Raw genomic sequence first — 72089 nt, 5'->3', positions numbered from 1 at the left:
CCTCAAAGTACAGTATGTAGGTAAGTATGTTACTCGTCAAGTTGGGCGTTAAGGTATGTTACATAGTGGGCTTGTGATACCGCGAAGATGGAAACTAGCGTTTGTTGCACGATAATGCGCCGTCTCATCAATCGACGCTTGTGGCCGATTATTTGACCAAAGATTACACATTACACATTAACTTTTTGGCCGGGTGGAACAAATTCTTTGTGGACAATACCCTTGGAACCTTAAAAACAAATCGGTATTGACTCCACTTTTGACTTCTTCAGGCCCGATTTTGGTTGGCTCGCATAGCCCACATCGTCATTTATGTCCCCACGACCACATTTAAAAACATTGAAACAAAATCAATCCCGTAGCAGGGATAGGCAATTATCGCCATAAACTTGTTTCATCAGTTAAAACATTTCGGTAAAAGTTGTATCAATTTTAAAATAAAATTTAATGTTGAATTTACATAATGGCACTTAAAACGCAATAACTTCACATCCAATTGATGAAATGTCATGACATTTTTACTGGAAGTCGATAAAGGATAGCGGATTCTATTGCACTAGTCGACATATAGATGGCGCCACTAGAGGGCGCTAGATGCAAAAAGTCCTGTTTACTTTCGTAAGCACCTTGTACATTAGAATATTTGGAATATATAAGCTAACACGATTGCCCCAGCAAACGTTGCCTAACAACTAGCTATCGTTATAATAAATATTGTACTTAGTAGAAAATTCGATTTTGGAAATAAAACGCGACGGTTGTAGCCTCTCAAGTAAGTATACTCCGAAATTTGTTAATTTATATATAAGGAATATAAACGACACTATTGTAGAACAAAATAGTAAATAAGAATATAACAATTAACAGCTGTTACGTACATTCTTTTTTTACGATCATAAGACTTTGAAGACTTTGAACGCCACAAAGAAAATGGTCCGATGACCAGTTCAGCGGCCGCAATCCGTCACAGGGAAATTCTACTCCAGTCACGGGCACAGTTCACCAACAGGGCATTAACTTCCAAAATGGGGAAAATATAGAATTATAACTCCTAGGTGGAAACACTTGGCCTAGAAGACCAATCACCGGAGTAGTACAGAAAAAAATCTCTAAGCCGATATAAAAAGGTCTCAGCCCACCGATAAAGTATTCAATTCTCGGGAGTTCAATACTCGGGAAGCAATTGTCGGGAAGTCTATTCTTGGTCGGTATCATACTCGACTGAAGACTGTCTTAAGAGCCAAGGACTTCGGTCCAAAGTAAAGTGTCAAGAGGAGCAAAGATATAATCCTGCACAAAATCCCAGTGTACCAGGACTTGGACTGGAAGAATCAAGGGTCGGCAAAAGGAATACTCCTAAATCGTTGAAGTCGTCCTAGGCGTACAACATAAACTTTGTTGCATCGCAGTGTTGTTAGTGTTGCTGGGAATACTAAAATTAAATAAATGAAAAATAAAACCAGCAAAGACAAAGTAAAAGCAGTCACTTCAAGCAATCTGAGGATCAAATAGCGACTGAAGCGTGTCGCAGAATAACATACATATGTCGAATTACGTTCAGGATCCATAGGGGCACAGCGCGTTTCGGTCTTTACGGTAGCGACGATCGATCAAGACTAACTCATCGTCCTCAAACTACTACCTCTTTTTATATGATTCCTTGAACCGCACTCGACGACGATGTCGCGCCACATTTGTGGTAACTCTTGCACCGCTACACAGGCGACGCGCCACCGTCGCCTTGCTCCAATGGTTCCTCGAAACGAAGGAACAGAGAGACGAGCAAATTCAAATACTACGAAATTAGAAGTTGTCCGACGCTCAAACTCTAATACTAAGAATTTATAAGTTCTCTGACGACCAAATTCTAATACTAAGAAATTCCGATCAAGAATATTCCATTCTCCGACACATACTAAAATACACCTATATATATGTATCTCAACATAGACTATCTTTACTTTGAGTATTTTTTTTGATTGTGTGTATTACGTTATTGTTCAGTCTACAAATTATTGATGCACCAATATATATGTATATATAATTCCATCAAAATGTATTTCATTGATATAAACTAAATGTTTAATATTTTAAATAAAAAAAACTTTTCATCGGCGAGTACGCTTTGTTTTTTATATGCAAAGACAGAAGCCTTCAGAGCGACATTTATGGTCGTGAATAGCCAATAATTTTTGTTAACGTGTGCATCGTTGTCCGGTAATAATTTCGATACGCCTAATTAAAAACAATTATAGTTAACTTCTTATAATCGTTGTATACTAGCCTTTAATTTTTGTATTACAAATGACACTAGCCAACAAATATTAATCAATAATTCAACTACAACAAAATGAGTAGGTAAACATTTTTCAAAGGGCTGCTGAAACGAGAAATGAGGCAGTGAGGACTGCCGACTGACGAACGGTACGAACGGCACTTTTAATATTTATTCTCGTTATATTGGAAAAGTGAGAGGTTTGCTCTGATCCCACGACCCAAAATCCAGGACACGGGCACTAATACGCCGACGTAACACGGCAACAAAATAATAGCAATAAAACAAAGTAAAATTAAAATAGGAAAAAAGGGTTGAAAACCATTTAAGTCCCGAAATAAATCTAGTCTCAGGGGGACCAAATAAAGTATACAAATTCTTGATTAGGATTAGGATCCGGAAGGAAAGGAAATGGAGATGTAGATTCCAGACGGAGCGCAAGCTTGTTTTCACAAACCGCCCAAAACTGTCACAGCCATTTTAATATATTTCTAGCCAATTTATATTCGTATACCAAAAATACTTTGCCCGCGAAAAATTATTGAATTTCACTAGCTGAGTAACGGGTATTGTGGGAATGTGTGAGGGCATTCTTGTGACCTTCATCAGCTTGAAGTATTTTTGGTGTTATGAAGCTTCCTATTATGTTGGGTTTTTAGTTTTGCGCAAAAACTATTCAGTCAAAGAGATTTCTATGTGTTCTAGAACATCAAGCATTAAGTAGTGATCTCACACCAGTACATAATTGGAAAATACTTTAATTTAATTTAATAAATTAGCAGGTTTTTGGTTTAATATTTATTAAACCATTTTATTAAACTAATTTTTGTAATAAACGATTTTATAAGTAAACAATGTGGCATTGCTTACTCTGATTTCCAAAATTTGATTTTAACAATATGGCACCACTAAACGCTTGCTGGTTTTTTAAGGTAAATAAAACAGCTTGAAACAAATCAGTTTGCGGTTCACCGCTAACTGAATAACTAACCGGTTTTTAACGGAGTACCCCTGGTACTAATAAAAAGGAAGTTCTAAAACTATTTTTTATATATTAATAGTAGCTTTGTCTGAAAGGCTCACCAATTTAATGCAGTTCTGAATTAAAAAAGAATGCGAATATTAGAAAACAAACAATGGCAATGATACCATTGTAGGTATTTATACAAGTTCTCCCGACATCCCTCATCAGATTCAATTTTATTTAAATTGTAATAATACACTTTGACCGCTCTTTCTCGTAAATCATATAAGTTTTTGTAAGTCTTAAAATTATGCTCTACCTTTCGCTTGGTGTAAAACGCGTTAGAATCGGACAACCACAGCAGATATTTATTCGTGTCTATATATACATATAGTAGCCGGCTTCGCTCACTTAACATCTTATAGTGGACACTGTAATATGATAAATTTTTAATTTTGTATTTCCTTACAAAAAAGACTATTTTTTTATTTTACTATTTAATTATCATTGTTTTTACATCTGATTAGTTCTGCAAGTCTTCAGAGAGAATGAAAGTTAACGTATAATAGAAGTGTAAGGCATATTCAGACATAAAAGTGTCCGAGATTGCACACTTAGCGCCGCCGCTCACGCCTCTGCCATTAAATGGAATTTACCAAAACCTGATGACAAAATTGTGATTTGACAAATATTTTGTGCTTTTCTAAATGATAACTCAATAAATATTCAGTATGGGGGCATCAGAGTCACCAACTGTAACCAAATCTTTTGAAGTTGGGGCGACACTTTTGGAAGGTAAGATTGGTGGCGAAATGGGTCTTATGTGTCATTGATACAATTTATTGTCAAAACCAGTACACTGTAGTGAATAGTAATAATCAGGCATTGTCTGGTTATCGTAATTTTTTTTGAATTCGATTTGGGCCAAATCTTACGATTTTGTTTTTAGAATGTTTCGTTTCTCATCGCTTCTTGCTGCTCAAATACCTGTTTTATTTTATTTGTCAAAATCAAACAACGTGAAAAATGCCTTTTATATTTGCAATTGCTTGTATTGAAGCCAGGAGAAGGCAGAAATTGGAGGGCTTGATAGAATTTAGAGGTGCCACCTTTTCCACAGTTTTAATTCTGATGTTTAACATTACTTTTTTACTGCACTTACACCATTTAAGTAATTAAATTAAATATCATATTTTACAAACAATACTTTTGGCCCTCCTTTAAATTAATTAATCTTGTGGTCATGTGGAATCAACATCAGTAGACCACTGAGTAAACTATTTTTTTCCCTTAGCAAATAAGATCTGATTTGATATAAAAAAAGGTATTTACTTTTCATTTCGGCCAGACAAAAGTGCCCGTTTTACAAATCAAAAAATTCGTACGATTTTGAAAACCAGAGCAACACTTTTTCGATGTAAAATCGAAATCGTAAAAATCGTACGAATTCGATTACCGGAGCATGCCTGAATAAAAATTATATTTTAAGAAATTTACTTACTTGTTTGAAGGGTTTTGTCAATTCTGGATAACCAGCGGAAACCAACCACTCTGCTTCCAATTCTCCATCTAAATTACATTGAAAAAGAAAATATTATCCACTTTCCCAATATTTTTGTTATACAAACCTTCGTAACTGGCTTCCGGTTCGATACTTTGGGAATTGTTTTGCAGTAAATACTCGCTGAGAAATTCGGAATAGTCCTGATCAACGGAATTATGCAGATCTGTATTGTTGTTCATTTTAATTTTTTCTATATTTTAAATTTTTCTCGTATCTATACAAAAACAAGAGAGAACGCTATAGTCGAGTTCCCCGACTATCTGATACCCGTTACTCAGCTAGTAGAAGTGCAGGTTTGTGGGCGTTAGAGTGGGCGTGGCAAAAAGTTTTTTGGCAAATCGATAGAAATTTAGACGACTAATACAAAAATAAAAAAAAAAAAATATCTAAACATTTTTCAAAAGTGTGGGCGTGGCAGCTTTGGGCGGTTTGTGGGCGTTAGAGTGGGCGTGGCAAAACGGTTTTTGGCAAATTGATAGAAATTTACAAGACCAATACAAAAATGAAAAAATATCAAAACATTTTTCAAAAGTGTGGGCGTGGCAGTATTGGGCGGTTTGTGGGCGTTAGAGTGGGCGTGGCAACCTGAATCGACAAACTTGCGCTGCGTCTATGTCTCTGGAGTCTGTATGCCCAATCTAAACTTTCTAGCTTTTGTAGTTCCTGAGATCTCAGCGTTCATACGGACGGACAGACAGACAGACGGACAGACGGACAGACAGACGGACGGACAGACGGACATGGCCAGATCGACTCGACTATTGATCCTGATCAAGAATATATATACTTTATATGGTCGGAAACGCTTCCTTCTGCCTGTTACATACTTTTCAACGAATCTAGTATACCCTTTTACTCTACGAGTAACGGGTATAAATACCTGAAAAAGAATGTGATTAACCTGTTATCTTCGAAAGGCTTCAAAGAACTATTTTTAGATCTTTTACAATTTGGAAGGACACATTTTTTTAATGATAATTCAGATGATTTTTATAAGAAATCATAAAAACAAAGCAATCAATTTGGCAGTTGCAGGATGTACAAATCCAATATTCCTACACATGCATATGTAAGTACATTCATGTTCAGCGAGCTACATACATATGTACATAACAGTGGGTTAAGCAGAGGAAATACCCTTGATGGCATACATAAATACAACCATTTATGAAGCTTAGGATTGTATGATTATTTTATGGAAAACGTTGATAAGGTTTCAACTTTACCTCAGAAGAATCATGAACTGCAAAGAATGTCGACATGCACTTAATAAATATCACAAAAGACATATGTATGCACCTACCTAAACACCCATGTCAACACTAATATATAGTTTTTTTAAGTTTTTTAAGTAGATAACACGTATGTAAAATTATAAAAGGTGTTTGTTAGACACACTTTATATATGTACAAAACAACTAACTTTCCGAAACGAAATATTGACATTCACTGGGTAGCAGATGCTGCCTTCCCTTCCTTACTGATTTTACTTTTTTATATATTTTGTATTACATATGTATGCATTTTTGAGTTTGTATTCGTAAGTTAGACTATAGACTAAAGATTTATTAAATCAAAAATTATAAAAATGTGTGTGTAAACTACTGATGTATGTATTGCAGAAATCAGGTTTATGAATCGAAGTGAAATTTATCCACACTAACTTCCACCTTACAAAATTTTCCAAATCAATTCGTGAGCTTCACAGAAAAATGCACGCTACTCCTAAAAGTTGTTTATCTTAAATATTAAATATATATGTCGAAGCGTCAGTTGCTTCAGTATTCTTGGCACCTCGAGAAGCGAGCCCCGTTCCCTTTGTTGGTGCCATCGTTCCACTTGTCGTCCTTTCACAATTAATATCGTCTGTGTACTAGCAGTATTCTACTAAGACTGACTTCTCTCTTGTTATGTACGCGATCTCGTCCCCAAAATCTATTGCGCAGCTTGCTCATGTCACTTTTGCCATCCTGCGCTTCCGCACATACAGCCAGTCCAGTCTCACTCACACACTTCTCCAGGTGATGTACACAGGACGAACCAAAAGTAGACGCAACACATCAAACACGTGGCACGGGTCACACTCAGTGAGAGAATTTACAATAAGTCCTCTCACTGACTCTCGGTCATATAAAGAACACAAGATAGCAATAACGGTTGTTCTGTTTTCTCTATCCTTCTTTACTACACATACATCATATCACATACAATATTTATGTTGCTGTATTAAATTCAAATAATGCTACCAATGCTCCAACATATATAAGTTAACACTGTTACTGAGTAGATTTAAGTCGATATAAGTTCGGGGCTGTTACCCTATATTTTAAATGCAAATTCAGCATAAACTCTGTAGGGGCCGTGTCTGGTTCTCATTGGTCTTCCCGGTATGGGGAGATATGCTGTTTTTGCTAGTGTCAGCACTTGGCTGGACGAGCGGTCGGCTTGCCGACCGCGAATAGCTTTTGTAAAATAGAATAAGTTTTCAGTTTGATTTGTATAACAATAAAGAGCAGTGGCTCATAAATCCTACTCCAGCTAAAGCTGCATTTCTTGAATTGGTTATCTAGCCTTAAGGGCAGGTAATAACGGAGAAAGTTCTCCCATCGTAAACTGATCACAATCAGGAACGGCGCTAAGCAAAGGCCAGCGAACCACCCCTACCTAGCTGAGGAGACGACTACGTTGACGATTACTTCATCCCCGGAGGAGAAGATCTCCAGCACATACAGCCCTAGCAGAGCAGCCGAGCTGAACTACTCAACCCCTTTCCCCTTGGACTGCGGCGCGGGATAACCTAGGGCTACACCTAATACATAATTGGCACCCAACTGAATAAGAATTCACGACCCCCAAAAATGTAAGTGGGCTGATCATATTTAATACAGCTTCAAGTACACAGGGAAAAAACAAACAAAAATCCTTACAAATTATTTACCAAAAATTTTAATATAAAATTTTTTTATTTGATAAAGTGCGATTTTAAATGTGATTTAAAGATAAAGGTAAATTAATATCAGCCGTCTCAAAATATATATTTTCAATAAAATTTATTTACGAAGTTTTAACGTATAAAATTCAAATAAAGTGTGACTGTAAATGTGACTCACATATAAAGGCAAATTTACATCAGCCGTCTCTAAATGCACATTTTCAGACACCAAGCACCCGGTTATTAATATAAATATACCATATCCAAATTAATTTCTGTCGAATTAGAATATTCGGCCTCTCTACAACTTGTGTTTAGTGTTAACCAGTTAAGGGCTTGATGAGTTTTCCAGGCCCATATAGGGAAAATAAACGCGAATTAGAAAGTGATAGTGAAGAAGAGCTTGTCCGAGAGACCCGCAGATTGCAACTAGCACAGGCAGAGAAAAACACATACACCATGAACGCGTCCCAAGTTGAATCGTTAGTTCAGGCCGCGTTGTATAATCAAGAACAGAGGCTTAAAGCCGAATTTACAGAGCAATTAAATGCCGTTAATCAACAGCTAAAAAATTTGCGTGTAGAAGCGCCGGAGGTAGAAACCTACCAGAGGGTAGCTGTAAAACCGGGAGCAACACCGTGTGATACACCTTTACACATTGTGAAGTCAATTCCAGATTTTACTGGTATACAGGATGAATACGTGGCATGGAGGCAATCGGCCACCGATGCTTTTGAATTGTTCAAAGATTATCCAGACAGTAGCGGACACTTCCAAGCTGTTACTACAATTAGAAACAAAATTAAAGGGCCAGCGCGCGCGCTGCTAGTTTCATATAACACAGTGCTTAATTTTAACGCCATTTTGGCTAGACTAGACTGCTCCTATGCAGACAAGACATCCTTGCGACTTTTACGACAGGGTCTTGAGTCGGTCCGTCAGGGTGACCAAACCCTAATGCAGTACTACGATGAGGTCGAACGAAAATTGACCCTCGTCACTAACAAAATTGTCATGACATATGACGATGAAAGAGCCACCTTGCTTAATACAGAGGTAAGGGCTGATGCCCTACACGTATTTATATCGGGTCTAAAAAAATCCCTTAGGGCTGTTGTATTTCCAGCACAGCCCAAAGACCTGCCAGCAGCACTGGCATTAGCAAGAGAAGCAGAGGCCAGTATCGAACGAAGTATGTTCGCGGCCACATACGCCAAGGCGTTGGAGCAGAGAACTCAAAATACTGACTTCCACAAGAGCCAACACCGCGCGCCTGAAAAACAAGGCAAAAATTTTGGTGCCGACCGCGGCCCAGAAAAAAACCCTCATTTTTTCAAAAAGCCAAACAAGAATCAAAATACCGATTCATGGCGCAAACAAGAGAACTGGGTATCCGATCTACCCAAACAGATTCAATCCCCAGAGCCAATGGACATAGATCCATCGTCTTCAAAGTTTAGGCATTCCACTAACTTTAGAAAAAGAAGCGATAAACATGCCCCTAAAAGACAAAACTCTTCTGAGAGAATGTCTGGTCAAAGGCCCCAGAGGGTTTTCAAGATTGAACAAGACGCTAACGCGGGGGAAGATGAGGATTATGAAAACGCGGCTGCAGCCGCTCTTAATGCAATCGAAGACGACAGTGACTCATTGGAGTCCAATGACCTCATTAATTTTTTAGAGGGTCCCGCTTGCCTTTCATTGAAAGAAGGCTGGTGGGGAGAGTTTTAAGAATACTCATAGATACTGGAGCGGCAAAAAGTTATGTAAAGCCCCTAAAGGAGCTGAAAAACACAACACTAGTCGACTCCCCATTCACTGTGAGTTCCATTCATGGCTCCAGTAAAGTGAAAAAAAAGTGCCTTATGCACATATTTGGCCTAAGGGCCCCATTCTTTTTGCTTGATACCAATGGTACATTTGATGCCATAATAGGTTTCGACTTGCTAACGCAGGCCGGAGCGGCATTAGACCTACGCAACGGCGCAATAAGGTACGGAAACGTATCTGAAAAGCTACAGTTCCACAACTGTGAAACTGTGAACTTCACAAACATTGATGACATTGAAGTCCCAGATTCAGTGAAAACTGAATTTAAAAAAATGATCCTTAAGAGGAAACAAGTGTTTTCGCACTCTAACGAGGCGCTTCCATTTAACACCTCGATCATTGCTACAATTCGTACGGAGACTAACGAACCCGTATACTCCAAGCTATATCCTTATCCCATTGGAGCGGATTTTGTTAACACAGAAATCAAACAGCTGTTAAAGGATGGCATTATTCGGCCTTCTAGGTCGCCATTCAACAGACCAACATGGGTTGTTGACAAAAAAGGGACCGATGCCGAAGGCAACAAAAAAAAACGGCTGGTATTCCTATGATTCTAGCGAACTTACGAAAGGCAAAATTTTTTACTACCCTAGACTTAAAATCGGGGTACCACCATATTTATCTGGCTGAAAAAGACCGCGAAAAAACTGCCTTCTCCATAAATGGAGGAAAGTATGAATTTTGCCGTCTACCCTTTGGACTAAAGAATGCAGGAAGCATCTTCCAAAGGGCGATTGACGACGTGCTCCGCGAACAAATCGGGAAAATCTGTTACGTCTATGTAGACGATGTGATAATCTTCTCCGAAAATGAGGCAGACCACGTCATACACATTGACACAGTTCTTAAATGCCTGTGTCAAGCCAACATGAGAGTGGCCCCAGAAAAAACCAAATTCTTCAAAGAAAGTGTTGAATTTTTAGGTTTTATCGTCACAGCAAACGGAGCAAAAACAGATCCGGAAAAGGTGAAAACCATACAAGAGTACACCGAACCAAAAACTTTGTTCAGCCTCAGGTCTTTTCTTGTGTTGGCCAGCTACTACAGAAGTTTCGTCAAAGACTTCGCTTCTATAGCTAGACCACTTACCTCCATACTCAAGGTAGAGAATGGCACTGTCAGTAAACACATGTCAAAAAAGGTCGCTATTGAATTTGACGATAGCGCCTTCGAGACATTCTGTCATCTGAAGATGTTATACTTACATACCCAGACTTTAAAATCCCTTTCGATTTGACTACCGATGCCTCAGCAAACGGTATCGGTGCGGTACTATCCCAAAAGGGCAGACCAATAACAATGATATCTCGCACATTAAAAGACTGCAAGTTTAATTACGCAACAAACGAAAGGGAGCTACTAGCAATTGTATGGGCTATTGGGAAATTGCAAAATTACCTATATGGCACTAGAGAGATCCGAATTTTTACGGACCATCAGCCTCTCACATTCGCCGTGTCCGAGCGGAATACAAACGCTAAAATAAAACGATGGAAAGCATTCATCGAAGAACACAACGCCAAAGTGTTCTATAAACCTGGAAAGGAAAATTTTGTGGCCGACGCTTTGTCCCGTCAGAAAGTTAATGCTTTGGAAAATGAACCCCACTCTGACGCAGCCACAGTGCACAGTGAACTGTCACTGACCTACACGATCGAAACTACCGATAAACCCTTGAACTGCTACAGGAATCAAATATTCCTGGAAGAAGCAGCCCAGCCCTCACGGCGACATTTTATTGTTTTCGGTAACAAAAACCGACACATTATCAACTTTGATAAAAAAGACTCACTGCTTCTATCGATTAAAGAGGTTGTAAACGTAAGTGTTGTTAACGCTATTTACTGCAACCTCCCCACACTAGCATGCATCCAGCATGCCTTGGTTACGGAATTCTCAGCAACCAAGTTTTGGCATTGCAAAAACTTCGTAAATGACATTACTGATGCTAACGAGCAGAAGGAAATTATTACATGCGAGGACAACCGCGCCCACAGGGCTGCCCAAGAAAATGTTAAGCAAGTCCTTCAGGACTACTATTTTCCAAATATGTCAAAACTTGCCAATGAGGTGGTTATAAATTGTAGAACATGCACCAAGGCTTAGTACAACAGGCACCCCAAGAAGCAAGAATTGGGTGTCACCCCAATTCCCTCATATGCGGGTGAAATGCTACATATGGACATCTATTCCACGGATAAAAAATTATTTTTAACCTGTGTGGATAAGTTCTCAAAGTTCGCCATAGTACAGCCATTAGCCTCTAGGGCCATTATCGACGTACGCAGCCCCATACTACAATTGGTAAATTTTTTCCCAAATACCAAAACAATATACTGCGATAACGAGGCATCTTTCAATTCGGAGACCATAACTTCGTTATTGAAAAACCAATATGACATTGACATCGTTAATGCACCCCCTTTACATAGCAGCTCCAACGGGCAAGTGGAGCGATTCCACAGCACCCTAACGGAAATAGCTAGGTGCATTAAAATTGACAAAAAAGTTGACGACACCGTCGAGCTCATCATGAGAGCCACAGTAGAGTATAACAAAACGTTACACTCAGTCACAAATTTGCAGCCTAAAGACGCCTTGCATTCTGCCAACGACGCTCAGAGACATGCAATAAAAACCAGTATCATAAAAGCGCAACAGGCTAACCTAGATAGGTGTAACCCTACTAGGCAAAACCGAATTTTTGAGGTAGGTGAAAAGGTTTACCTCAAAAACAACAAAAGGCTAGGGAATAAGCTAACCGCACTCTACACAGAAGAGCGTGTAGAAGCAGACATGGGAACGTCTGTCCTCATTAGAGGGAGGGTGGTCCATAAGGACAACCTTAGATAAAAATCCCTCTCGAATTTACATCTTCCACAATTTTTATACCTTTATTCATGCACCTTTTATTTAAGCGTACTTATCCTTTTATTAGATGCACATTCGATTCAACCTTCCGCTTTCTTACAGGATCGCCGGAATCATATTAATTACGTTAACTATAGTTAACGCTAGGATTACCAATTACTCTCATGCTAATTACATCCCCATAACAGATGGTGTTGCACTGGTGTGGGAGAAGAGAAACTGGCTTAGGCATTCTACTAACCTGTCCGAATTCGAAATGATGATAGAAGAGACTAGTAGGTTGTCCGAGCTATTCCCAGAGTCGCATATGCGAAAATTACTAGACGTCGATACCGACCATCTCAGAAGTTTACTGTCCATATTGAAAGTACATCATAGGATTGCCAGAAGCCTAAACTTTCTAGGCACAGCACTGAAAGTAATAGCGGGCACCCCAGATGCCGCCGATTTTGAAATGTTAAAAATGTCCGAATCTCGATTAATAGAATCAAACAATAGACAGGTGGTCATTAATACACAGAGCCAGGAAAAAATTAACGAACTAACAGAAGCAGTTAATAAAATCATTCTAGTGAAAAAAGATAATATGGTTAACACTCCTCACTTGTACGAGGTACTCTTGGCAAGAAACAGAATATTAATTACCGAAATTCAAAATGTAATGCTTACCGTCACACTGGCTAAAGCCAATATCATAAACCCGGCCATTCTTAACCATAACGATTTGAAGTCTGTATTAATTGATCACCCTACAGAAATCCCCGTAATAAGCCTAATAGAGGCATCTAACATTAAAGTCCTTCAGTCCGACAGTGTTATCCATGTGATAATTACATACCCCATCATTAAAGCCACTTGTAAAAAGGTCACCATTTTCCCGGTATCCCACCAACACACCATTTTGCAACTAACGGACAACATAGTTGCGGAATGCAACAACGACGTCCTGGCAGTCACCGAATGCGTACCAACAACTTACGCATCGTACTGCAAGCTGGCTACCCATGATACCTGCGCTCGAGGTCTGCATGCGGGGAGCACTGCATTATGCAAAACGCAGCCCAGCCATCTTAGCCTAATCACATTGGTAGATGACGGCGTAATAATAACCAACGAGTGCATAGCTAAAGTCAGCACCGACGATGGCCCCGAAATAGATACCAACGGCTCACATCTAATTATGTTCGAGCGAGTGGCTTTCATCAACGGCACCAAATATGCCAACCGACGTGAAGCCATAAGGAAAGTACCGGGCATGGCTGCATCCCCATTGCTAAACATCATCGGCCACGATCCCAGGCTAAGCATACCGCTTCTCCAAAGGATCAACAACGAAAACTTGGAGGTTATCCAAGGCCTTAAGGAGGAGGTGGAATCGGCTGGAACTACAGACATCTGGTTTGCGGTCGGCGTGGGAATCAGCGTCTTCATTAGCTGCTCTATCCTGCTCACTCTGTTGCTGAGGAGGAGACGAGATGCGATTGAAATACAACAAGTCGTTGCCAAGTTTCAGATGACCGAGGACGGGCATAATCCTGAGGGGGGAGTAGTTAACACTGTTAATGAGTAGGGGCCGTGTCTGGTTCTCATTGGTCTTCCCGGTATGGGGAGATATGCTGTTTTTGCTAGTGTCAGCACTTTGCTGGACGAGCGGTCGGCTTGCCGACCGCGAATAGCTTTTGTAAAATAGAATAAGTTTTCAGTTTGATTTGTATAACAATAAAGAGCAGTGGCTCATAAATCCTGCTGAACTACTCAACCCCTTTCCCCTTGGACTGCGGCGCGGGATAACCTAGGGCTACACCTAAAACATAATTTATATATGGCTAAATATATATATATAACGGGTGTTTTTTTTAGAGGTATAGAACTTTAAGTTGGCATTACTGTTCAAGATGGCGACCGATTTAACAGCTGTCAAGTGATTTATTCTCAGTTTGGTTTGGCAATTCGTCATGCGTGCTTACAAAATCCAACTCGTGCAAGAATTGAAACCAAACGATCATCAAGCAAGGCGTAGATTCGTCGAATGGGCCCAAAACGAGATTGCTGTTGTTCCCGATTTTTCATAAGCCTCCAAGATCTTGTGATTTAACACCGCTAGACTACTTTTTGTGGGGCTATGTAAAGTCATTGGTCTATGCGGATAAGCCACAAACGCTAAACCATTTGGAAGACAACATTCGCCGTGTTATTGCCGATATACGGCCAAATGTTGGCAAAAGTCATTGCAAATTGGACGTCCAGATTGGACTACATCCGAGCCAGCCGTGGCGGTCATATGCCAGAAATCATATTTAAAATGTAATGCCACAAGATTATCTTTCATGTCAATAAAATTCATGTCAATCGAATAATCCATCGTTGTTTTATTGCAATTTAAAGTTCTATACCTCTAAAAAAAACACCCTATATATATGTGTCGCGAAATTAATGGGTATGCACATTGTCGTTATTTGCATCTTATTGCGCTTTCCATTGGCAATGGAAAGGGTGTGTAAGACATTACTGTTTCATCTTCCCCTTGTGTTCCTTGATGTTCTGCTTATTTCATTTTTGTCAATGTGACGAAGTAAAGCGACCAATTATCTGAAAATAAATGTGTTAAAGCGAGACCTATAGAGCTGTTGCTGAACGTGGTCAGTTGTGCTGCTTGGTTAGAGTGCGATAGCGATACGACAAAAGGATATGCAATAAGAGAAAAAGGAAATTAACCATGCTCGAGGCGAGAGCGTCAGTTGATTCATAGAACCAAATGCAGACAAGTGAACTCGTTGATGCGCGCAGCCTTACAAAATCGATCAACTATGGCAGAGCCAATAGACAACCACACCCAAAATCCTGACGACCCGATATGTGGGATCCTTATAGGTGGGTGTGCCACACCCTGCGTTTTCCGCACCCTGGCGTCCAGGTCTCGAAATGCAAAGTCGGAATTTCGCTGAACTTGCGATAATCGTGCAAGCACCGCCGGAACGTGGGCAGCAGCATAGTCATGATGTAACTCTACCGAAATCTGAAAATCTAGAGGCAGGAAAGTGCTGTGCAACCACTGATATAATTTTATCGGAGCATCCCCTTCAATGTAGTAAATTTGTCATGGCACTGTGCAACTACATGGAGGGAAGCGCATCCCCGTGGCTTACGCAAATTTCGTATAACGGTAGGACTTGGAAAGTGTTCCAGGACTTATTTCTCCAGCGAAACCGCAATGTTTTTGAATTTACTCAACAGCCGCCCGACTGGTGCCCAATGTTAAGCTGTGTATGCGACTCGGTTTGTGACAACGCGGACTACGAAGTGGCGAAATATGGGAATAGAAGAAATCCCCGTTACAACAGTAATCGCTTTAAGAACGGCTGAGAGTCAGCTTTAGAGATAATAGGAAAGAATCTATTATATTCAGAACATAATACTCTGTAGGGATCATACAACTCATAATTAGATCTACAATGATTTAAAATTACCGGTACGCTTGGAACAGTGAAGTTTAGGCGACTAACCAAGTCGGGACTATCAACATCATAGAATAAGATTAAAAATAAAGACTGTTCCAAGCATTGTTCTACGGTTAGCTAAGGAGGGTAAGTTAATTAACATTAGTCTACTTGAATAAGGAGGTAATCTAAGGTTTGCATCCCAATTAAGGCGTCGTAAGGCAAAAAGTAAAAAGTTCTTTTGAACCGATTCAATTCGGTCCGAGTAAACTTCATATTGTGGACTCCAAACAGGTGATCCACACTCGAGGATCGGACGGACTAGAGATATAAATAAGGTTTTGGTCATGTAAGGTCATCAAATTCCTTTGACCACTGTTTTATAAAACCAAGCACACCCCTGGCCTTATTGACAATAGACGAAATATGGTCTGAAAATGTAAGTTTATGGTCCAGAAGAACACCAAGATCATCAACATGTGTTATTCTGTCCAAAGTGCACCCACTTAGAGTGTAAGTCGCGTGCATAGAGTTGGCACGACAAAAGGTCATAACTTTACACTTAGAGCCATTTAAGTTTAATACGTTATTCCGGCACCAGGTTTGAAAGCTATCTAGATCGGATTGTAAAAACTTCGCAAATAGATCAGCTATTGCCTGATCCGATGTTACCGTAGTATTTTCAAAAAATATTGAGGAAGGGTAAGTGGTTGTTTTGCGCTTAGTGCTAACGAAATTATAAAACTGTTTGGGATCCTGTGCGAACTGGAACTTACAACGGTTTAAATAATTCTTATAACACTGAGCATTAAGCACGGTAAAATTAACAGAGCACTTACATATTTAGAAATTATAGATTGAGAACCGGTATTTCTTAGATGTGTCAACTCTTTATTAAACCAAGGGGGTTTGTTAGATATAGATGGATACTACATCGGAACACAAGAGTTAAAAAATGATGTAATTGCAGTATAAAAAATATTTATGGCATCGGCCATTATGTTGCAAGAATAAAGATCGGAGCAATTAAAGCCAGATATAAAAAGATTTAGCCTCCGAAAGTTTGCCCTACAAAAAAATTGAATTCGTTTGGTTAACTTATCTGGCCTCTCTTTTATTACGGTATCTGTGTCGATTTGATAATATGGATCTTCTGGTTGACTAAGAGGTGCTACTCTAGTCAGAAATACACTTTCAGGACTTGTAACAAAACATAGATCCAATAAACGACCAAGAGAATTTCGAATATAATTAACTTGCGACAACAATATGTCGAGCAAGCCGTCAATAAAGTCATGCTGGGCTGTAGGCAGAAGAATATTCGACTGTTCTTCTGTGGACCACTTAGTGCCTGGTATATTAAAGTCACCTAGAACAACTAGTTGGTCCCTATCGGACTGTCTATTTGAAACGGATTGGATAGCGGACAAATGGTTTATATTTGCCGGAAATTCAGAAGACGACGGAATGTAAGAGCTCGTAATATAAACATATCTATCAGAAAATGACAGCGTATAATACGTATAAGAATTCATAAGAATTCTAAGTTACGGATCTCGTCAAAAAGTACCTGACGTGAGGGTAGACTTAACAGCAATTAAGACTCCACCTCCTTGCCTGGAGGGACGATCATGCCTGTATACTGTGTACCTACCGGGGAATACTTCAGAGTATCTTCGGTTCTAACCAAGTCTCTGTAAACACAATAATATGGGATGCAAAGGAAAGGCTATCTGAATACAAATTAGTTAGCTTACTACACAAGCCTCATACATTTTGATAACAGATAGTGAGACTAGATATTAGTTTTTTGAAGATAAAGAAGTAGAAGTAGTAGAGGGGGATGATGCAGTGATCTGGCCACGTGAGGGAAGTTTAATTCCCAAAGACCCTTTTTTCTTTCACAACCATACTATCCGGCCAAAAATCACTAGAACATATGGTCGAGAATAGCTCATTAGGGACAGTTATCTTAAAAGATAAGATGTCTCTAGCGTAAAAAAAGTTAAATTTTTTCTACTTTTCTGTTGTCGGCTTTTGTTTTGTCTTGTATAAATTAATTAGAGTATATGGTGATGCAGAAATAATCCCTCGCTGCAGTCACTAAGGTGATGGCCTGGTGGTCAAAGTAGTTAATGATGAAATTAGCCGCGTCTGGCCAACTGATTGGTTATCTGAGGGGTCGCCGGGAAGTGTCCCTCGCTGCGGTCACTGGTGGGCTGGCCGGGTGGCCGGTGTAGCTGTTAATCAGTTGTGAGGCGGCTGTGCGCCGTCGCTCTGTCCTATTGGTAATAGGTTGGGAGAAACTAACTCCGTTATCAGTGGCCCTTGAGGCTCACTAACCAATTAATAAAAAGTATGACGGCTTTTCGCCGGAGTGACATTAATGAGCAGTTGCTCTTTATTCTGAAGACAAAATGAAACTGACTTAAGGCTAACAAAAATCTGAAACTCATAGCGGCCACTCCAACGGGTAGTGTTTGCCGGCTATGCACGGGCTTCCGGCCAGACGCTGTGTCAGCAGTTTGGCCGAAGCGAGTCTTCGGACGATCGGTCGTAGCCGTCGCCCGGTTAACTTTAGTTAACTACTCCCCCCTCGGAATTAAGGCCGCCCTCGGCCGTCTGTAGTTCAGCGATAATCTGCCTAATTTGGCCTGAAGATTTTTTTGCCTCGTTGAAACGCCTAAAAATGAGCCCGATGCAGATGAGTGCGCAGCATATTGCTCCTGCAATAGTTGCTACGAGACGTGTTCGATGGTTGTCAATCTCTTCCCTGAACTCCTTGATGAACTCCAAGTTTCGTTCACTCAGACGGTGAAGATACGGGAGGCTGAGGACATCTTGGGTGGCGGTGATGTTCAATAAGGGAAGACTTGCTGTCCCTGGAGCCCTCTTCTGGGTGTTATTGTGGTTGATGAAGAGTGTGTCATTTATAGTGGCCTGTTTGTCAAAGGTTATGAGGTGTGTGCCATGAGTCCAGATTTCTGTGCCGTTGTCCACTCGCACTTTGGCAGACCTATCGTTGATGATAATGATTCCTTCATCTACGTAGGTTATCGGATGCAGGTCACTTTCTTGTACTCGGCAGTGTGCTACCCCACCTGCGTGCAGTTCTTTGGCGCACGAATTCTCTGAAGCTAGGCGGCAGAATGTGGCTCTCGGTGATTCGGAGCAGTTTTTGATGGCGTAAACTTCTCCGCTGCATTCGGCTATGACATTGTCTATGATCTGCAACATCGTTCCACCATGGGCAACTGGGAAAATAGTGATCTTCTTGCAGGCCAATTTAATTTTGGGGAATTTAATGATAAAGTGTAAAATGTTATGGGACTGTAAAATCTTTACAGACGAGACGGACAAAAGATCTCCTATAGGTGTGTCGGTGGGTTCCTCAAGCCAAACTGTTTTTAAGTCTTCGTGATCTAAAATGTTCGGACTAACAATGTTAATCCTGGCTAGGGTTATTGCAAGCATTAAATTTTGTAATTCCGCCATCAACATGCGGTTTCTAGCAAGCAGTGTTTCATATAGGTGTCCAGTGTCTATTTGTGAGGTTTTGGCTGATCTCAAAATTGAATTGACGGTAGAGGTAAGTTGATTAATTTGATTTTGGGTTTTGGTGTTAATTTGGATCTGTCTATTGCTAGACTCGACTAATTTCATTTCGGAAAACCTGATTTTCTCTAAGTCGCTGGCATCTGGTGTCCCTGCTACAACCTTTAGCATAGATCCTAAGAAATCCAAGCTCCTAGCTACTCTGTGATGAACGCCCAACGACTCTAACAAGTCCTGGAGGTGGGCGGTATCTACGCTCAGAAGCTTCTTCATATGGGATAGCGGAAATATGTCTATCATGTTGGTTGTCTCCTCTATTACGCGCCCATATTCTGAGAGGTTTGCTGTGTGCGTGACGTAAGCAAACTCCTCCCATACTAGGATTTCGCCATCTACAACGGGGATATACCTGGCCTGTGAATAATCGGTAACGTGGGCCGACGCCAAGGACAGGAGTATGCAAAATGCTGGTCCGATCCTGTGAAATTAAATTTTAGCTATTTTTATGCATATAGAGGGTTTTCCCACCACCGATAAATTAAACCTAAAACAACTATGCCAGTGGCTACGAACCTATAGTAAAAAACAAAGTGCGCCAAGCGGCTTGAAGGTGTAATAACTAATGAATATAAAAAATAAAGTGTGCCAGATGGCTTGAAGGTGTGATAAAAAATATAATATAAAAAATGAATATAAAAAAAAAGAATAATAAAAGAACCATAAAGGGCATTGTCGGTTATATCATTTAAGATTGTCCTTGTGGACCACCCTCCCCTTAATGAGGACCGTGGTCCCCAGGTCCGCTTCTACGGCTCTCTCCTCGCACAAGGGTGTGAGTTTATTTCCCAGCCTTCTATTGGATTTAACCAATACCTTCTCGCCGACTTCGAATACTCTGTGTTGTCGGGAGGCGTTTTCCCTGGTCCTGAGCGTGTTTTGTGCCTTAATGATTCTGTTCCGGACTTCCGTCTGTGGGTCATCTGGGTGCTCCTGCACGATGTCAACTGGTCGTTTGTCAACGACAGAGTGAATTGACTTATTATATTTGGCGGTTGCCAACAAAATAATTTCCACAGTATCGGTTATGCCCTTGTCGATTTTTAGGCAACGAGCAAGCTCCAAAAGGGTGCTATGAAAGCGCTCCACTTGCCCATTTGACACGCTATGGAGTGGCGGTGCATTGGCAATGCTAACGCCAAAGTGATTGTCAAGCATGGTCGAGATAGTATGCGAATTTAATGAAGGTTCATTATCGCAGTAAACTACTCTAGCCCTAGGGAAAAAATTCATAATCTGTAGTATGGCCGGTTTAAGGTCTTTGATTGTCCTAGAGTGGACATGTTGCACAATTGCGAACTTCGAAAACTTGTCAATGCAAGTGAGAAAATACTTTTTATCCGTAGAAAAAATGTCGATGTGCAGTAGTTCTCCCACATGAGAGGGGATCGGAGTCTCGCCTAGCTCATGTTTTTTTGGGTGCCTATCGTATTTGGCTTTCGCGCATGTTTTGCAGTTTGCTACGATTTCGGTAGCCAACTTGGTCATCTTCGGAAAGTAGTACTCGGAGAGTACCTGCTTAACGTTTTCTTGGGCCGACCTGTGGGCCCTATTGTGTTCTACGGTAAGAATTTCCCGTCTCTCAGGGACTGCAAAAATATCCGTTACACGGTTTTTGCAGTGCCAAAATTTGGTGGCTGGGAATCTCCGAACCAATTCGTCCTGTATTAGTGCCAGCGTGTGCAGGTCACAATGAATGGCGTTTACGCCCTTCGGAACGATTACATCTGCGAGTTCACCAATCAATGACTCTTTGCAGGGGAAGTTAATCGCATGCCGTCTCTTGTTTCCAAAGAGGACGAAGCTGCGCTTTAACGGAAAGCGTGCCTCCTCCAGAGTTATCTGGTTCTGAAAGCAGTTCGTCGTTTCGATAGTGTGCGTCAAGGAGAGCTCCCTGTGAACAGTGGCCACGCACGATTGAGCTTCTTGCTACTCCATGACGTTAATTTGTTGCCGTGAAAATGCATCGGCGACCAAGTTTTCTTTGCCGGGTTTGTAGAAAATACGCGCCCCTGATTCATCAATGCGCGCTTTCCACCTTTTAATCTTTGCATTCGGTTTGGATTCCGATACTGCAAAGGTTAGCGGCTGGTGGTCGGTAAAGATGTTGATGTCTTTAACCGCATACAGGTAATGCCGTAGCTTGGCCAAAGCCCAGACTATGGCTAAGAGTTCCCTCTCGTTGGTGGCGTAGTTAACCTCCCTGTCTTTCAATGTCCTTGAGATCATTGTTATTGGGCGTCCCTCTTGGGACAATACTGCGCCAATGCCATGGGCCGAGGTATCTGTCGTTAGATCAAATGCCTTTTTGTAGTCGGGGTACCTTAGCATCACGTCGTCGGATGCCAAGATGTTTCGTAGTTTCTGGAACGCTTGTTGCTGCGTCTCCGAGAACTGAACCGGAATGTTTCGTGACCTGTGTCTACTAACTGTTCCGTTTTCCCCTTTTAGGATGTCTGATACAGGCCTTGCTATTGCCGCGAAGTCCTTAATAAAACATCTGTAGTAGCTGGCTAGGCCTAGAAATGACCGTACCTCAAAAACACTTTTGGGTTCCGGAAATTCTTTTATAGCCTTAACCTTTTCTGGGTCTGTTGTAGCACCGTTACAAGTGACTATAAACCCAAGGAAGCTCACACTTTTCTTAAAAAAACTGGATTTTTCTACCGATACCCTCATGTTCGCATCGTGCAAGCTCTTTAGAACCCAATCTACGTGCTTGATGTGAGAGTTTTCGTCTTCGGAGTAGATAATTACGTCGTCAACGTAAACATAGCAGAACTTGCCGATTTGTTCCCGTAGGATGTCGTCGATTGTCCTCTGAAAAATGCTGCCTGCATTTTTGAGGCCAAACGGTAGTCTGCGAAATTCGTATTTTCCCCCATTCACAGAGAAAGAGGTTTTTTCCCTGTCGCGTTCTGCAAGAATGATTTGGTGATAGCCAGACTTGAGGTCCAGCGTGGAGAAATACTTCGCATTGCCTAGGTTGCTCAATATCATGTTAATATTTGGCATGGGGTATTTATCGGGCACTGTTCTTTCGTTTAGCTTGCGGAAGTCGATAACTAGTCTCATTTTCCGGTTGCCATGGTCATCGGTCCCTTTTTTATCTACAACCCATATCGGGTTGTTGTAAGGGGATACCGACTTCTGAATTATCCCGTTTTTGAGCAGATCTTCAATCTCTTTGTTGACGAAGTCCGCCGCCCCCATTGGGTACGGGTATAATTTTGCGTATATGGGCTCCTCACTAACTGTTCGGATGGTAGCTACCACCGATGTGTTATAGGGCAAAGCCTCGTTAGGGTTTGCAAAAGCCTTCTTCCTAGTCTTCAGCATTTTTAAGAACGCGTTCCTGACTAAGGGTGGCGCATCTGAGCAGTCCACTTCGGTAAAATTGACGTCGGGGCATGGGTGGAATTCAATTTTCTCTTCTCCATTGCCCCATCTGAGGTGGCCGGAGGCCAGACAAAGCGATGCCCATGCCTGTTTAAGTAGGTCGAGGCCAATGATAGCGTCGAAGGAAGACAAATCAGGTAAAATGAAGAACGTGGCCTTCAAATCAAAAAGTGACACGAAGCATTTTTTCGTGATCGTGGTAACACCATGTAGTGAATGGATGGTGAATGGGGAATCGACGGGGCGAACGCCTTTTAAGCCTTTGTGAGGCCGGATAAAATTTTTTGACGCACCCGTGTCGATGAGGAACTTCATCTCTTTCCCCGCTACTCTTCGTCTGATGACGGGCAGCAGGGATTTTCCCCTAAAAAATTAATCACTTCTAAATCATATTCAGAAATGGTGTCGTCGTCGACTTTGTCCGCCGCGCTGGAGGCTGTGGTTGCGTACGTGCCCTCGGCCTGATCTACGCTCTGAGCGATGTGATTAACCCTCTGTTTCTTGTGAGGGTGTGAACGACCGGAGTGGGCGGGCTTCCCGTTTTGGTAGGCCTGTGCCTGAGTGGGTTGTCTCAACCTGGACATAGATGGGTCAACCTCCATGGGTTCTAGTGTGTTTTCACGACGCCTGTCGTTATGCGGAGCCGAGTGTACCTGAGCCTTAACCTGTTTAGTAAAGTGTGGGTTTTTTCCCCCGCTTACTTGGGAGTGCGCTTGGTAGGGCGTTTGTTGGCGTTCTTGCGCCATTGGGTATTGCTTCCTATCCCTATTCTCCAGGCTTTTTGCAAACGATGTTGCGAAGGTGTACCTTTCGTGGTTTGATTCCACTTCCTGAGCTAGTGCCAACGCAGTTGGCATGTCCTTCGGCTTCGCCGAGAAGAGGACATCGGAAAGACTGCGCTTGAGTCCCGAAATAAATATACGGAGCGCATCATCCCGAAACTTGTCGCATAAGATTTTTGCCGCCGCCGTTTCATACGACATGGTGGCTTTATTGGTAAGCAAGGTGAGCTTTTTCTCGACCTCGTCGTAGTATTGTAATATAGTCAGGCTCCCCTGTCTGAGGGTGCCCATCTCCTGCTCGATGACGTGAATCGCGCGTTTGTCACTATATGTGAAATCGAGGCGATCTATGATCGCATCGAAATTCAATACAGTGCCGAACGAAGATAGCACCGCATCGGCAGGGCCTCTTATTTTACTTCTGATTATAACGACCGCTTGGTAGTGGCGTGAGCTATTTACATAATTTTTAAATATGTAATATGCGGCTACCGCCGCCTGTCGCCAAGAGACATATGTCTCTTGTGCTCCCGTAAACTCGGGCAAGCATTTTACGGCATCTAGAGGCTCGTTGCACTCGACGTTGCCCGTGATATCAATGGGTTGGTATACCTTGATTATAGGGGCTGCCGCTTGTGTGGGTGCGATTTGCACCGCTGCAATTTGGGTAGCCAACTGTTGTATAGTTTGGCGCATTTCTTCTTCTCTGCGCATGCCTTCACCGGCCGCTTCTGCCAAGGCATGATTAACGGCGGCCTGAATCACAACCCTAAGCTGATCTGGGTCCATGGTTCTAACTGAAGGGGGGTCAGCGGGTGCCCGTATTGGGGTGGAAGTGCGCGGGGGCCCTTCACTGTCGGAATTTGAGCCGCTAGCGTACCGTTTATTTTCCCTATATTGAGTAAACGGGGAGCTCATATGTGCTTAAGTTAAACTGCACTGGTATGCAATGCCCGCTCAGCTATTTTGCCCATGAAGGCAGCTGGCAATGCAAGAAGTACGCGGGGACGGGGCCGCCGCCTTAACAATTATATATGTGAGCTCAGTTGCCGCCTTTCCAAGTACCAACACTGGTAAGGTGAGGGGTGCGCGGGGACTGTAGCCGCCGCCTTTGCAACGATGTATAAAGCTGTTCGAACCAAGCCGTCGCCTCGCGGAGCAGCGGCAAGGTAGGGGGTATGCGGGAGTTGAGCTTCCGCCTTTATAAACAAAGAAGCGAAGAATAAATAATTGAAATACAAATGCATACGCGGCCGTATCGGGTTCACAGCGGTGGAGTGGGGACAATAAAAGATACAAAGTGGACAGCGAAGCTAATACCAAGAATTTCCACTCGAGCGATGTGATATACAAAACCGAATTAAATGTCAAATAAAAATTCAAATCTGGTATATTAAATTGTGAGAGCCTTGGCTCTGATATTTAGCCCTCGCAATATGTCAATTGTCTCACCAAAAATATTTGCAGTGTAACAGCATATAATGTCTGTTGGGTGCACAATGCGAAAAAAATTTAACTGCTCGGCGAAATATCAATGCGCCGTAACACATAAACTGTGAGCGAATTAAATTAAATTAATTTTTTATACGCCGTATTTGCAACGGATTATGATGTTAATTAAATTTTTTTCGCTGTGAAAATATGTGATAATATTATAATATTTATTTATTAAACAATGGGGATTCGGGTAATTCTCCTCCACCGGATAAAAAATTGGAATTAAACACCAAACACCTATTAGTCGTCACATTCAATATTGAGATTTTTGAAAAACACTCTTCAGACTGGTTTATTTTAATATTTTAATGCTTGTCCGAACTATGGAATTTGTATCGAAGACGTAAAAGGTTTGACCAGCGGGCCCACTTACATGTTTTGTAATTATTCTGTTTATTCTGTATGATATGGGCGGGTGCGTGTTTCCCGCTAGTTGAGCGCCAATTAATTAGAGTATATGGTGATGCAGAAATAATCCCTCGCTGCAGTCACTAAGGTGGTGGCCTGGTGGTCAAAGTAGTTAATGATGAAATTAGCCGCGTCTGGCCAACTGATTGGTTATCTGAGGGGTCGCCGGGAAGTGTCCCTCGCTGCGGTCACTGGTGGGCTGGCCGGGTGGCCGATGTAGCTGTTAATCAGTTGTGAGGCGGCTGTGCGCCGTCGCTCTGTCCTATTGGTAATAGGTTGGGAGAAACTAACTCCGTTATCAGTGGCCCTTGAGGCTCACTAACCAATTAATAAAAAGTATGACGGCTTTTCGCCGGAGTGACATTAATGAGCAGTTGCTCTTTATTCTGAAGACAAAATGAAACTGACTTAAGGCTAACAAAAATCTGAAACTCATAGCGGCCACTCCAACGGGTAGTGTTTGCCGGCTATGCACGGGCTTCCGGCCAGACGCTGTGTCAGCAGTTTGGCCGAGGCGAGTCTTCGGACGATCGGTCGTAGCCGTCGCCCGGTTAACTTTAATTAACTTATATAAGACAATACATCAGATGATGTTTGATCAGGGAAAAGCCTGGTTTTGGCACTGCAGGTTGTATTTTTGAAGTGCCAACTTGTGCCGGTAGTCCAGACTCAATATTTCTTTGTGGTGGTAAACTATTCGGGACGGGTGGAATCTCTATTTGAGAGTCCAGTGCGGACAAAACGGAATCTGTAGCAATCCCAGGCTGGACTCCCTCCACAACGGATTGATAGGATTGCTCCGAATCTTTTTTAGCTGCCGATCTAAGCAACATTTGAGGGTTTGCTGCGATTGCCAACTGATCAGCTGTGGAGTCCTGTTGATCGCTTGCCGGAGGTTGCGGGGCATTTCCCTTAGGCAAAAAGAAGAACGGAACAGAGACGTTCCTCTGTGTTGATTTAGAGAACTGAATTCGAATATGATTTAGGATAAATACCCGTGGCCGTTTATATGTGACCAAATTGTTAGGCTTTGCGGAGCAAATTATTTTACATGTTTGGATATGGCAAGTAGTGGTTTTCACCAAATTCTTATTCACTCTGAATCTGTGGAATATACTTAATTTGAAACACCAGATGGGTTATTTGAGTTTTAGACGAGTCCTTTTGGCATTAAAAATGCGACCTTTGTCTTCCGTGACATTAATGCTCTTGGTGATCTTGCCCATACCTTTGTGATTGTTTACATGGATGATATAATGGTGGTGTCACCAACCAAGCAGATGGGTTTCGAAAGGCTAAAAACTGTTTTGAATGTTCTTACTAATGCTGGTTTCAACATTAACAGCAGCAAATGCAGTTTTCTCAATACAACGATTCAGTATTAAAGTTATGAAGTACGAGTGGGGAAGATTTGTCCTAATTCACGAAAGATAGCTTCGTTCGGCGTTAGAGAATTCATCGGCTTGGCCTCGTACTTTCGCCTATTCGTTCCTACTTTCTCCCAGATTATGAAACCTCTGTATCCACATCCACTATCATCTGGTAACGGTAGCTTTACATGGAATGCTGAGCTTGAAGACATACGATTCAAAGTTGTGACGATTCTCACAAATGAGCCTGTTCTGGTGATCTTCGACTCGCATTATTCTATTGAACTGCACACTGAGGTTGGGTTAGGTTAGGTCGGAGACCGCGTCGGGGACGCGCATAGGCCATAGCTGTCCGAATGTTTCTTTTATGGACCAAGAGAATGTTTTCGCGGTTCTCGAAATCCTTTAGGATCCTTAAGTCCTTTAGTTCGCCTGGCTTCTTCCTGGAGGCATCTTCTAGCGAACCAGAACCGGTAGTTCATTCTTGCCCTTGTTAGGGCCGGACACTTGCAAATGAGATACTCCGAGGTTGTAATTGCCTCGGATTCATCACATTTCCGGCCTCTGGCGTTTCGGTAATACCCAGTTTGACTGCGCGTGCCGGAGCTAGGCAGTGACCTGTAAGAATTCCCACTAACAGTCTACAGTCTTTCCTTGGAAGATGCAGCACGTAGTGACTGAGTTTTACGTTGCGCTCTGATTGTACACTACATGTACAATGTAGGCTCTACACAGATTGTAATTCATTAAAAGTTTCAAGCACACAATTTTTGCGCTTCTGGCAAAGTAACGGGTGTGCAAGTCTGTGCTGTTTTCTCTCCGTGTGCTCTTTGATGTTCTGCTTATTTCATTTATTGTTAATGTAAGTAAAGCAACAAATTGTTTGAGAATGAGCATTAATGTGTTAAAGCAAGACCGATAGAGCTGAACGCGTTCACTTGTACTGCTTGGTTAGAGTGCGATAGCGATACGACAAAAAGGAATTCAATAAGAGAAAAGAGAAGCAAATGCTGACATGTGAACTCGTTGATGCGGGCAGCCTTACAAAATCGACCAAGGAAGAACCGATATACAACAACACCCCAAATTCTGACGACCCGATATATAGTAAGAGTACTGGATTTAGCGCACGAGGGACATCCCGGTGAGACAGAAATGAAACGCCGCCTGAGGTCCAACGTATGGTGGCCACAGATCGATAAAGATGCAGAGAAATTCGTTAAAGCTTGTAGAGATTGCTGCCTGGTATCGCAAGACATCCGGCCAGCATCAATGGATAGAAATCTGTTTCCCACTGGCCCGTGGATATGGGTGGCATCAGATTTGCTAGGTCCTTTACCCAACAATGAATATTTTCTGGTCTTTATTGACTATTTCTCACGATAAATCATAAAACCATATCTTCCACGTGTAACGAGCGGGTTGTTGTCAAGGATTAGTTTAAGCAAAACCCTATACTGTAATCGATAACTAAGTTGAATAAAGATCGAGATCGATAGAAGAATAAGAAGGAGAGATAAAAACGGCACGCGAAAAGAAGCGCACGTAAAGTTTGTAGAAGCGAATCTCATTTAGCAACTGTTACCCTCTAAGCCAATAAAAACACTCCACCATTCGGAAAACTAGCCATCCTGTCATATTCTTACAGTTCAGAAGTGGGATAACTCGAGTTGGTAATGTGTAAGAGGCAGTAACAGTGTGAGACACGGAAAAGCAGAGGCAGCAGAAGAATCGTCGGCGTGGGAAGTTTGTAATGGGATAGGTGTTCCCAAAGGTCTAGAGGACAATAGATTACAAATAACGGATAAGGCATCCTTTTCTACGTGGCTGATGGATTTATAGCGGAGTGCCCAGGAATCTGTGTGAACTTGGAGGTGTACATGCAAAAAGCTTGTGTGTATGTGTAGCGTCTGGTGAAATTCACAGAAGGTGAAATTCACGAGAATCGTGGTGAAATACCGATCACCCTTGCAGACGGGCATACAGCGGTGCTCGTGGTGAATTGTGGTTCGGCGTAAATAGGAGAGAAGCGATCATTTTTCCGAGAAGATGGTCAAGATAGCGGAACTCAAGGCAGACCAGTTGCGGTATCTGCTAAGAGAAAGGAATTTGGGAGTTTCAGGGTCCAGAGCAGAACTAGTGCAGAGACTAGTGGACCACGAAAATTCGGAAGAAGTAGATTTGGCACATGCAGTCGGAAATATGAGCCAACAAGAGGAAGCATTCACATCACAGGCGGCTGCGATTTCTCAACTACAACAGCAGATGACGACGCTGACAAACATGATGGCGCAGTTTGTCAATAATATGCCAACAGCTAATCAGCAGCAGCAGCGGCAGCAACGGGAAGATGAAATTGACATAGATGATTTTATCAACCGTAACCCTGGAGACCAAGCGGCGATCAGCCATAGACAAGCGTCGGTAAAGGAAATCGCAAACACTTTACCAGATTATGACCCCGGAGATGACAATTCGATTTCAGTCAATCAATTCATCGATCGTGTCAACAAAGTGGTAGATGCGTATCATTGGGATGAAAAATTTGTACTTCTGGCCATATACACCAAGCTGAAGGGTCCCGCCAAAATGTGGCTCGATTCTTCGCAGATATTACACACCACATGGAACAGTTTTGCAGCGGCAATCCGAGAAGAATTCGGATCAGAGCCCGACGAGGCTGAAATTCACTTCAACATGGCAAATGCAACCAGACGATCGAAGGAAACCGTGAAGGAGTATTGTTTCCGTATGTCAGCACTTGGAGTTCGATTTAAACTTAGTGAAGCAGCCGTCATCCGATATGTTAGAGCGGGTCTACAGCACAGAGAGTTGCAGAACAGTATTGCAGCCATTCATTTTTCGTCAATGAAGGAGTTTCGCGACGCTACCGAGGCATACTTTATAAATCGAGGGAGGCCCAATCTAAATAAGAAAGTGTTCTTACCCAAATCCAGTACTTTTGAAGTAAAGCAGGAAAATGAGGTGAAGCAACCAAAGCCAAGAGAAGCTAGAGCATGCTTCAATTGCGGAGATCTCGGACATTTTGCTAATTCATGCCCAAAGGAGAGGAGAAAGACGCGTTGCTCCAAATGCAATAAGTTTCATGCCACCGATGTGATTTGCCAAGCCGCACAGGTGATGCGTTTGGGTGCATCCAATCAGGACAAGCTGTTCACTCGTTTAATTTACATCAACGAGAAAGGCTATAACGCTTTCATTGACACTGGAAGCCAAGCCAGTATTATTCGCAAATCCATAGCGGACGAGATCGGCGCAGATCGACAGGAGTGCTTCATGAAAATTGTGGGCATATGTGGAGGTTCACGTATCCTTACCGAAGCTTTGGTACTAGATATCGAAATTGCTGGAAAAATCGTGACAGCTAAATTTTATATCGCCGAAGACAGTATGTTGCAGGAGGACTTGTTGTTGGGACAAGATGTCATCACATGCGCTGAATTGTTGTGGAAATTCGAGCCAACCGAGATTGAACTCAAGAGAGCAGTTCATCAGCCGGTAACACGTTCAACCGAGACTATTTTTAAAAACCTTCTTATTAATTTTCAGAAAGAAGCAGAAAGAATCAAAGTATGCAGCTTGCTCGAGAAGTTTGCAAACGTCTTTTCCACAGGCTTAGAAGGCATAGGCAAAACCAACGTTGTCCAGGCAAATATTGATGTTGAGGGTGGCCAAGTAGTCTCTCAAGCGCCATACCGAGTGTCCGAGCCGAAGAAGGAAGTCGTCGCCAAGATGGTCGACGAACTATTAGAGCGAGATATCATTACTCCATCAACGTCAGAGTACGCCAGCCCAGTGGTGCTCATCAAGAAGCCGAACGGTAGTGACCGTCTCTGCATCGATTACCGTCGCCTGAACAAGCTGATCAGAAAGGAAAATTTCCCCGTACCGAATATTGAGGAAAGGTTGCAGGAAGCGAAGCGTTTCGCATATTTTTCGTCACTCGACCTGAATAGCGGATACTATCAGATCGAAATGGAACCAGAGAGTAGGAAGTTCACGGCATTCATCACAACGGATGGACTATTTGAGTTTAAACGTCTTCCTTTTGGGCTGAAGAACGCACCTGCTGCATTCAACAGACTCATGGCAGAGTTACAGAAACGAGTGAAGAAAGGCGATATGATTCATTACATGGACGATATCCTCATTGGCAGCCAAACTTTTGATGAGATGTACGAAAAACTAGAGAGAGTTTTAAAAGTATTGCGAGAGTGCGGATTGACGTTAAATCTAGGCAAGTGTGAGTTGTATAAGCAGTCAATCACATTTTTAGGTCATCAAATACACCCTGATGGAATCAGCCCCGGAGAAGTTAAAACTAATGCCATTGCAGACTTCGAAAAGCCAAGCAATATCACCGAAGTGCGACAGTTTTTGGGTCTCACTGGATACTTCCGGAAATTTGTACCTGGATATGCAATATTATCAGAGCCGTTGCGAATCCTTTTACGCAAAGACCAAAAGTTCAAATGGGAGCAGCCACAAGACGATGCTTTTGAGAAATTGAAGATATCCCTCACGTCAAAGCCTGTTGTAACTAGCTACCGCATAGATGCTGAACATGAAGTACATACAGATGCAAGTGCCATTGGATTAGCTGGAGTTCTAATGCAAAAAGATGACGATCAATTAAAGCCCATCGCATATTATTCTCGATCCACGTCCAAGCCAGAGAAAAACTACCACAGTTACGAGCTAGAAGCCTTAGCCGTCGTCGAGTCGTTGGAACGATTTAAATACTACATTTATGGAAAAATGGTAAAGGTTATCACTGATTGCAACGCTTTAAAAACATCAATGGAAAAACGAGAGCTGATACCGCGAATTGCGAGATGGTGGTTGCGAATACAAGAGTTTGACATCGATATTATTCATAGAGCAGGAACTCAGATGTGCCACGTTGACGCGTTAAGTAGAGCGCCAGTTGAAAAATCGCATGAGATGGAGACAGATCCGAAAAGTTCAAAGCGAAATGAACATATTTTAGTCCTTGTCGACGCTTTCACCAAGTTCACCATCGTTAGAGCAGTAAAAAGTACAGCAACAAAACACGTCCTAGATGCCCTACAAGAAGTCACCAGCTACGTTGGAATGCCAGATAGAATTGTAACCGATCGAGGTACCGCATTCACGTCCAAAGATTTTGAGAAATATTGCAAGTCGAACAATGTAAAGCATATACTCAACGCCGTGAGAACACCAAGAGCCAACGGTCATGCAGAAAGGACAAATCGAATTATTATGTCAATGCTTTTGCCTTCAAATGAAAACGAGAAACGTTGGGACGAAATGCTGCGATCAATCCAGTGGCGCATTAATACCATGGTAAATAGCACTACTAAATGTTCCCCATTCCAGCTTCTATATGGTTATGAGCCCCGAGATGTCCTTAAAAACACGCTGACGAGTGTGATCCAGAATCAAGACCAAGGAATGATGACTGATGCCGAATTAGAGAAGCTCCGAGCTGACGCTGCGAACACTATCAACGACCACAGAGCAATTGCCAAGAAGAGATACGACGCCGCCCATTCCAAGCCAACTGTCTATAGCCCTGGAGACATTATTTTGGTTGAGAACGAGCCGTTTAGCACAGGCACGTCGCGCAAACTAGAGCCGCGATACAAAGGTCCTTTTATTGTATCGAAAGTGCTGCCCAACGACCGATATCTTGTTGAAGATCTGCCACATGCTCAACGAAAGCAGAGACATTATAAGTCAGTGTATTCATCAGACAAGATGAAACGCTGGTGCGAAATTCCCCCCGATGAGCCAGATGAAGACGACGAAGAGGAAGACGACACAAATAGAATCACGCGAGGACGCCGTGATCGTCAGGAGAGGCCGAATGTAACGAGCGGGTTGTTGTCAAGGATTAGTTTAAGCAAAACCGTATACTGTAATCGATAACTAAGTTGAATAAAGATCGAGATCGATAAAAGAATAAGAAGGAGAGATAAAAACGGCACGCGAAAAGAAGCGCACGTAAAGTTTGTAGAAGCGAATCTCATTTAGCAACTGTTACCCTCTAAGCCAATAAAAACACTCCACCATTCGGAAAACTAGCCATCCTGTCATATTCTTACACACGACCCTGGTAGATGCAATGAAATACATGAAAAAAGACCTTGTAAAGCGCCTAAAAATATCATACGCCAATGGGAAAAACTACAAGGAGGAAATCCAAAAGTTTGTCTGGCCTTAGCAAGATGTCGGCCTAACGGAAGCATCAACTACTTCACAGGACATTTCACTCCAGCCCACTGGAGGAAACCTCGGGATCCATCCAGCCCCTTACACCGCACAGTGGCGCATTAGATACTTTTGCTTTACTAAAATCATAACTTTTAAACCAGTTAAGATATTTTCTTTATTTTTTTTAAATTAAAGGTTGTTTTAAACCTTTCGATTAAGTGGTCATACAATATGGTGTGATAAATAATAGATTTTATATTCGAAAATTCATGTTTTTGGAGGTAGTTTTCTCAATTTTTATTCAATTTCGACAAATACATTTTATTTGTTTTCTCTCAAAATGCTAATATGGTACATATTTAATGTTTTAAAACAAAAAATAAATAAATTTTAAAGAAAAAAAATGTATTATTTTTTTATTTTGTATTTCGTCAATTTTACATCTATTCTAACCTTTTTTTTTTACAAATAATTAAAAATAATCATTAAATTTTACTTAATTTAATATTTTTGAAGAATAGTTAATCATTATACATTCATTTAAAATCATTACAAAGTCAGGGATTGAAAAACAAGCCGCCAATACAGGAAAAAATGTATGCCCGCCATACAATTTCGTACTGCGCAGCGACTGCGCTTGTAGCCGAATTGGCATTTTTACCCTGAGTTGAAAGTATCTTTTGCGTGGGAAATTCGGGGTTGGACGTGGGGGGACCCGATCTCTATTGATTCTGATAAAGAACATATTCAAGAACAACACCTCATACTACAAACCCAGGGAATGGTAGGGAATCGATTTATATACTCCATCAAAGTTGAAAAATATGTGAAAATTAGTACTTCGCAAAACAGGTATTCCTGCACTTGCAAAGAATATTATACATTTATTCTACCTAGGTTTTACCGAGACTTGATGACCCTTTCCATAGAGACCATAACCAATCCGGTCGGTTACATATTTTACCTAAAGATCGACCGCAAATTCCGAAATCTACAAAAAAAAAACCTGCTTTTTTTGCAACCCAAAAAAGGTTCAACTTTGAACACGTGTTACTTCTAAAATACTGAACCGATTTGAATTATTTTATGGATTCAACCCTTTTAAACTATTACCTGCGATATCCCACGCAACGATCCGTTGTCATCAAATTTTGAATTAAATTAAGCACATGTATCTAATGCGCCACTGTGCGCCGTTTAAGCTAAAACTCGTTAATTAGGGAGGGGTGTGGCGACCGGCATTGCCAACAACCAAGAATCGGAAGTGCGAGCAAGCGTAGGCAGATACTGCAGGACCTAGATACCTAGAACTAGATACTCCAGGATACCTCCTCCATAAACGGTCTTGAAGCACGCATGCAATCCTCCACCGCTTTTTCGTAGAACCCTCCTTGGGTAGCTTCGCATCCAATCCAGGACGCGAATTAACGATGTTCTCCGCCTCAATCAGGATACTCTCTAATACATTGTCCCTTGTAGCACCTTCCCACAGGGTATGACGCAGTACTCTCTTGACGCACTGCACCATTCGCTTCCATACTCCGACGGGTTCACTGGGCAATTGAAAACCCTTTCTATGCTTCTGCTTGACAACTCACTCTGAATCTTTTCCATCTCGAAAACTTCACCAAAGCGTCTGGCTTCCCTGTCAGCTCCCACGAAGTTCTTGCCGTTGTCGCTGCGCAGTCTATATACTGCCCCTCAACGGCAGACGAAGTTCCTGATCGCAATTATGCAGGAATCCGTTGACAAGTGTTTTGCCAGCTCTAAATAAATCGCCCTTGTTATCAAGCACATGAACAAGGCGACCCCACGCTTCTCCTTGTGGCGGGACACAGTCATCAACAGTGTCCAAAAATAGTCCAATCCGGTATATTTGAATGGCCATCGACCCGCCTCCAATCTGTCTTCCGGATGGGGTCCCATTTTCGGGGGCATCGGCCGCGCTCGCTGCAACTTGCACACGTTGCACGATGAGATGACTGAACGTGGTCGTCCTTCCAGAGTAATCCCTTCTGGTAGCGTAGTTGGCAACCGCCCACTCACAGGGCCGTACACAGGGCCTATCGAAAAATGTCTGCATCGGCAGACTCAAGCTCAAAACGAAATAAACCTTCTTTACCGCATGGCGAGTGGTCCGTCCGACTCTACTTATCTGCAGGCTCACCACGTTGGTAGGCTCTCTTGCCGCCCTACCTCCGAACCATTGGATGTTAAGCTGCCGACGCTCTCCTTGTACTCCAAGATCCCTTCTCAGCTCGTCATCGATCATCGTGTCCGAGGATCCTTCGTCCAGGAGCGCATATGTATCCACCCTCCGACCAGCTCCGTATAGCGTAACGGGCAGTACGCGGAACAGTAGGCGTCCTCCTTCAGGGTCAACGCAGCTTAGGTTCCTTTGGGTGGGCAGTCCCGCTTCACGCGGAGCACTTCTCTCCAGGCTGTTTCTGAAAACCGCTGGCTGCTGGATTCCTTCTTGGTCCCTGTGGTCATCTTGTCGCGAAGGCATCTGGCACTCAGATTGCATATGGCAGGATCTGAAGGCGTACCCGCTTCGTAAGCATGTGAAGCAGAGTCGGTGCCTCTTCACAATGCTCCACCTTCCAGGCGGCGAAGCTCCAACGAATTCTTGGCAATTCGCGATTCCGTGTTGTTCTCGGCAGATGGGACAACCTCCAGGGCGATCATCCTGTTCGCCTTCGTAGTGGTCGACGCTCGCATGCAGAACTTAACGCCTCGGCTCCTTTCCCTCGACGTCCAAAACCGTGCACACCACGTTTGCATATTCCTGTAGCCACGCGCTGAAGTGGACTACAGTCGGAAAAGGCACAATCGTTGCAGCATGCCTGGACTATTCTACTCGTTTTCTTGTGGGAAGCTTGGCCACAAGCTCCTCCATGAGAGTTGGGTTTCCGAGGTACTGCTCCGCCTTCGCTGACTACAAGAAGGCTGCCAGGTTGCTCACTCGGGTCGCGAAGAGAATAATCTTCGCCAGGTTGTGCTCCGAAATCGGCTGAACCTCTCGCACGCTGCTGATCTGGCTGCGTATGAGCTGCTCCGTTCAGTTCCTTGCTCAGGCTCCGGCCAGCTGGCTGCTGGCTGCCTCATAAATGCAGGTCCTCTTAGCCACCTTGATTCCTCGCTAAGGTCGACTCCTCTCTGAGACCGCGTCGCATCATCCGCAGCATTGTCGGCTGTAGGCACCCATCTCCACTGAGAAACCTTCGACGAATCCATAATCTTCGCCACTCGGTTGCCGACAAACTGCTTATAACGGCGGTGCTTGCTGCCGATCCACCTCAGCACCATCTTCGAGTCCGTCCATAGCACTAGGTCCGAGATGACCACACTGTGCTCCTCCTTGATCGTGTTCATGAGCCTGGTTCCAAGAACTGCTGCCGGTAGTTCCAGCCGTGGGATCGACATGGTTCTCGTGGGCGCACACTTCGTTTTTGCGCACACGAAGCTCACCAGCACTCTGTCGTCCGCAAAGGTGACCCAATAGGCCACCGCTGCAAATGCTGCCTGACTAGCATCCACGAAGACGTGCAGCTATATGGCCTGGACTGCTCCAGGTCCAAAGTAATGGCGAGGACATCGAAAATGTCCCACGGCGTCCATCTCTTTGCGCCAAGTTGCATAGGCCTTGCTTAGCTCCTCCGTCAGTGGTTCGTCCCACTGGATCTTCTGCCTCCAGATCTCTCGCAGCAGCAGCTTCGCTGTAATCATGAGCAGGAATCCCAGGGGATCAAACGTCGACATCACAAGGCTCAAATATTCCCTCTTCGTATCCCTCGATCTCCACTCAGGACGCTGCTTGGCACTCCATGATACCCCACGTTAAACCTGAAGCCATCCGTCGCTAATTGCCAACGCATTCCGAGGATCTTCTGCTCAGCTTCACCCAATTCGACGTTATTGACTCGTCCAGGTCCTAAAGCCGTCTCCACGGTGGGCGAGCTGGATGAAGACTGGCACATCTCGAATCCAGCATCCGCGTGTATCTCCTTCACTCGTGTATCTCGCTCTCTGTAGCGAAACTGTCCACGTAATCATCGACATAGTGGTAGTCGGTGATGCCCTTGACTGCTCTCGGATCCGAATCCCGAAACTTCAGGGAATTCACGGTCTTGATGTTATGTGCAGCACTCGGCGAGCATGCAGGTCCAAAGGTCATTACGTCCATCTCGTAGACGTCTGGATCTCTCTCGTCGTCGCCATCTCTTCAGAGGAACTTGGTGGAACATCTCCTTAATATCACCGCAGACTCCGACTGCTCCCTCTCTGAAGTGGAAGAGCACAGCTGGCAAAGGCTTATAGTGCTGAGGACCTTTGTCCAGCGCCGAATTCAACGATGTTCCTCCAAGCCGCACCTTGCCGGGTTTTCGACACCAAAGTGTGGTAAATACCAAAGTCGATCGCTCTTTACCGCGACCTCATCCGGCTGCAACTTCCTCGCATATCCTTTAAGTACGTAATCCTTGATGATCCGGTCATATTCTTGCGCTAACGGCTTGTTACGCTTCAATTTCCTCTCAACGTTGAACAGCCTCTTGTACGCCATCTCGTAGCTCTGTGGCAGTACAACGTGGTCGTCCTTCCAGAACAATCCTGTCTGGTAGCGACGCCCCACTCTCACCGTGGTGTCTTCGAGGATCCTTTGGCCCCGAACATCGTCGCTGGCTGCGACCTGTGTCGTCCACTGACGAGATGTCCGTGATCCAGACCGATGAGCAACTTCGGCACCGCGTTGCTGTAAGGCTTCATCGGCAGACGCGCATCTCTCTGCATGCCCTGGACATCCTGTCGACTTAATGTCTGCATCGGCAGACTCAGACTTGAAAAGTCATAAACGTTTTTTAATGCGTAGCGAGTGGTCTTTCCGACTTCACTTATCTGCAGGCTCACCACGTTGGTAGGCTCTCTGGCCGCCCTACCTCCGTACCATTGGATGTTAAGCTGCCGACGCTCTCCTTGTACTCCAAGATCCCTTCTCAGCTCGTCATCGATCATCGTGTCCGAGGATCCTTCGTCCAGGAGCGCATATGTATCCACCCTCCGTCCAGCTCCGTATAGCGTAACGGGCAGTATGCGGAACAGTAGGCGTCCTCCTTCAGGGTCAACTCAGCTTAGGTTCCTTTGGGTGGGCAGTCCCGCTTCACGCGGAGCACTTCTCTCCAGGCTGTTTCTGAAAACCGCTGGCTGCTGGATTCCTTCTTGGTCCCTGTGGTCATCTTGTCGCGAAGGCATCCTGGCCGGCTGCGTCTGGAAACTGCTGGCTGCTGATCCCTCCGTGGCGTCTGAAACCACCTCGCTGCTGCGGCCTTCGCTCTTCGTCCGCGCCATGTAGCATACGATGATGCATCCTCCGGCATCCGTTAATCTCGCACTCAGATTGCATATGGCAGGATCTGGTGGCGTGCCCGCTTCGTAAGCATGTGAAGCAGAGTCGGTGACTCTTCACAATGCTCCACCTTCCAGGCGGCGAAGCTCCAACGAATTCTTGGCAATCCGCGATTCCGTCTTGTTCTCGGCAGATGGGACAACCTTCATGGCGATCATCCTGTTCGCCTTCGTAATGGTGGACGCTCGCATGCCGAACTTGACGCCTCGTCTCCTTTTCCTCCTCATCCAAGACGTGTGGATGGCACAATCGTTGCAGCATGCCTGGCCCACTCCATTCGCTTGCTTGTAGGACGCTTGGCCACAAGCTCCTCCATGAGGGTTGGGTTCCCCAGGTGCTGCTCCGCCTTCGCTGACTGCAAGAAGGCAGCGAGGTTACTCACTCGAGTCGCGAAGTGAATGATCTTCGACAAATTGTGCGCCGAGATCGGCTGCACCTCTCGCACGCTGTTGAGCTGGCTGCGTATAAGCTGCTCCGGTTATCCGAACCTAAAGCGCAGCTGCTCCATCACGGCGTTGACATTTTCTGGGTGAATTCGTAGCGCCTTCTCGCGGGCTTCGTCCTTCAGCGCCTTCATCAACCTCTGGTTGTTTTCCAGATCTGTGAAATTATTCGCTCGGGTCGTATCCACGAAAGTACAGCTGAAAATCGGCCAGTCCTCGGCCTGCCCTCCAAATGCTGGCTAGTCCGGAAGTTTTCGTGGTCCATATGCTCCCTAGGTTCCATACGGTGTGTTGTCGAGCCGCCATTCTATTCCAAAGTGCTCTCTGTTCGTTGAAAGTATCGATATAAGGCTAGTAATATTATTGGTTGGATTGTGGTAACACTTTAATGTTTAAAATTTAAAACTTGAAACGGAAACTAACTATTTATATGAGCCAGCAACACCGTAAAACTAGTCCGGAGTTTTACCTAGAACATCTAAAACTTTTAATACTGGACGCTTAAGAATCCCAGTGGACGTTTCCACTTCTGCTATTCTTATATGGCCATGGACTATGACTCTCTTTTTCCAACTTCCTCTCGGTTGATCCTCACAGATTATGACTATATCTCCATTGGCGATTGGCTTAGTCCTTGTATGCCATTTGGTTCGTCTAACCGGTCGTTGTTGCGAATAATAAATAGCCGAAGAAAGTTTTGTCTATTTTCCGATACTGTTTATTTGGTTAATTATACCGCCAGCTAGGGACGACCAAGAGCTAAAATGCACAAGGTAAATCTTTGCCGAAAAACGAAGAACTGAAATTTTTAAAATAAATTTTCTTGTAGTAGATTATTCTAATGGATTCCAGTTCTCCAAACAAGATGGATCAAGATTTTTCCATGTATTATTAAGTCCGATAACATTCCAAAGGAGTCAAATTATTATAAAGAAGTACTATTCGGAAATGCTGGCTTTGTGTACATAAACATTACTTGATTTCGCGTGCTTGGGATCTAATAGGAATTCGCTCACTCAAATCTAAAACAAAAGACAAGAGAGAACGCTGTAGTCGAGTTTCTCGACTATCTGATACCCGTTACTCAGCGGGGTGCTACCGCACCAAAAACTGTCAGTGTGGAAATTTCTCCTTTGCACTTCCACTAGCTGAGTAACGGGTATCAGATAGTCTGGGAACTCGACTATAGCGTTCTCTCTTGTTTTTTATCAATTTTTATACGGGGTGCGTGGTGCTGGGTATACGGGGTGCTGGGTGCGGGGTGCGGAGTGCATATGATTAAATACATGTTTTTTGGCAAAACATTAGAAATTTACAAGACAAGACAGAGTTTTATGGTCGAGTTCCCCGAGTGCGGGGTGTGGGGTGCGGGATGCTTGGTGCGGGGTGCGGTGTCCGTTGTGCGGGGTGCGGTGTGCGTGGTGCGGGGTGCGTGGTGCGTGGTGCGGGGTGTGGGGTGCGGGGTGCGGGGTGCGGGGTGTGGGGTGCGGAGTGCGGATTGCGGAGTTCATATGATTAAATACATGATTTTTGGCAAAACGATAGAAATTTACAAGACAAGACAGAGTTTTATGGTCGAGTTCCCCGAGTGCTGGGTGCTGGGTATACGGGGTGCTGGGAGCTAGGTGCTGGGTGCTGGGTGCGGGGTGCGGGGTGCGGGGTGCGGGGTGCGGGGTGCGGGGTGCGGGGTGCGGGGTGCGGAGTGCGGAGTGCGGAGTGCGGAGTTCATATGATTAAATACATGTTTTTTGGCAAAACGATAGTAATTTACAAGACCAGAGGGCGTGGCAAAAAGTTTTTTTTCCAAATCGATAGAAATTTACAAGACCAATACAAAAATGAAAAAATATCAGAACATTTTTCAAAAGTGTGGGCGTGGCAGTTTTAGGCGGTTTGTGGGCGTTAGAGTGGGCGTGGCAACGTGAATCGACAAACTTGCGCTGCTTCTATGTCTCTAGAGTCTGTATGCTTAATCTCAACTTTCTAGCTTTTGTAGTTCCTGAGATCTCGACGTTCATACGGACGGACAGACGGAGAGACGGACGGACATGGCCAGATCGACTCGGCTATTAATCCCGATCAAGAATATATATACTTTATATGGTCGGAAACGCTTCCTTCTGCGTTACATACTTTTCAACGAATCTAGTATACCCTTTTACTCTACGAGTAACGGGTATAATAAGAAAGCTAGGAAAAGAGGATCACAACAAAACATAGACAAACTAAAGCATTGCGACATGAATGTTATGTTATTACAGCGAACAAAAGAAGCCCATCCATGACCATTACATCCGCACTATTTGTAAGCATTGTATTAAATGGTCTCTATGCTCAAGTCAACCGATTAATACCCTAACATATCTTCGATCGGCATGACCCCTATTCGATAAACTCTAGCAATAATTCATTTTCAATCTATACATTTTATTCATTATATAACTGAAACAAGAGAGAACGCTATAGTCGAGTTCCCCGACTATCTGATACCCGTTACTCAGCTTGTGGAAGGGAAAAGGAGAGTCTTAAAAACAGTTTTTGGCGGTTTGTAGGCGTTATAGTGGGCGTGGCAGAACGTTTCTTTGCAAATCGATAGAAATTCACAAAACCAATATAAAAATGAAAAAATATCAAAACATTTTTCAAAAGTGTGGGCGTATCAGCTTTGGGCGGTTTGAGGGCGTTAGAGTGGGCGTGGAAAAAAGTTTTTTTGTAAATCGATAGAAAATTACAAGACTAATACAAAAGTGAAAAAATTTCAAAACATTTTTCAAAAGTGTGGGCGTGGCAGTTTTGGGCGGTTTGTGGGCGTTAGAGTGGGCGTGGCAACTTGAATCGACAAACTTGCGCTGCTTCTATGTCCCTGGAGTTTGTATGCTTAATCTCAACTTTCTAGCTTTAGTAGTTCCTGAGATTTCGACGTTCATACGGACGGACAGACGGACGGACAGACGGACATGGCCAGATCGACTCGGCTATTGATCCTGATCAAGAATATATATACTTTATATGGTCGGAAACGCTTCCTTCTGCCTGTTACATACTTTTCAACGAATCTAGTATACCCTTTTACTCTACGAGTAACGGGTATAATAAGCTTCATGAGTGATAATAGAAAATAAATTTTATTTAATTTAAATTTAAGAATAATTTATCTAGTTTTCATGTTTCAATTTCATTTACTTTCATTTTAATATTGTAACGAACTGTTTTTCTTATTTCTGCTCGCTACGAAATGCAACGGCTAGCTCAGAGAGTTTGTTTGTTCGTCCCACCAAATTTATGATTTGTGTGATTGCCCGACCAAGAGAAGACAGAGTTTTAGATTTAAACCACCTTTATTCAGTGACTTGATACAGAGAATCCTGTGATCCTCGCCTTCGGACGCGCGTCGTCTCTCCTTCGTCGTCCTTCTTAGCTGGTCCCGCGTCGCCCTCGACGGCGTATCCGTGCCGGCTCGACTTGACTTATGATGTTATGGGGCAGGATGTATCGTCCGAAAGATCAGCTAGAGCTTCTCCCCGAACCACCTTTGCGACCACTGACTCCACCGTCCCTTCTTGCGTAAGCCAGGCACTCGTCGCCCATGCCAAAGGACCAACCTGCGGGCTTGGCCGGGGCTTAGGATGTTATGGGGCAGGGTGTATCGTCCGAAAGATCAGCTAGAGCTTCTCCCCGAACCACCTTTGCGACGACTGACCCACCGTCCCTTTCTGACCACGCCAGGTCCTGGTGTTTGCTTCTCCTTCGCTGGTCCTTCCTTGCGGGGATCCTTTTTGGATGCTCGCTTCGACGCAATTGTACTTTCACTTGTAAGCGTCACTGTGTAGCTCTCCACGCACTGTTTCGGATCGGCATCTTGATCCTCGCGCCCTTCTCCAGCTTCCTGTATTTGTAGCCGTCTGCCTCTGGTCGCCAGCTCCGCATTTAAATTTTCCGCCGATGAGCGCTTTCCATCTCTGGCAACTCCACCGATACTCACCATGATCGAGTTATCGATGTTGGCGACCGGCGTTGCCACTTCCGATTCCTACCGATGTTGTCCCATCGCTGAGTGCGCGATCGAGTTATCGATATTGGCGACCGGCGTTGCCACTTCCTGTTCCGATATTCCGATGTCGTGCCGATTGCTGCCAATAGTGTGACAGCGTGTTGAACATCAATATCAAATCCAGTATTTTTCCCTATCGATCTCACTATCGATCGACCGCTATTATCGTAGCGCCCCCATCCCGATTTTCACTAAGCACGTGGATTTCGGAGTTGCAGCTCAATGGAGGTTAGTTACGGATTTTTGCGTAAAAACCGCCATCTTTACTTATCCTCTCTTTGTTTTAGCTCCTCAAATACGATATGATGCCCCTTGATGCTCCAGGGTTGCTGGCCCTGGACACAGGCACCCTGGAGGCCCTTTTGCAGGGATCCCAGATGAACGCCCCTCCATGCTCCGGGCGGCTGCCCCTGGACCCAAGCGCCTTGGAGGCCAGCTTGCCGTCTTCGTTTCCGCGCCTGCCGCAGCCCCGCGTCGACTTGCCGGCCCGCGTGCCTGGCCCCGCGTCCGTTTGCTGGCCCGCGTGCCTGGCCTCGTGTCCGTCTGCCGGCCCGCGTGCCTGGCCTTGGCTGCTGCGGATGTCTTCGCACCTTTTTTTTTTTCAAGTGAGCTATGTGCCCCTCGCCCTCCCCTGTCCCAACAACTCTGTTTTCGCTGTTCAACACCTTTATTGGGGTACGTAAACCCTGATCTCGCCGCCGCGTCGCACCTTCAGGCGGAACCGCTGCGCTCGACTTCTCGCCACGGCTTCTCACACAGCTGCGGTGGCTGTCTTGCCTCGGGGCATGACTCCTGCCGCGCGAGTGGTGGTGGTGCGGGCCACACCCACGGACCCTTCTCCGGGTTCTCCTCTGCGCCTCCGTCCTCCATCCGTGCGCGAACTCGCGGGTCGCGCGCTCGCTTCTCCACCGGCCTCCACCCGACCGCGCCCACCTCCTCCCATACGCGGGCCTCCGGCGGTGCGGGCCATGTCCACGTCACCGTTTGCTGGTGCCACCGGCGGTCGCCCAGGCCGATTGTGCGCAGCGTCTGCGCGACGTGCGCCTGGTCCACTTCCCAGGACTGCTGCCGCTCGCACCGGGGCCCCTCCTCATCCTGGGGTGGCGGCGTCGGCGTGCGCGGTGGCGGCGGCGTCGGTGGTGCTGGCGGCGGTGTCGGCGTGCGTGGCGGTGGTGGTGGCTGCGGCTGCGCCGGTGGCGGCGTCGGCGGCAACGGCGGTTGCGGTTGCGGCTGCGGCGTCGGTGGCTGCGGCATCTCCCGGTGCTGCGGCTCCGGCGTCGGCGACTGCGGATGCTCCTGCTGCTGCTGCGGCGGTGGTGGCGGTGGCTGCGATGGCGGCGGTGGTGACGGTGGCAACGGTGGCTGCGACTGCGCCGGTGGCGGCAGCGGCAGCTGTGCGTCCGCGCGTCCGCGAACTCGCGCATCTCCCGCAGGTCCTCCGACGGCATCGCGTCTCCTAGCCGGATCCGCCCGTGGCCCTGCGTCGCCCGCCGCACGCTGCGGTAGGCCATCCTTGCCCTCGCGCTCCGGCCTCCTTCGTCCTCTTCCGAGGACACCACCGGAGTGACGGTCTCACCCCCGTCGTCCTCCTCGCTCTCTGAAGACAGGGACACGTATGCCACTGGCCCCTCGGCCATCGCCTCCTCTTCCGACAGCTCCGTGTCGGGCACCTCCTCCGTGTCCTCCGGAACCGGGGATGGGGATCGCGACACCAGGGGTGACGCCAGAAGCTGGTGATAGGACTCAACGTCCGCCCTCCATGTCGCTCCGGGCTGTTCCCCAGTGCCGGTCTCCTTCACCTCACGGTTGTTCTGCTCGCTACGTGTGGTCATCCTGCCGACTTGATTTTGAAAGACCGCCTTTCGCTTCTTTCGCCGCGACGAAACCTCGGTTTTCGATCTGCTCCTTTCCGCCGTTATTCCGCGGGGCCTGTACCGGTAACGGTATTCTCCTCCGTGCACCTGCCTCCCACAGATTTCGCAACTGTGTGCGTTAGCCGTTAACGGTTTTCCGGCTGTGTACCCTCCCTGTCCCGCTCTCGCGCTCCAACGGTCCTTTTGTGTGTGTGTGTGTGTGTGTGTGAGTGTTTATCTGAGACTTCCGACTTTTCGATACCCTGTATCGTCCTCCCCCCTTCTTCGCGAAAGGTTTTATCGTTGTGTGTCGCCCTCGTTGTCCTCTGGCCCGCCGGCGCCCGCGCTTCCCGGCTTAAAATCGCTAATATGAGCCGTTTTTGTCTTCCTCGTTGTTGCGTGTTCCAAAATACAAATTACCGGCGACGTGAATTTCTTTATTTTGAAAGGCCCGTCGAACCTTGGTGCCAGCTTTGCCACGAAGCCCTCAGATGCTTTTGACAGGTGGTGCTCTTTGGCCCATACAGTTTCGCCCACCTTGGGTTTCCACGGCCTCCTTCGGAGATTATAGTGGCGCGCCTGATCCTGCGCTGCCTTTTCCATGTTTCTCCGCACCAGTTCGAAGATCTCCTTGAGTTTTCCCGCGTTTTCCGCCGGCGTCTGTGGACATCTGCCCGTTCCGGCCGTCTGTTCGTTGAACAACGCATTCGGCAGCCTCGGTTCTCTTCCCTGCGTTATAAATGCCGGCGAGTATCCGGTGGTTTCTGCCACGCTCGTGTTTACAGCCAACTGCAGCTCTGGCCAGTTCTCGTCCCATGTCCTCTGATCGGCCCCCGTGAACTGCGCGATCATTGTCTTCACGGTCCTATTAGCCCTTTCTGTCGGGTTTTCTTGTGGAGTATGTGGAGCCGTGAGCTGGTGATTTACACCCAGCTCTTCCAAAAACCTCTTGAACGCCCTGCTCGTGAACTGGACTCCGTTGTCCGTGATCATGGCTTTTGGCACTCCGTACCTGGCCACTATCCGCTCTCGCACGGCCTTTCGTAGCGTCTCGGTGGTCGCCCTACGCATCGGAACGATCTCGGTCCACTTGGAGAACCTGTCCACCAGGACCAGCAGCATCGAATTGCCGTGCTTTGACCTCGGCAAGGGGCCCACAAAGTCCGCACATACGGTGGCCCATGGTTCTTCCGGCACCTGTGTCAACATTTTCCCGGCTGCTTGCAGCTGGTTGGGCTTGTATCTCATGCAGCTCTCGCAGTTCCTCACGTATTTCCTGACGTCTCGGTGCATTCCTGGCCAGTGGTACCTGGCTGCCACCCTCGCCATAGTTTTCCGACTTCCCAGGTGTCCCGCCGTCGGCATGTCGTGGTTCTCGGCCATGACGCGCTGCCTCTCCCTGGTTGGTACACACAGCTTCCATGACACCACATCCTCGTTTCCTGCCCGGTGCGGAATGTGCCTATACAATTGGCCAGCCTCCTCCAGGTAGTCCGGGTACTTTTGGGGCTCCTGCTTTATTTTCCTCCGCATCTCATCTATCCACCTGCACTCCTGCTGCTCGTCCGGTTGCCCTTCTTCCTTCGCAGTTATCCTGCGGTTCGTTTCCTGCAACGGCTGTCTCGATAGGGCGTCCGCGACGATGTTCAGCTGGCCCTTTCTGTATGAAATCTCGAAGTCGAATTGTTGGAGCTCCAATGCCCATCTCGCGATCCTTCCGGACGGGCTCTCGATGCTGTTCAGCCACTTCAGGGCCATGTGATCCGTTATCACTTTGAAATGGTAGCCCTCCAGGTACGGTCTTAATTTCCTGACAGCCCACACTATTGCTAAACACTCCTTCTCTGTTGCAGAATAATTTTTCTCCGCTCCGTTCAGAGCTCTGCTGGAGTAGGATATGACCCGCTCGCCTTGCTCGGAGTGCTGTGTGAGGATAGCGCCCAGCCCGTAGTCGCTGGCGTCCGTCTGTAGCACGAACGTCCTTGTGAAATCGGGGCATGCCAGGATCGGGTCGGCGACCAACCTAGTTTTGACGGCCTCGAATGCTTCTTGGTGGGCGTCAGTCCATTCCCATTTGGCTTGTTTCTTGAGGAGTGCGTTCAGCGGTTGTACTAACGTCGCAAAATCCGGTACAAAACGTCTGTACCACGACGCCACTCCTAGGTACTGTCGCAGCTCCTTCACGTTTCCCGGGGGCTTTAGCTGAGCTATTGCCGCTACCTTCTCCGGATCCGTTCCGATGCCCTGATCCGTCATTCGGTGGCCCAGGTATTGCAGCTCCTTTCAAAAGAACTTGCACTTATCTGCGTTAACTTTCAGGTTTGCCGCCCTATGCCTCCGGAAAACGTCTTTCAGGTTGCGCTTATGCTCTTGTAGTGTCCGTCCAATCACAATTATGTCGTCCTAGTACGCAAATGCGAGTGGCATCATCTCGGGTCCTATCACCTGGTCCAACGCCCTCTGGATGAGGGCACTCCGATGCGGAGTGCTGTCCGAACGGCATTACTTTCCACTGGAACAGGCCCTTTCCCGGCACCGTAAATGCCGTATATTGCCGACTTGCCGCTGCCAACGGAATCTGCCAGTACCCGTCCTTCAAATCCAGACTGCTTATGTATTTCGCCTCCCTTAATTGATCCAGAATGTAGTTGATCATTGGCATTGGATACGCGTCCTTCACGGACTTTGCGTTTATTTGGCGGAAATCCACACACAAACGCCACTGACCCGTCTTCTTTTTCACCATCACTATGGGAGAGCTGTACGGACTCCTAGACGGCTCGATGCACCCCTTTTGTAGCAACTCGTCGACCTTGGCGTTGATCTCCACCTGCATCTTCGGGTTCTTCGGGTAGTAGCTCTGTTTGACCGGTTGATCGTCTTTCATCGTGATTCTGTGCACCGCCACCGTTGACGTCCCTTGGACTCTTCCCACCTCTGCTAGCTCTGCCTTCAGGAAGCCGTCTATATCTTCCTCCGCAAAGTCGGTCGTCCTTTCCACGATTGCCACTGACAGCTTCTCGCGTGCATTGCTTCGAACCAGCTGTCCCGCAGGTATCGTTGCGCTTAGACCCGCGCATGCTATCCTGGCTCCAACTTTCGTTAGGAAATCCCATCCCAGTACTACAGCGTCGATGATGTTGTGGAGGATTAGCAGTTGCATTCTTACGGTCCTCTCTCCCAGTCCTTCGTCCACTTCGAGCAGCGATGTGACCTCTTCAAACCGTGCATCAGCCATCCGCACCTCTCTTCTCGTGGCTACGACCTCTCCCACTGCCCGCAACCTGTCCGCCAACTCTTCGCTAATAAAGCTTGCTGTGGCTCCGGTGTCCATCGTGGCCTTAACTTCCATTCCGTCTTTGAGCACTGTGGCGGACAGTTGCCTTTCTTCCGCCTTCAGCTTACCCATTAATTTTGAGGGGCAGCACCTTGCGAACCCTGGTTGCCCCTCTGAGGCAGGGGTCGCATGGCGTTTCCCGATCTTGGGCAGCATTCTGCGGTCTTCGGGCCGATTCTCCCGCACGTCCAGCAAAATGTGATCGGTCCTTTCCGACACTCCCGCATCCAGTGCCCCTGGCTTCCGCACCTATGGCAGGCTTGCGCTGGGTTTAACACAAACCCCCGCAGCGCCGGGTCTGTTCCTCGCCCGTTCGTTTCGTGCCTCGATGGTCCTGTGGGCTCCTCTTGGCACCTTCTGCACACCGCGTGCTGTTCCCCTCTTGGGAAATCCCGCTGGTGGCGGGCTCTGTGCGTCCGCTCTGACTCGAACCGCTCCCTTTGGGAGTCCAGTTCCTCGAATTTGTCGGCCAGGACCATCAGAGCATCCAGGTGTCGGCACTCTTACGGGCGGACAAACATCCGTAGAGCTGGAGTGCTGTTCTCCCTTATCCTCTCCAAGGTCTCTTTCTGGGTCATCCCCAAAGGCCGCATTAGGGTCTGCATGTCCACCATGTAATCTTTGAAGCACTCGCCATGCCGCTGCTTCCTCTGCCTGACCTGGTCTGCCAGCTTCGTCATGAAGCCTCTGGGCAGGAAAAATTCTTGGAAGCTGTGGATAAATTCAGCCCATGTCTCCCAGAATCTGTTGTTGGCGATGAACCACTTTAGGGCCCTGCCCTTCAGCAGTTCCGGCATCGCTCGCGGGATTTGGTTGATATCCAGGCCGTACGTCATTGCTGACCACTCCACCTGCTCCAGGAACTCCAATGGCTTGTCGTGACCGTCGTACTGGAAGCTCCACTCCCGCACCTGTTTCGCCACCTTCGCGTAATCCGGAGGGGCTACCCTTGCGATGTCTCGCCGATCGCGGCTGGGCTCCCGCCTCTACCTTCTCTCGCGGCTGCTTTCCCGCCGTTCACTCCCGGTTTCCTGCCTTTCGGGTCTGCTCCCGCTGGCCTCCATCATGCTGTGGACATCAAGGCTCCTCATCAGGCCTTCCACGCCGGTGACTTTGATTTCCGGGGCCGGTCTCCTTGCGTACTCCCTTTCCAATGCCTCCAGTATGGCGACCGTTTCGGGCTCGTCTGTGGTCTGCTGGATAAACTCGGACAGTGTCTTCCGCATATCCTCGACCAACCCTTCGAGCTTAATGCCTAGGGCGCTCGCTATTGCGGGAAAGTCATCCCTCTTCAGGCTGTATAGCCACGATTTCCCTATCTTCTCTGTTCTTTTGGTCAGGACAATCACGGTTGGGCGCCAGATGTAACGAACTGATTTTCTTATTTCTGCTCGCTACGAAATGCAACGGCTAGCTCAGAGAGTTTGTTTGTTCGTCCCACCAAATTTATGATTTGTGTGATTGCCCGACCAAGAGAAGACAGAGTTTTAGATTTAAACCACCTTTATTCAGTGACTTGATACAGAGAATCTTGTGATCCTCGCCTTCGGACGCGCGTCGTCTCTCCTTCGTCGTCCTTCTTAGCTGGCCCCGCCGGCTCGACGGGGCTTAGGATGTTATGGGGCAGGGTGTATCGTCCGAAAGATCAGCTACAGCTTCTCCCCGAACCACCTTTGCGACCACTGACTCCACCGTCCCTTTCTGACCACGCCAGGTCCTGGTGTTTGCTTCTCCTTCGCTGGTCCTTCCTTGCGGGGATCCTTTTTGGATGCTCGCTTCGACGCAATTGTACTTTCACTTGTAAGCGTCACTGTGTAGCTCTCCACGCACTGTTTGGGATCGGCTGTCTGCCCGTGTGGTACTCCGCGTACTTTCTTATTGAATGTCTGTGTACTCCGCGTACTTTTCCCGATCGACTGTGTGGCTGTATGGCTCTCCGCGCACTTCTCATTGACTGTCCCGAGCTGCGCCGGCGCCGTCCCTTATATCGGCTGCGGGAATCCCGTTATTTCCCCTTTTGCACACGGCTCGCTCGGGTCCAAGGTCCAAACATGTCCCGTTAGTTCACGGTGCGTCCTCTTTGTGCCTGTCCAAAGTCCGCACCGTTACCGTATGACCTCTATGCCCTTGGCGGGTTTGAGTCCAAGGTCCAGCGCGGTACCGTTAATTCACGGTCTCTCCGCTTTGCCGGGGTCCAAGGTCCATTATTTCCCGTTTGACCTGACCACCCTTGACTCCTCTCGCATTTCAGCCGTCTTCGCTGTTGCTACGCCGATCTCCTGCACCCGGATTTGTGGGGAGTTTTAAGACTCCTCAAAATATACTCAATCTAAGAAAATCATGAGAATGGCGCTGTGGAAAGATAATATGGCATAATAATAATATAGTTTAGTTATAATTTATTCAAAGTATAATATGTAGGAAGGGTATATGAAAAGGTAAACAATAAAAGTTATATCACTATCTAGCTCAGGCGCAGACAAAAGTTGTGGTCGTCGCAGAATCTTTGTTTTGATTCTTTTTCTTCTTACATATTTTTGGCTTCGCATGCGCAATTCAGCTTTACTTTTTCATTATTTTATTTCAGCTCAATTTTATGGTCAAAACACAATTAAATAAAAGAGTTGGAAAACTTACCGCTCCATTTCCAGATGGTCGAAAGCGCTTTCGGCGATTTGGCTGAAAAGGGGGGTTATGATCGAAGATGTACACATTATATTTACTACCTCCGATGTTTAAACTTTTATTTAATTGTTCATCTTATTTCGTTTTTTTTATTCACTTTTATGTAGGCAATTAAATACTTTATTTTCAATCATTTTTACGGCAATCGCACACCACATTTATTCTCGCCAGACATTATGGTTCTTTTATTCTTTTCTTTTAAATTGCCTTTATATATTGGTTAGTTTTTCATGATATTTTCTTTTCAGGTTATACGTTTAGTATTACCAATTTTTGGTTACAACTTATTATATACCACTTCACCATTCTCTGATAATTTTGATTTTCCTTGCATTTTCGACTACTTTTACTAAAAAATACTTTTATTTAAAAAGGAAAACCAAAAAAAAAAACATACAAAAAACGCACACAGAGCTAGTCGCAGACTAATTTCGTTTGATTTTTCCCAATTTTGGGTTATGTTAAAGCTCTGTGAGGTTATGGGTTAACTAGTGATCTTCTCGCACTTTCACAATTCACATTTTGCTGTCTTGATGCGGCTTTCTGGGGTTAATTCAGCGTCGAATCTGGCTTGTAGAAACTTGTTACTTTCTTATGGATTCAAATTGTTGGCTTGCTGAAACGTTTCCTACTGGCCCATAGATCCAAAAAGAAGGCTGCCTAGATTGCGCTCATCTAGTGGGCTTTCAAAACGTAGAGAAGGGCTCGTTTTTGGGGCGTACGGCCTCCTCTCTGCGCCTCAACAGCTTTTTGGGGGTGCACAATGATAATTTTGGCGAATGCAATAGCAAAGAAAATTGACGAGGTTGGCTTCAATATAAAGAAGCTGATGCAACTGATAGATATAAAGCCTTGCCCAGGCCAATGTTTGGTTAGGTTCACCCTGATTAGCTTGAGAACCTACGTTGTGGTCTGCTGGATGGTTGGGAAACGAATAGCTCGAGCTAAGGGTCTAGATCTATCTTATGGCCCTTATTTCCTCTGACACGAGGTTTTCCCTTGTCATTGTGACACTGACACTGGAATAATGGTATCATCCCTGTGAGGGAGCAATACTATACTATCCTAACTATACTATACGAGGTGCGTGGTGCTGGGTGCGGGGTGCGGAGTGCATATGATTAAATACATGTTTTTGGCAAAACGATAGAAATTTACAAGACAAGACAGAGTTTTACGGTCGAGTTCCCCGAGTGCTGGGTATACGGGGGGCGGGGTGCGGGGTGCGTGGTGCGGAGTGCGGAGTTCATATGATTAAATACATGTTTTTTTGGCCAAACGATAGAAATTTACAAGACCAGAGGGCGTTAGAGTGGGCGTGGCAAAAAGTTTTTTTGCAAATCCATAGAAATTTACAAGACCAATACAAAAATGAAAAAATATCAGAACATTTTTCAAAAGTGTGGGCGTGGCATATTTGGGCAATTTGTGGGCGTTAGAGTGGGCGTGGCAACATGAATCGACAAACTTGCGCTGCTTCTATGTCTCTGGAATCTGTATGCTTAATCTCAACTTTCTAGTTTTTGTAGTTCCTGAGATCTCGACGTTCATACGGACGGACAGACGGACGGACAGACGGACATGGCCAGATCGACTCGGCTATTGATCCTGATCAAGAATATATATACTTTATATGGTCGGAAACGCTTCCTTCTGCCTGTTACATACTTTTCAACGAATCTAGTATACCCTTTTACTCTACGAGTAACGGATATAATTACTTTTCAGCGGCGAGTATTCGCCTTATTTTTTGTTATGCAAAAACAAGAGCCCTCCTAGCGACGTTTGTAGTCGTGAATAGCCAATAATTTTTGTTGACGTGCGCTCCTTTGCTTAATTCGACACTCCTCGCTTAAAACAATTATAGCCAACTTATCATAATTTTTGTATGCTAGCCTTTTAATTCTTTTTTTTGTATTACATATTACCCATTGCACTAGCCAACAATTTATTACTCAATAAAATTACGCTATTATTTTAACTACAACAAAATGAGTAGGTAAACATTTCCAGAAGGTGTGCTGACGCGAGAAGTGGAGTAGGTCAAACACGATGACATAACGTTTGACGGACAACCTTGACAGAAGGGGATCGTATTGCGCGGCCCGCGACGATCCATCAGGCATGCGGACGCATGAAGGGAAGGGAACGTGTCCGAAACATTGCCCGATCGTTTTACGATCAAGCTACATCTTGTGGGGCAGTGGGGATTGCTGACTGACGAACGGTACGAACTACGAGCCCAAAATCTACGAGCTTACTCTGGCATCATGGTGCCTGAACATCAGATGACCCTCCCTCGGCCTGAGTCCTTACCGAGCACACAGGCACGAATACACCGACGTAACACGGTCTTTCATAATTTTATTATTGGTGTCGGTTAGCTTGTTTATTATACCCGTTACTCGTAGAGTAAAAGGGTATACTAGATTCGTTGAAAAGTATGTAACAGGCAGAAGGAAGCGTTTCCGACCATATAAAGTATATATATTCTTGATCAGGATCAATAGCCGAGTCGATCTGGCCATGTCCGTCTGTCCGTCCGTCCGTATGAACGCTGTGATCTCAGGAACTACAAAAGCTAGAAAGTTGAGATTAAGCATACAGACTCCAGAGACATAGAAGCAGCGCAAGTTTGTCGATTCACTCTAACGCCCACAAACCGCCCAAAACTGCCACGCCCACACTTTGATATTTTTTCATTTTTGTATTGGTCTTTCAAATTTCTATCGATTTGCCAAAAAACTTTTTGCCACGCTCACTCTAACGCCCACAAACCGCCCAAAGCTGCCACGCCCACACTTTTAAAAAATGTTTTGATAGTTTTTAATTTTTGTATTAGTCTTGTAAATTTCTATCAATTTGCCAAAAAAAATTTTGCCACTCCCACTCGAACGCCCACAAATCGCCAAAAACTGTTGAATTCTCTCCTTCGCACTTCCACTAGCTGAGTAACGGGTATCAGATAGTCGGGGAACTCGACTATAGCGTTCTCTCTTGTTTGTTTTTGAGTTTCTGTGATTATATTAACCTGCCTGGAACTTATGTCATTCTAATTTTCAAACAAATCTGAGGCATCAGGAGTTTCCGCAATCACTTTAAGAGCTGCCTCCATGAAATCTTAGCCTCTTGCAAGTTCGCAGATGATCTGTATCAACATCTAGTAATTTGCGCATATGCGACTGCGGAAAAAATACCGAAAATTTTTCTGTCTCATCTACCATACGAGCCCAAACCACTAATAATTTGAGCAGCATGATTTTTTTGCAGTGCGGAATTTTCAACACCCGATATTTTAAATATCGGAACTGGCTAGACCTAAAAATTAACTCAGCTTATACAGAGTTTTCGGTTCTTGGTATTTCTTTATGGCTTTTACTTTTTCTGGGCCGTATTTCGCACCTCCATTGGTAACAATAAATCCCAAATATTCAACACTTCGCTTAAAAAAGTGTGTTTTTTCGCTGCACACCTTCATGTCAATCTATGTGCCTAACATGGTCCTTTTTATTTTCAGAAAAAAAATTGACGTCATCTTCGTTAACGTAGCAAGATTTGCCAATTTGTTCTCGTAGGACGTCGTAACCGAACGGTAATCGACAAAACACATACTTTCCGCCATTTACCGAGAAAGATGTCTTTTCGTGGTAATGCTCGGCCAAGTATATCTGGTGATAGCCGGACATTAAATCTAACTTTGTACAGTATTTGGCTTTCCTATATATGGGTACTTGTCAGCGATGGTTTTTTCGTTAAGTTTTCTAAAGTCTATAACCAAGCGCATAATCTTATTCCCCAGATCTTCACGGCTTTTTGTCCATAACCAATATTGGTTTTTTTTAGAGCGACCTTGAAGTTCTACTGCAGCCGTTTTTTGTTCAATGAACGGCAGTCGGAAGCGCTCCCTGATCATCATCGGCAGACTCGTCCTTTATTTCGCTAACCGCCGCTTTGGGCGCGCTTTCATATTCGCTGTCATTGTTACCCTGTTAGCCTGTTGTATGGTATTTTGCACTCTTTGACGCCTTTGATCTGTCGTGCGTGTGCAACCAGGTCTCGAATACTCTCGGTCTTGGTAGAGAGAGGTTGACCGCTTATGAAGGAGGACGGTTGTCTATGCTGTGTCATAGTGGATCCTAAGTCCATAGGCTTAAGAGACTGATAATAGTTGTTGTCTGTGTGATGGGCCGAATTATTTTGTTGGGCCTATTTGTTTTTAAAGGAATAAGGGGTTTTCCCCTGGCCATCTTCTGCCTTGCTATATATTTTCCCTGATATTTCTCGCGCTCCCAAGGGGAAGGGGGTTTTGATTTCTTAGCTGCTCATGGGTGAGTGCCCTAATGCCCTAGTGCATATGTGGCAGCAAAGGTCGTGCGTTCTATGGTTGTTTCGGATTCCCTAAGATTACGCAGCGACGATTTGTCCGCGTAGGTGCAGTCCAATAATAGAAACGGCTTGGTTGTGTGCCTCGCTACCTTGATATGGTTTGAAGATTTCATATGCGGCTACGGGTGACTGTCGCCACGACACAAAGTCATCTTGGTCTCCCGTAAAATCTCCCGCTCAAAACCTCCTCATTATATCAATAATAAGACAAAGTTATTACGGCTGATGCCGGATCAATATTTTATTCTCGAAGCATAAACTTTCCGATCTTGGACAAAACTGAAGTACAAAAATATTTCACAACATAAGTCTTCCTAGCTTCAATGCATCACGCCATAAAGTCGTGGTCGGCAAGCCGATGTTGCGAGCTGTCCGGCACAGGGAAAACAAAAGAAATTGTCGAGGCGACGGCGTGTCGTCATTTATGGCCGTGGGGACTCCGTAATCCGTCATGGTGGCTTGCAGGCCAAACTGCAATTGAACCAGATATGTTAAAGTATGTTGAATGTAGGCTTGGCAGCATGATAGGTGAAAAATTACTCCTGGTTCCAGGTTTATACGTAATCGGATGATGCCATTCTATTTGGCGGTTGCCAAAATTTGGAGTCCTGGGTTCTGGTCGCTTGTGTGTTACTTGTGTTGCGAAACTTAAATGCGAGGCCGTGACCCGTGGCATTCCACGAGCTGCGCGCTCTCCGCGAGATGTGAGAGAAAATGCAGAAAAGGAAAAACTAAACTAAATTCGATCTACTTAACTGTCAGCTTGGTGTGATAGCTAGTCCAGTAGCCGAACCGTTACTGAGCGACGGAAAGTTTCGAGTTTTGTGAAATTGAGCAGGACGAATACGGTCGGAAGTACACTGGCGATTATCACTTCCATCTCCTCAGTTTAAATCTGAAAAGAAAAGATAAATTAATAAAAAAGAAAGGAAACATTTTAATTATTAGTCCGTGGCGTAGGTTCAGTGTCCTGTTTTTTTTCTTTCCTCTATTTTTTTGTGTTTGTATAGCATGTTTTATTTATGTAAATATTTTGTATCATTTAATTCAATTTATTAATTATTAAAATGCCGACAAATGAGCGTTCTGAGGCTGGGCACGATAACCAGTTAATCCCTGTTGTCGACGAAGACGACTGGATGTGGCTAGGGGTCTACCCAGAACGCCGGTAATTGGTGGCTTAGTTATCATCCGGCTCCTCGTCAAGATCACCGCTTGCCAAGGAATATGATTCTTAAAACCATCTTGAAGTGGGTAGTACCAAGAGATACAGCGGATTCGGCGGTAAGCGCAACGCTCGCCAGCTATCTAGGAGGTGGGCTGTGGGCCTAGGGAAGCGTCATCGTTCCCAGACTAGGGTGAGCAGGTGCTGGGTCCTACTGTCCCGTGCCGTCTCATTCTAGCTCTTCATATACTTTCTCTCCGATCTCTCTTTCTACAGCTACCGTTTATCCAAACTCTCTACGGATTTCGTTCCTCCAAACGCACTTTTTCCGACTTCTGTCTTTGGCACTGCCGTTACTACCCGTTGGTTTGTTAACTGACAACAGGCAGGCCCTCCTTTCGCAGTTGACATCTGCATGTGCAGAGTTTTGACAATCCATTCAATGCAAAAACTCGCCTCACGTCTGAAAAATGTTGGAAACAGCTAATGGTAAAGATTGTTAAGAAAGGCTTAGGAGACGGAATATTGCTATTCGTATACACAATGAAGTTGTTTACCGTAAGGTAGAGGTAGTTGAGGTAGAAGGTAGGAGTGAGTTGAGGTAGAACGAAGCTTTGGTCGCCAAGGCAAGATGCGGGTGAATGAGTTGTATGTCCAAAGTGCCCCAAGTGCGCGGAAAACGGCCGACTGGTAGTCCGAGAGAGGAAGGGATTCGCACATCGTGGGGACAGCATTAAGTAGTTATAAGTCCAAGATAAGATTCTTTTCAGCAGAGGAACGGATGCGACGCTTTTGAAAGGTTCGAAACTGAATTTTTGATGGAACTCTAAATGGCCAGCATGCGCTTCAGGATCAGGAGATCTAAGCGACGCGAGGTGGTGGCTGCCGTAAAGCGCATCGGATCTGGCGAGCCCAGATCTTTTGCAGACGTGACGATCCTGGGAAGGCACCACACAGGCTTGTTGTACACACCCCGTAAGCGTGCTGGGCAAGCACTGCAGGGAGCACAAGGTGCCCTGGTTTAGCTTTACTAAGAACGGCGACTTGCGAAGATCGATCCATTATTGGACGCCCTCAACTGGAACAAGTTGCCTACTTTGAAATCGATTTCTGACGAGCGACCATTAGGGACAAACCGAAAAAGCGTCAAGAATGACATCCCTATCCTCGAACGGGATGGCCAAGGCGTGTCTAGCGTAGAAAGGCATTATTTTGAGCTAGTCGAAGGAGCACGTGCCTACAAGGATCGACCCTTTCCAATGTCTTCAGCGAAGAAAATGTGGTTGAGGATGAAGTGGACAAAATGCTAGCGTTGGGAGTCATCGAGAAAAGCAAGAGTCTGGAGCAATCGCCCAACAGTGGTGTTCAAACTAGGGAATGACAGGTTTCGCCTGGATGCCCGTTAGCTGAACGCTCTGACGGTGAAGGACTCATATCCTCTACCCAGATTCGATGGTATCCCCTCCAGGATCGAGCAGACGCACTATATCTCTAGTGTGGATCTCAAGTTTGCGTTCTGGCAAATCGAATTGGATGACAAATGCAAGGATAACACAGCGTTCACGGTTCCTGGGAGACCGTTGTACCAAGCGCAAGGCTTGGTGCGGAGGATTTCCAGACGCACTTGCTTAAAATTGCTCAAAAATCGGCAGGCAAAAATCTTAATTTTGTTTAAATCACCAAGGTACCTCGGCGTTATAGATGAAGGTGGACTGCTCCGCATGACGAGCGCACTGGTTCTGGTTCATGAGGATTTTAAGAAACATTTCTTCATCCAGTGCGATGCATCTCACGTTTGCGTTTGGGCGGTACTGCTTTTAGCGGAAACAGGACGGTTAGGAGCATCCAATCGCGTTCTTCTCGGTCAAGATAAATAAACACATGTGCAACTACACTGTCACGAAGAAGGATGACGATAAAAGATCTGGCGGGACAACTCGCCAGATGGTCTCTTCAACTACAAGGATACCATTTCAGCATCGAACATCGCAAGGGAAGCTAGAACATTGTCGCCGATGCCCTGCCACGATCTGTCCAGGAAGTCCTGGCAGATCCAACAATGTTCTTTGGGTTCGAGACGACCGAATCCGCTGTCAAAGACTTTCGGAATTTAGTGCAAGAAGACGAGAAAAATGGAAAGAACTTACCGGACCTTAAAGTCGACAATGGGCTTATCTTCAAACAGAGCGGAAATCCAAACCTGAGTGATGAGCTGGAAGCAGCGGAATGGAAGCTGATTAGCCAATGAGCTTTTTTATTAGGTTTTGAATTAATAACATTGTTTAAATAATATTCATGGTTTAGGCAACTGTATAATGCACTTATAAAGGTGAGCAATAAACTGGACTACGTTTCTCCTGGTAGCCCCACATATTGGCCTGCAGACCCAAAAAAGATCCCAGATCTAATTGATTTCGCGGTGACAAAAAACATCCCACGCAATCTAATAAGCGCCATAGCACTACCGGATCTCTCATCTGACCACTCGCCTTTCTTGATAAGCCTTCTTCAAAGCCCAGAAATTGCGGACCACCCCTACAGGCTGACGTCGCACAACACTAACTGGATAAAATACAGAAAGTATGTGAGTTCCCACATTGAGTTAACTCCCCAACTAAATATCGAAGCGGACATCGAATGCTCCACCGCCGCACTGGAAGAGGTACTCGTCACAGCAGCCAGGATCTCAACCCCTAAACGGAAGGATGGGGAATTTAAGAAGTTCAAAACCAACCGGCAAATTGAACAGCTGGTTCTGGAAAAGAGGCGTCTGCGACGAGCGTGGCAAACCAGCAGATCGCCATGCTCAAAGCAACGTCTTACTGAAGCCACCCGCAATCTAAACCGGGCCCTGATGCAAGAAGCTGAAAATGAACAACTTAAATATATTGGAAAACTCTCGCCAACTATGGAATCATAGGTCTCGGCTACTATCCAAGGAAATGGAAAAAATCAATTATTATAATGATACCGAAGCCCGAAAAAGATCACACGATTCCGTCATCTTACAGACCAATAAGTTTATTATCATGCCTGTCCAAATTATTCGAAAAATGCCTTCTAACGCGCATAGTACCATATATGGGAGCCCACAACATTATCCCAGCCCATCAATTTGGCTTCAGAGAAAAACACGGAACTATAGAGCAAGTATACAGAATAACATCAGAAATTCGCACAGCCTTCGAACATAGGGAATATTGCAGCGCGATATTCCTCGACGTATCTCAAGCATTCGACCGCGTCTGGCTCAAAGGTCTCATGCATAAAATTAAAACACACTTTCCCGGGTACACTCATAAACTTCTTGAATCCTACCTCTACAATAGAGCCTTCGCAGTAAGATGTAACACAATAATTTCCGACAGCTACACTATCGAAGCTGGGGTCCCACAAGGTAGCGCACTTGGGCCAACTTTATTCGTCCGACTTACAACATCCACCTTCGCCGACGACACTGCGATCCTTAGCCGCTCCAGATGCCAAGTCCGTGCAACAACCCAACTCGCCAACCACCTCGTGGTAGTCGAGAAGTGGCTATCTGACTGGCGTATTAAAATAAACGAACAAAAGTGTAAACACATAGCGTTTACCATTAACAGACAAACTTTCCCTCCGCTCTGTATGAATAGCACGCAGATCCCCCAAGTTAATGAAGTAACGTATCTCGGCATCCACCTCGACAGACGTCTAACATGGCTTAAACATATGAAATGCAAGAAACTGCACCTAAAACTGAAAGCCTCTAGCAAGGGTCTTGACTCGGGTCTCCAGCCGAACCCGCCTGCAACGTACAGACCTTCCAACCCAGCCATAACTTTTAAGGGCCACTGTCTCAGTCTACATGACTCCTAGTTAGGTTATAGTAAAAGATTTTATACACTTATTGTTAGTCTCGTAAATGAGAAAAAAAAAAAAAGGTTTATTTGACATCCAAAGGGTCAAACCAGCGCGAAAACTTTTGTATGCAGGCGGAGTATGTAGACGACTTGGAAAAGAAATGAGAGTATTTCTCTCTCCGAACGCTCTATGCAAAGATAAGCATAAAGATAAGAATGTATACAAACGTTTGCTTAGATAAATAAGCAAATAAATGAGAAAAAGAAAATAAATGATTCATTTATGTTACTTATTATTACATTTGGCCTTGTTAAATGCTACCGGCTGAGTGGCCGGACGTGCTCACCTTTTTGGAATTCAGGCTTTTAACAGGCACAGCTAGTCAACAAGCACGTGTGTCTCTCCTGCAACAAGAACAATGTCGTTCACCGACAGACCTTTGAGTTCGCCACTTGGAGCGCTGCTGAAGTAACGTTGTATATCCTTCCTTCCACTTTGACCAGAAGATTTGCTGCAAATAGGACACGCGCTTCCATGCATCCAAGCGATTGAGACTTGTCACGTTAGGATCATCAAATGAATCAGGAGGTCCTTCGTTTAAGAAATGTGCTGCAGTAAGAATATCCCGATTAGCGGGGCTCTCTGAAAGTAAGGCAACATTTTTTTGGCATTCGCCAGGTGCATATAAAGCGCTTGATACCGTAGAGAAAGGCTACTGTGAAGAGATCCTTGATTAGATCCAAATCCCAGCCTTGGTTGCGAAGCAAATAAAGAGGCAGACGTAACACTTTATCGGGGCCTTGTTGCTTGGAGATGAAAGGACCCCAGCAATCGACTCCAGTGACCTTAAGCCGCTCCTTCGGAAGATCCGCCATAATGTGTTCAACCAGACATGGTTTAGCCCGAAAATATCATACGCATCTATTCACGACCTTGGTCACAGTCTTTTTTCCACCAATAGGCCTATACTTGGAACGAATTATACCAAGAAGAGCTCCAGGGCCGGTATGAAGTTTAACCTGATGGTAATGCAAAATATTTGCCAACGTTACTGGAAGGGATCTGGGCAGTATCGTTGGGTGCCGGCCATTGAAATCCAGCGAAGAATTCCGTAGTCGCCCGTCCACTCGATGAAGGCCGTTCTTACTAAGGAAGAGAGCAGCTGAATGGAAAAACAGTTCCTCTTATCAATAAAGATTGTATATCCTCCCATAGATGAGTGTGCTGAACTATGTGCAGCATCAGCTGAATTCTATTTTGAAGATCCTATGCAGAAAGATAAAAAAGATAGCAATTTAACAAATGGTTATGTCCGAATACGCAGATTTTGCCAATCATACACTTCGACGAAGGCAACTGCTTCCCAATGAGACTAGCAGATGGGCAATCTTTCTCTGACCCGATTAGAAAGGACGGTCACACGATCCAGACCGGAAACTCGCAGAGTTCAGAGGGTAAAGCATCTCTGGAGACAGTGTTGGCTGGATCTAAGGCCGTCGGAACGGAATTCCAAACCATGGAAGTACTCAACTCCTGAATAGACGCAATCCTATTAGCCAAAAAGAAAACAATGAATTTCGAAAGTAATACCGGCCATTAAATATTTTCAGACTATCTTCCCAATGCATAAGTCTAGCTAACAGATCTGCATCACAAAGTTCCAGCTTGGTTACAGTAATGGTCATTAATTAAGCAAAACGAGATTTCGAGAAAAGTAACTGACTGGATCGCTGTTATCATTTGGACACAATGTAAACACTATCGCCGTAAGCCTTAAGGCTAGCATCGCAAAACCCATGAATTTCAAGATCTGAATCTGAATCCAGCATAAAACGTGGGAATTTAACACGACATATCCTTCCAAAGCTTATGCAAATATCGAGCCTGTAATAACCCGCTTCTTCAGTGACGTAACATATTTTATGGTTTTCGGTTGAAGTCAATTTATTACCATAATTACTAATATTAATTGGTAGTCCTGCCGTTGGCACACCGCGCCGCTCGGTCGTCCGCACTAGTGTCAACTGTCAACCGCTCAGCTGTCATAAGGGTCCGCTAGGTGTTAACGTCGCGTCGCCGCTCTTCCGCTTGGTTGTTGGCAATGCCGGTCGCCAAATCCCTTCTTTATTAACGTGTCGTGATGATTCCGGTTGGCCGGCATCTGACTGAGACGTTGGGCATGAGGCTGGATACGGCTGGTTGGATGGAACCTTTTTGAGATGTGAAGCATTTTTTGTTAGTTTTCTACCACCCCCTTCGATTTCTACAATGTTATTATAAATTTCGTCTTGTCAAAGTTTGATGTGAGTTTTTTCAAGAACACTACGTTTTTCAAAATTACTTATTCGCCCACTTCGATATCGATTTCCTTTTCCCCTCTTCTTTTGTCGGCTGTTTGCTTTCCCTTTTGATACGGATAACCATGTTGAACATAAGCTTTGTGGGCGCTGACCCTGTTGTTCCATGTGGGGTCACATTGTAAATGAGGACATACTTTTGAATTTCCTCTTTGTAGTTTTTCCCATTGGCGTATGCTATTTTTAGGCATTTTTTAAGGGCTCTGTTCATGTTTTTAACTTCCCCGTTTGCTTCGGCCAATACGGACGGTGTTTTTGAACTTGTTCAATGCCGCACGCCTTGCGGCGTGTATTCCTCGCTAACTTATTGGCGTCCATTAACCGTTCGTAGGTACTCAGGATATCCCAGTCTACAAAAGATCTCTTTTATTGCTCTACCTCTGGTTTTTAGAAACTTATGCTCCATATATCGTTAGAAATACTCAATAAATAACATATTTATTTTTGGGTAAATGACCTAGCAAATCTGATGCTACCCATATCCACGGGCCAGTGGCGAACGGATTTCTATCAATTGGGGCAATTGTCTTGCGCTACCAGGCAACAATCTTTAACGAATTTCTCTGCATCTTTATCGATCTGTGGCAAAGTATGGTACTTTGGACCTCAGGCGGCGTTTCATTGCTGTCTTACCGGGATGTCCTTCGTGGACTAATTCGAGTATTCTTACTCTTAAAGATGTTGGAATACGGCTGGAATACGGTTTCCCCTCAAAAGAAGCGAACCAACCGCTGCAGCTCGTGATTGCGTCTATCCCTCTTAGAAGACTCAGCTTTATCAGGAACTGTCCTAGATCTTGGAATATCGTTCTGCACGAGGCGTAGGATGCTGTATTCCGTCCTGAGGTCGATTGGTTTTACCGAAGGCAGTTAACAAAGTCAAGAAAGCGCAATTGATATGTTGTCTTTTCCGGATTTATAGTTAAAGGTGAACCTATATGCCTGAAGTCGCAGCAGCCACCTTTCAATGCCGGCCGGGAATTTGTTATTATCAATGGGTATTTTGCTTTGAATTTCTACGAAGGAAACGGATTAACAGATTATTTATGTTGTTTAAGGCATTCCTCTCGGCTTCGCTGAATTGTTGAATTTGTTTTCGGTTTTCAGCAGATTCTTTAAGGGATCTGAATGACTTGCAAGGGATGAACATCCCAACGTAGATTACCAGACCGAGAAAACTCCGAGTTTTCTTTTTGTATGACGCCCATTTTTTCGGTTTCTATTGCCTTGTCGAATAACATATGCCCCAGGACTTTTAGTTTGCTTGTCCTCCAGAGGCACTTTCCTCTATTAAGTAGAACAGAATGTTCCTGAAAAACCTTGCACACTTCTTTTTCGAGGTCAGTTGCGCCAAAGATTATGATGTCATCGATGTAATTCATAGCTTTAAATACTGTAGATAAGTTTTGCTTGAGAAGGCGTTAAAAAATTTCAGGAGCAGCGGTTACTCCAATCATCAGACACTTATATCAGAAAAGTCCCCTTGGAGTTATAAACGTTGTTATCCCCCGGCTCGGTTCATCAAGGGCCACTTATTGATAAGCGTCTTTGAGGTCTAGGCGTGCGAAGAGCTTAACATCCCTGATGTTGGTTATGATAGAGTCGAAGGTTGGCAATGGATAATTTGTAAGGACGACGGGAGATATCCAAGCGCTTGGACCCGTTAATTATGAGGACTTTTAGCTCGGTGGCCGTGTCTCGGCCCAAAAAAAAGTGATTGTTTCCCATTTTCAATAACGTAAAATTAAGCAATCGCTTCGGTACCTGGTTCAACTGAAATTGGGTTCATTTGCTTTACTAATACCTTTTTTTATTCAGGCCAATAGTCAAAAGTTGCAAACATGTACTCATACTTGCACGCCACTGTATATACGTACGACGCCTTTTTATGTTGCTCCTGTCGGACTTAGGGATCCGGTTAGTTCGGCATTTCTAAGCATTATGGGTGATTGAATGCATGACCAAACTTCCCGCACTTTGGGCATTTTCCACTCTGCTTAAAACCGCGCATTGCAATTTTACAGAAAGGTTCTGCAACTGGTCTTGGTGTCATTTGTAACGAACTGATTTCTTAGTTTCTGCTCGCTAGCGCAGAGAGTTTGTTTGTTCGTCCCACCAAATTTATGATTTGTGTGATTGCCCGACCAAAGAGAAGACAGAGTTTCTGATTCGAAAAGCCTTTATTTAATACCCCTTGGATAATAGGGATTCCTGCGCGTCGTCGCTCCTTCGTCGTCCTTCTTCGCTGATCCCGTGCCGGCTCGACTGGGGCTTAGGATATTATGGGGACAGAGTGTATCGTCCGTGAGATAAGCTAGCTCTCCTCCCCGAACCACCTTTGCCGGATGTACTTATTTTAAAAATATTATTAATTTTCTAAACTACGAACCTGCCTTGTTTTGGTCCTTGGCTCACAACATCCTGGACGCTTCTAAAAATACATCGATAGCACAAACGCAGATTTAAGGAATTACATCCACTGAATCCACGTTGCTTCCGCTCCTCTTTAGTTTATGGGTTCTCAAAGGGGACATATAATGAAAACTAAATCATAACAAGTTGGGAATTCTTTGTAAACGTAATGGATATAAGTTTTAAATTATAATAAACGATAACGTAGCCAAGAGTTAGAAAGATGTAATGTCCAATGCATGATACCAAGAAAAAATAAATTCTAGCTCCAAAATGTAGTTTATTTATTAGATGGAAGTTAACCATAAATATTTAACATGATAAATGTTTTTATGCAGAAAATTAAATGTACTACATAGCATATTATATTTATGCATATTTATCGGCCATTTGTTGACAATTCATATTGCGAATTATTTGTCGATTATTCTTTGATTAATATTTAATGTCGATTGAATTTAATTTCGATTATCAAAAAAACGGATGTACTTATTTTAAAAATAGTATTAATTTCTTTAACTACGAACCTGCCTTGTTTTGGTCCTTGGTTCACAACTCCTAAAATACTCCTAAAAATACATCGCTGGCAGCAACGCAGATTTAAAAAATTACATCCACTGAATCCACGGAGCTTCCGGTCTTCTTCACTCGTTCCGGGTACCGTTCCGATTTCTTTGACTGTTTCACTATTTCGCTGTCGACCTCCGCGAACTTTTACTGACTGACCGTCTGACTGTACGGACTTCCGCGTACTTTTCTGATTGACTATATGGTTTTCTGCGCACTTTTTCTGATTGACTGTATGGTTCTTCGCGCACTTTTCCTGACTGACTGTCCATCTTCACGTACTTTCACTGGTTGACTGTGTCCACACTTTCTGAATCTGCTCAGAAGGTGTCCTGACTGCGCGACTCGCGCCCGCACTTTGCGTTTGCACTTATGACCTACGCGTGTTTAACTGACTAACTGTCCCGAGCTGCGCCTCTTTTTTAGCTTGCCCAAAGTCCACACCGTTACCGTTCGAATTCTGTGCCCTTGGCCGGTTGGAGTCCAAGTTCCAGCGCGGTACCGTTAGTTCACGGTCTCTCCGCTTTGCCGGGTTCCAAGGTCCATTATTTACCGTTTGCCTGACCGCCCTTGACGCCTCTCGCATTCCAGCCGTCTTCTCTGTTGGTAGGCCGATCTCCTGCACCCGTATTTGTGGGGAGTTCTTAGACTGCTCACACATTGCTATTTATTCCTTTCGATAAGTTTTTCTAGTGAATTTTCCCTTCCCAGGAATCTTTTCTTGAGGTCTAGAGGTTTTTTTTTTTCATTCAGGTTCTATTCTGGGTGGATATTGATATGTTCAAAAGAAAACAATTTACACGGTTTATGTGTGTAAGGGGGGGTTGGGGAGGGGGAGGGTGTTGTGTGGTTGTACAAAATCCTGGAGTCCCTGCGGTACTTCTGCTTCGCAGGGTCAGGATGCGCTCAGTGTTTCCTAGCTAAAGTCCTGTTGTCTCCGAGCGGTTCGAAGTCGCTGATCCGACCCCAGAAGGTCAAACCGCTGGCAATTAAAAATTATATGCCAAAAATTGACCTCGCCATGCCACCTTTCTAAGCTGTTAGCGATGGCGTTGGCTTTTATGGCTCGACTCTAAACAGTGCTACAATGTCCTGCAATCCTAGCCTCGTCGTATATCTCCTTCGCATCCAAGGCCAGCAAATCTATAGGCAGAGTTCCAGCTATAAATTGGATTGCGTCGTCCGAAATCGTTTGAAAGCCGGAGCACACCCACAGGGCACACAGCCTGTGCGTAGATTCTAGGCCCCTTATGTAGGACCCCTTCTCTGAAGCTTCCGCCCATATTGGGGCTGCGTATAGTACGGTTGCCCTGCAGACACACTGTAGGAGTAGTCTCCGTCCCTGCCTTGGGCCCCTGCAGTTGAGCATTATTCGCGCTAGAGCCGGATGCTCATTGCACGATAGCCTAGTGTCTAGAATCGTATCGCTCGCGCCGAAATGACTTGGATGTTGACGGACTCTACCCATTTGCGGCTAGATTAAAAGCACGATCTCCGTTTTGTGTTGTGCAATGTCGAGGCCGACCGATAAGAGCGCCCCCACAATGATGCCGATTGATGCATTAGCAAAGCTTGAACGGTTTTTGCCACAATTACCGCCCAATATCCGCGAAGCCAATCACCTTGGTTCTCTCTGGTAGTGGAAATTGTAGCACCCCATCGTACATTGCTTTCCACAGCAGAGGGCCGAGTACCGAGCCTTGGGGGACTCCGCAGGTTACCCTGTGCTCAAGTATGCCTTTGTCTGTGTCGTATAGTAGCACTCTGTCGCTGAAATAGGACTTAACTATTCTCACTAGAGCGTCCGGTACCCATAGGTACTGTATATGTCTCTTATGGTGACGCCCCATCTCGCCGAGTTAAAGGTATGATAGTTGTTATAGCATCCACGGTCGATCTCGCCTTCCTAAAGACAAACTACATTTCCAAGAGGTCCCCTGCAGCTGAGATGGCTTCGAGCAGTGTGAGGCTGATACAGCCCATATGGTATGAGTGCGGGTGTCCGGGTGCTCGTTCATTCCAAGCTTGACGGCGATTTCTGGGTTTCCATCCGGCCCTGGCGCTTTTCCCGACGGCATTTCCTTTGCGACCTTACGAATTTTACCCGGTCAACAAGTCTCCTGGAGCCGCGTGCGCAGGTTGCGGAGCCGAGGGCACTTTTGGAAACAGATGTTCCACGATCGCCGTCATCGTGGCCACGTCTCCGGTTTTCAGTGGTTTCGCCTTTACTATTTTAAAAGCTTAACCCCGAAGGGTCCTGCTCGGCTGAATCGCATATCTCCATGAAGCATCTCCTCTATGACAGCTTAATGAGTCTCTTTAGGGTCCTTCGATTACCAGCGTATTCTTGCCTCAAAATCACGTTATTGGGGTGGCCATTCTCCTTTTGCCCTAAGGCAAATACTGCAAGTCCCCGCGATTTCATCGGTCCACAAAAAAACTGGTTCCCGGTGGCGGTGGTGGCTTCTCTACACCCTCATGCTGTCTGCGCTGGCCGCGGCGTTCTCACCGATGTCAGGGCTCCCAAATTTTCTCAGGAATGCATCCCGCTGTAGCGTCTTTGGGTTGAAGTGCCTCTTCGCTGGTGGGGCTGTGGATTAATCTCTGCTGGTGATGTCGCAGATAGTCGCCTTGTGGTTACTCGCCGTGTATACGTGTATACGCTGATTGTGCGCGCTGGAATAGCAAGCCACTGCAGAAGGTGAGGTCTACTACCGACCCTACTCCAGCTCTACTGAAGGTGATGAAGTCCCCAGCGATGTTCACGTTCCGCTCACCTCTTGCGTCGTTTGCCAGCTCGTCTATGACTGCTGCATAAGAAGCATTTGGTCCCTTGTTCCCGGTTCGCTCGCACTTGACACAGCAGTTGCGATTTGACACTTTGACAGGTCCTCTATAGCGACTAGTGGGTTGAAGTCGACAGGAATTACATCCTCGAGTCCTTCGTCAATGCTCGCACAGGTGCAACTCCATCCAGCACTGCCTCTAGATCGCTCTTCATCTAGTCTAGTGGTTCATTACAAGGAATAGCTGCGTTATGTGGTATTTACTCGTATACCACTAAGGGTCCACCCTCATTTATTCTCTGCCTATTCTCAACCTCTTTAAGCTTGTCTGAGAATATTTTTTGCTAATGCTCTAGTGCGCCATTTACGGCCGCTTCCATAAGTCTAATTACATATTTATTACTAATGGTACCTGAGGTTTTCGCCTGTTTCTGATGTTGATTTAGAAATTCTTGATCGTTAACCATTTTTACTTTGTCTGTAAGGCCGTCCATTAAGATTTTTAATTCTAATTCAAGACCTCACTGTATTCACTCATTCCCTTCGCCACGACTATCACTGCGTCGGGTCTCCGCGATAGGCGTGCCTGCCGTCTTGAAGGGTTCGCTCTCTTTTCCCCCGGCTTCTTCCCATGAGTGTGCTTCGGGTCACTAAAGGGATTAGGAGCGTCCGTTTGTGCGAAACTGTCCCTTATTCGGCTGCGGGGGGTCTGTTGCGACTTGTCCACGGTTTTTGCTCTTTTGCCCCGCACGTGAAGTACCCTGGGAGGGCGTATCACTGTTTGTCCTCCATGACCAACTCCCTGCTTGCGTCTTCTTGGAGGGCCTTCATCCTATCGAACATCACTTTCATCTACACGTTTATGTGCCCCACCTGCTTGACGTTGGTCAGGGTTATGAGTTGGTTCAGGACCAGTCCAATTTCCGACAGCTTATCGGCGCCACGGAGCTACCCATCCGCCTTCGTCCTCTTTGAAGGTGTTTTGCGGCGCTAGCCGAAGGGGCTGCTTGGGGTCCTTGCCAGCTTCGGCGTGTCCTGTACATCTCAGCAAGGATTGACCCGCCAATCTGTGGTGGCACAGGAGTCCTTGGCAGGATTGGCGAACGCACGATACTCTTGCTAGTTTGGAAAGCTCCCGCGTTGTCCATTTCTTTATTAATTTTGCTGGTTGCACTCACTGTCGAGGCGGCCAAGCTTACCACCACCTTACTAGGTTGGTGTAGAACGTGGTTTGGTGCCTGCAGAATCCGTGCCCCTGCCGTGGAATTTGCCACGGGTGGATTTCCAACTAAGTGGTTGCCACCTGGAGTAGTGCTGTTAGTGACCGACATTCCTCACTTAAAAGCATTTCATACCTTCTGCCAGGTTTAGATTTCTGCCGGCCCCTATGGCGCAGACGCAGACCATGTAGCCGCCCACTACGGGTCAGAGGCTCCGTGCATTTTGGTGTGGGGAAGTGAAGGGGGAAGGGTTTTTGTACAGCTCCGCGATGGATACGGGTGGATGTCGGACTCACGAGATGGCCGCTTAATAGTCGTCGGGTCACGTAGCCGCTAGTTCCTCCACTGCCTGTAAACCGGAGATAACTGGGAGAGACCGCTTGGGTCTGCCAGTAAACAGTTTGAAGGCCGGTTAGGTCTGTTAATGGTGAGACTAGGCCGATTAGGCCTGCTATTGATGAGAAGAGTTTTAGAGGCCGATTAGGTCTGCTCCTAAGTGTGCGAACAGTTCATACGCCGATGAGGCCTGCTAAGTATGAGAAGAGTTTAGAGGCCGATTAGGTCTCCTAAGCGTGAGAACGGTTTATGTCGATAAGGTCTGCTAAGTATGGGTGGGAAGAGTTTAGAGGCCGATTAGGTCTGCTAAGGATGAGAAGAGTTTAGAGGCCCATGAGGTCTCCTCGTTCGGCGCGTCACACCTTTAAACCCTTACCAATAATGCTGTTGACTTACGCTTCAAAAAGTCCAAGCAAGCAGCCAGCATTATCCATCGCCAATAGATTCATTTTCAACATAGCGCAAGCACTGAATAACGGCAGCTAACCAAACGGCGCTATATTTATAAAGGTATTAAAATAACTATATGTATTTGGATTTGGTTTTATTAAAGATGTATACAGCTTGTGCAGGGCTCTCGCACAGCTGAGAACACAAAATTTGCAGCATTATTAAAGGTTAATTATTGGCCGATATTTATTCATTTCCCGATTTGGATTAGGCTATATTATTTCTTATGCACAGATCACGTGGGAGACACCAAATTTTTTAGCCATTGATCTTTTTCATTAGCTTTTGAATTAGTAACACTTAATGTTCAAATAGTATTCTTTGTTTATTGTAGTTTATTTGACAGAGAAAGGGTCAAACAATCGCGAAAACGTTTGTACGCAGGCGGAGTATGTACACGACTGAGAACAAAAATGGGAGTGTTTACTTCTCCGAACGCTCTGTACAAAGATGAGCGTTAGGATAAAAATGCGTACAAATGTTTGCTTAGATATATAAACAAATAAATGAGCAAGAGGAAAACAATGATTGATTTACGATAGTCTTTACTATTACTATTGCTCTTGTTTAAAGTCTCCGGCATCGTGGTTTGACTAAATTTCGCACAATTTTGACACAGCATGTTAGAACGTGTTCACTTAGACCCCACGGCTACGGTGGAATGGCAAAGACACTAAAGATCCAGCGACGGCACTTCTAATGGCCAGGGATGACCATTCAGGTGAGGGAGTTTGTGGGAGGATGCGATATGTATGCTTAACTTCAGGATGCAAGTGGGGATAGGAAAAAGAGTAGAAACTGAAAGGTAGTTTTAGAAACTCTACTCGGGCAATGAAAAACAGCTCACATCTAGGACGATTGAGGTGATGGCCTATGGGTTCGAAATCCAACACATTAAGATGCCGATATACTCAACCCCAAAGCAAACGCAGCTGAGTAAATCGAACTGTGCTGCATGTAATCCGGAGCTTCTTGGACGAGGACAAAAGAGAATGAGATGCGCAGCTGCAAGAGATTACCGTATTCGGCCATCACATGTTTCCGAATGGCACCAGTTACAAGCTAGCCAGACAGCTGAGGTCTCTGTGTGACCAGAAATGGGCAGACAGGCAGGCGATGTATAAGCTTCGGGTTATCCCTGCCAAAACACCTCGAGGGTGCTTTTGAGATGAGTCGTCAGCGCTATACCAAACCAGCCCGCACACTGTACGCTAAGCCAGGGCAGAAAGTCTTCTGGCGGAACTTCGTGCTGAGGGTGAGAAAGGATTTCAACGCAAAGTCCGCCTGTAAGTTCCTTAAAGCGAGTGTTATGAAGGGGATAATGCGTCCTTACTGGAGGACTTACAGGGACGCATGCTGAGAGTGTATCACGCCAAGGAAACCCGAAACGGAAGAACAAAGTCTGCTTGGTCAAGGAACCGAGCAAATATAATTTCCGTACAGCGTGAACCCCACGTAAGGCACCCACGTAAGTGCTTGGCTACATCAGTGCCGTGTTGATTCCTACCGACCTCCAAGCTACCAATTATTTCACCGTTCTGCTAAAACTACGTGTAGAGCTTGTCGAAATCTTTGGTTGATGTTGCAGTTGTTGTCGATGATGCTAGGGGCATATCGATATGTAGCGATGGTTTT

General features: G+C 45.3%; 2 protein-coding genes and 1 pseudogene across 5 annotated transcripts in view; 1 reads left to right on the top strand and 2 right to left on the bottom strand.

The window, feature by feature from the left end:
* Positions 1-6391, bottom strand: part of LOC120454284 (rho GTPase-activating protein conundrum) — a 13652-nt gene extending 7261 nt beyond the window's left edge. Inside the window, exons 1-4 of one of the 4 annotated variants that reach the window (XM_039639487.2) lie at positions 6107-6390; positions 4868-4966; positions 4741-4808; positions 3559-3670 (exon numbers count right to left, since the gene is read on the bottom strand). In XM_039639487.2, coding sequence (XP_039495421.1) covers positions 3559-3657 — 99 coding nt within the window. In that variant the 5' untranslated portion in view covers positions 3658-3670; positions 4741-4808; positions 4868-4966; positions 6107-6390. Of the gene's footprint in view, positions 1-3558; positions 3671-4740; positions 4809-4867; positions 5018-6106 lie in introns of all 4 variants that reach the window. The other 3 variants (XM_039639497.2, XM_039639470.2, XM_039639478.2) reach the window with 3 other exon arrangements.
* A 22602-nt stretch (positions 6392-28993) lies between these two features.
* On the top strand, positions 28994-32878 carry LOC122756506. The gene is made up of 4 exons (XM_044006334.1): positions 28994-30463; positions 30515-31208; positions 31302-31726; positions 32327-32878. The coding sequence occupies exons 1-4, from the start codon at positions 28994-28996 to the stop codon at positions 32876-32878; spliced, it is 3141 nt and encodes a 1046-aa protein (XP_043862269.1).
* A 3246-nt stretch (positions 32879-36124) lies between these two features.
* On the bottom strand, positions 36125-42995 carry LOC122756505 (annotated as a pseudogene).
* Positions 42996-72089: the final 29094 nt, after the last annotated feature.

Source organism: Drosophila santomea, chromosome 2L (genome assembly GCF_016746245.2).
Source record: "Drosophila santomea strain STO CAGO 1482 chromosome 2L, Prin_Dsan_1.1, whole genome shotgun sequence".
NCBI classification, from domain to species: Eukaryota; Metazoa; Arthropoda; class Insecta; order Diptera; family Drosophilidae; genus Drosophila; species Drosophila santomea.
This window is presented reverse-complemented; position numbering and strand designations above follow the sequence as displayed.

Excerpts from the sequence above, each read along its gene's own strand:
- LOC122756506 (XM_044006334.1), top strand. The coding sequence starts at position 28,994 with ATGGTCAAGATAGCGGAACTCAAGGCAGACCAGTTGCGGTATCTGCTA. Across the intron at positions 30,464-30,514 it reads AGAGAGCAGTTCATCAGCCG|AAAGAAGCAGAAAGAATCAA; the intron begins GTAACACGTTCA and ends ATTAATTTTCAG. Across the intron at positions 31,209-31,301 it reads GACGTTAAATCTAGGCAAGT|ACTTCGAAAAGCCAAGCAAT; the intron begins GTGAGTTGTATA and ends ATGCCATTGCAG.